Source organism: Symphalangus syndactylus, chromosome 11 (assembly GCF_028878055.3).
Source record: "Symphalangus syndactylus isolate Jambi chromosome 11, NHGRI_mSymSyn1-v2.1_pri, whole genome shotgun sequence".
Lineage (NCBI taxonomy): Eukaryota > Metazoa > Chordata > Mammalia > Primates > Hylobatidae > Symphalangus > Symphalangus syndactylus.
In genome coordinates, this window is record NC_072433.2 from 17,477,176 (window position 1) to 17,533,703 (window position 56,528).

Consider the following 56,528-nt stretch of genomic DNA (forward strand, 5'->3'; position numbering starts at 1 on the left):
CAGGGCTAGCTAGGTGTAGGGACTTTCCCTTAAAGGAACTCGAGATTTTCCCTTATTTCCATACTTCGTTGGGAGGGCCAGTCAGGCCCCTAAGAGGGGTCCCTGCTCCATCTCAAAATCTGTACCAGAGGACTTAACCAAATCTGGGAGGAAGGCCTTGATGAGAGGAAGACCTGAAGAGTTGGGACCTAAAAAGTGTGTAGGAGTTAGCCAGGTGATATGCAGAGGTGGGTAGAAGTTTTTCTGGCGGAGGGAAACCCTACTGTCAAGGGAGAGTGAAGCACTTCCTGAGGCTGGAGCAGAAAGAGGAGATCCAGCAGAGCCAATGGAAGGCTTTGCTGAGAATCCCTAAACAGCTCTTGATGCATTTAAAGAAGGCAACGCCAATCCATTAGAAAAGAATATTGGTGTCAAAACAGTCTTGTTTAAAGCTGAATACCTGTGTGCTCTCTTTGGCAGCACATATACTAAAATTGAAATGATACAGAGAAGATTAGCATGGCCCCTGCACAAGGATGATAGGCAAATTCATGAACCATTCCATAGTAAAACAAACATACAAAAAGGCTGACTACGGCCGGGTGCGGTGGCTCACGCCTGTAATCCTAGCACTTTGGGAGGCCAAGGCGGGTGGATTGCCTGAGCTCAGGCATTCGAGACCAGGCTGGGCAACACGGTGAAACCCCATCTCTAATAAAATACAAAAAATTAGTCGGGCATGACCAGCCTGGGCAACACTATGAAACCCTGTCTCTACTAAAATACAAAAAATTGGCCAGGCGTGGTGGAGTGCACCTGTAGTCCCAGCTACTTGGGAGGCTGAGGCAGGAGAATTGCTTGAACCTGAGAGGCGGAGGTGCAGTGAGCAGAGCTTAAGCTCACACCATTGAACTCCAGCCTGGGCGACAGAGCGAGACTCCGCCTCCAAAAAAAAAAAAATGCTGACTATCTGACTACACTCCTGTAATCTCAGCACTTTGGGAGGCAGAGGCCAGAGGATCGCTTAAGCCCAGGAGTTCAAGATCAGCCTGGGCAACATAATGAGACCCCTATCTCTACAAAACAATTAAAATATTAGCTGGGCCTCATGGCACACGCCTGTGGTCCCAGCTACGTGGGAGGATTCCTTGAGGCCAAGAGATTGAGACTGCAGTGAGCTATGATAGCACCACTGGACTCCAGCCTGGGAGAAAGAGCAAGACCGTCCATATATATATATATATATATATATATATAATTTTTTAAATTTATTTTTAATTTTATTTATTTTATTTTTTGAAACGGAGACAGAGTCTCGCTCTGTCGCCCAGGCTAGAGTGCAATGGTGTGATCTCAGCTCACTGCAACTTCCACCTCCTAGGTTCAAGCGATTCTCCTGCCTCAGCCTCCCGAGTAGCTGGCATTACAGGCACCTGCCATCATGCCTGGCTAATTTTTGTATTTTTGTAGAGATGGGGTTTCACCATGTTGGCTAGGCTGGTCTTGAACTCTAACCTCAGGTGATTTGCCCACCTTGACCTCTCAAAGTGCTGAGATTACAGGTGTGAGCCACCGTGCCCGGCCAAGACCGTCTATAAAACAACTGAATAACCAGCTGAATAAAAGCTGAATAACCAGCATCCAACACATTATCTGGTACATAGCTACATTGTGTAAATCACTGGTGAATTCAAAAAGCACAAATAACAAAAAAAGAAAAAAAATGAATTCAATAAACACATGTACTTTGAAAATGTATTTTAGGCAGGGTGCGGTGGTGATCCCAGCACTTTGGGAGGCTGAGGCAGGTGGATCGCTTATGCTAAGGAGTTTGAGACCGGCCTGGCCAACATGGTGAAACCCAGTCTCTACTAAAAATACAAAAATTAGCCGGGCGCAGTGGCTCACGCCTGTAACCCTAGCACTTTGGGAGGCTGAGGCGGGCGGTTCACTTGAGGTCAGGAGTTTGAGACTAGCCTGGCCAACATGGTGAAACCCCCTCTCTACTAAAAATACAAAAATTAGCCGGGCATGGTGGTGCACGCCTGTGCTCCCAGCTACACAGGAGGCTGAGGTAGGAGAATCGCTTGAACCCGGGAGGCGGAGGTTACAGCGAGCTGAGATCGCGCCATTGCACTCCAGCCTGGGCGACAAAATCGAGACTCCGTTTCAAAAATATATATATATATTAGCCGGACAGTGGTGGCAGGTGCCTGTAGTCCCCGCTACTCGGGAGGCTGAGGTAGGAGCATCGCTTGAATCCAGGGGGTGGAGGCTGCAGAGAGCCGAGATCGCGCCACTGCACCCCAGCCTGGGAGACAGGGAGAGACAACGTCTCAAAAAAAAAAAAAAGCCAAAAGGAATTTCCCCTAGGGAGGCACGGGGTGTTCCCTTCTCGGCACGCAGGCCCCTAAAATCCCTTCGGGCCGGCGGGTGTTGGGAGACCAGGCGCCTGGGAGACCCGGGCGATGTTAGGGGTTGCGAGCAGGCTCGCTCGACTGGGGAACTGGCAGCAAGACTGCCAGGAGGCGGAACCTAGGGCGCTCGGCGACGCGGTCCTGCGGACTGTCGCTAGTGAGGCAACCGCCGGCCCGGAAGGGGCTGATGCGAACTGGGGCCACGGCAGCCATCGCGCTTTGCAGTTCGGTCTCCTGTTGTACGGCCAACGCCAAGTAGGGGATTGCGTTCTCTCCAGTCGCAGGTGAGTGACAGCCCCTCCTTCTGGCAGGACCGGTGGGCAGCAGCTATGGATCCCCTAGAAGGCGCACTTTTAGGGCCAAGATCTACTCTGGGTCCCTGCCTGTGGCACTGCGTGAAGGGGCGAAGGGGCACCTGTTTTTCACCCCGGGGTTAGGCGGCGCGAGGGAGAACAGGTCTCATCCATGCTCCGCGGGACCGTCTGATAGCCCTCGGGGCAGAACACTGCTGCTGTCAGACGCTTGGTCTTTTCAGGAAAGAACGAGGTGGCTGCAGGCAAGCCCCTTCCTTCCCCTGGGCCTCAGTTTCCTTACCTGGTAAGGTGAAGGTGGCGGGTCTCACTGACAGCTCAAGAGGCTATGACGCGCGGCCTGGTGTTTTCAGCGCTCCCAATTAGCGTAGAGGCAAATTGAGCTTCCTTACTAGTACTGGTTAACGTTTTCCGTAGCCCAAAGTCCCAGTTAAGTGGAAAAAAGATACACTGTTGAGAAAACTGTACTGATTTTTATTTTAATTTTTTAAATTTTTGTTGTTGTTGTTTTGAGACAGAGTTTCCCTCTTGTTGCCCAGGCTGGAGTGCAGTGACACGATCTTGGCTCACTGCAATCTCCGCCTCCTGGGTTCACGCGATTCTCCTGTCTCAGCCTCCTGAGTAGCTGGGATTACAGGCGCGTGCCACCACGCCCGGCTAATTTTTGTATTTTTTTTTTTTTTTTTTTTTTTGAGACGGAGTCTTCGCTCTGTCGCTCAGGCTGGAGTGAAGTGTCACGATCTCGGCTCACTGCAAGCTCCGCCTCCCGGGTTCACGCCATTCTCCTGCCTCAGCCTCCCGAGTAGCTGGGACTACAGGCGCCCGCCACCACGCCCGGCTAATTTTTTTGTATTTTTTAGTAGAGATGGGATTTCACCTTGTTAGCCAGGATGGTCTCTATCTTCTGACCTCGTGATCCGCCTGCCTCGACCTCCCAAAGTGCTGGGATTATAGGTGTGAGGTACCGCATCCGGCCTAATTTTTCTATTTTTAGTAGAGATGGGATTTCTCTATGTTGGCCAGTCTGGTCTGCAACTCCTGACCTCAGGTGATCTGCTCACCTCGGCCTCCCAAAGTGCTGGGATTAAAGGCATGAGCCGCCTCAGTGGGCCACTGTACTGATTTTTAAGGTGCTGAAGCTTTTCCAAGTAGATTTGTTTTAAAACAGCTAAAACTTTGACATTGTTAGCTGACAGAACCAAATTCGTCAGCAATTTAAGGTGTTTGGTACAGTGGACAAAATGAGGTGAAGAAGTCTTTTTAACTTGAAAAATTAAACCTAGTATTATTTATTTGTGTGTTCTTACATCAGCCTTTATATTACTAAGTGTCTTTGAAGACGTCCTATATTCCGTGTTAAAATATCAGTGAAGAGTAAGTCGCATTGAAACAATGAAAGAAGGAAAGAAAAGGAACATTTATTGACTACTATGAGTAAGGCACTAGCTGTCATTTTACAGATGACAAATAAATGGTGGTGCCAGTATAGCAAAGCAACATATCTACTATTATACCTTTCAGTAGACTTGTGTCTGTCACCAAAATGTTTTGAACTTAAAAAATGTCAAGATAGTTCATTGGCATTTTCTGAGTTTGTAGTAAAGGAAGGTGTCTTCATTTTAGAAATGTCAGAGATGCACTGTAAGTAATTACAAATATTAGCAGTTTAAATAAGGTACATTTTAACCTTCCTTTGACTTGCATTATTGTACTGGAATAGAAATTCAAGCAAGAATTAAGAAAAAAGATGAGTCTAACAGAAATGAAAATCAGCCTGGGCAACATAGCAAGACCCAGTCTCTACATTAAAAAAAAAAAAAATGTGCTGGGTTCAGGGCCCTGGCTAGTAGGCCAGTAGTCCCAGCTACTTGCTGCTGAGATGGGAGGATTGCTTGAAGCCAGGTCAAGACTATAGTGACCTGTGATCATGCCACTGCACTCCAGCCTGGGTGACAGAAAAAGACACTGTTGCTGAAAAAAGAAAAAAAAGAAAAAAGAAAAAAGAAATAGAAAAAGAAATGAAAATCATTGCCACATCATTTGAAGCTTACAAGTTAGAATGCTATATTACTATTTCTTTTCTCTTTTCTTTTCTTTTTTTTTTTTTGAGACGGAGCCTCGCTCTATCACCCAGGCTGGAGTGCAGTGGCTCCAGGCTCACTGCAACCTCCACCTCCAGGGTTCAAGTGATTCTCCTGCCTCAGCCTCTCAAGTAGCTAGCATTACAGGTGTGCATCACCACACCCTGCTAATTTTTGTATTTTTAGTAGAGATAGGGTTTCATCATGTTGGCCAGGCTGGTCTTGAACTCCTGAACTCAAGTGATCTGTCCGGCTTGGCCTCCTAAAGTGCTTGGATTACAGGCGTGAGCCACGGTGTCCTGCTATAGGTGTATTTCTACAGTTACTTTTTTTTTTTTTTTTGAGATGGAGTTTCGCTCTTGTTGCCCAGGCTGGAGTGCAATGGCGCGATCTCCAGCTCACTGCAACCTCCGCCTCCTGGGTTCAAGCGATTCTCCTGCCTTAGCCTCCTGAGTAGCTGGGATTACAGGCATATGCCACCACACTCGGTTAATTTTGTATTTTTAGTAGAAACGAGGTTTCTCCATGTTGGTCAGGCTGGTCTCGAACTCCCAAGCTCAGGTGATCCGCCCCCCTCGGCCTCCCAAAGTGCTGGGATTACAGGCATGAGCCATCTCCCCCAGCCTTCTACGCTCATTTCATTAAGTACTCACTTGGCTGAGCATAGTATTTCTACGCTCACTCACTTTAAATACTCATCCCAACCCGGATTTTCACTGTGTTGGCCAGGCTGGTCTCGAACTCCTGACCTCAAGTGATCTGCCTGCCTCGGCTTCCTAAAGTGCTGGGATTACAGAAATGAGCCACTTGCCCAGCCCTCACCTTGACCACTGTTTAAAATTTTCTACTATTTATATTTGTCATGGTTTTATCCTTAGTTTTCTTTTTCTTTTTTCTTTTTTTTTTTTCTTTGAGACAGAATGTTGCCCTGTTGCCTAGGCTGGAGTGCAGTGGCATGATCTTGGCTCACTGCAACCTCCGCCTCCCGGGTTCAAGCAATTCTCATACCTCAGCTTCCCGAGTAGATGGAACTACAGGTGCCCACCACCACACCCGGCTAATTGGGTTTTGGTTTTTTTTTTTTTTTTTTTTTTTTTTTTTTTTTTTTGAGATGGAGTCTTGCTCTGTCACCCAGGCTGGAGTGCAGTGGCGTGATCTTGGCTCACTGCAACCTCCGCCTCCTGGGTTCAAGCGATTCTCCTGCCTCAGCCTCCTGAGTAGCTGGGATTACAGGTGCACGCCACCACACCCAGCTAATTTTTGTATTTTTAGTAGAGAAGGTGTTTTACCATGTTGGTCAGGCTGGTCTTAAACTCCTGACCTCGTGATCTGCCTGCCTTGGCCTCCCAAAGTGCTGGGATTACAGGGGTGAGCTAACGTGCCTGGCCTATTTTTGTATTTTTTCTTTTGTAGAGACGGGGTCTTCCCATGTTGCCCAGTCTGGTCTCAAACTCCTGGGTTCAAGTGATCCCCCCACCTCGGCCTCCCAAAGTGCTGGGATTACAGGCGTGAGCCACCGCGCCTGGCCTATTTTTGTATTTTTTTTTGTAGAGATGGGGTCTTCCCATGTTGCCCAGGCTGGTCTGAAACTCCTGGGTTCAAGTGATCCCCCCACCTTGGCCTCCCAAAGTGCTGGGATTACAGGCATGAGCCATCATGCCCAGTTCATCCTTATTCTCTCTTTTTTTTCTAAAAGACGAAGTCTCACTTTGTTGCCCAGGTTGGAATGCAGTGGTGTGATCATAGCTCGCTGCGTGAATTCTTGGGCTCAAGCAATCCTCCAGCCTCAGCCTCCTGAGTAGCTGGGACTGCAGTTTCTTGCTACCATACCCAGGTAATTTAAAAAAATTTTGGTACCGGGCATGGTGGCTCACATCTGTAATCCCAGCACTTTGGGACATCGAGGCGAGTGGATCTCGAGGTCAGGAGTTCAAGACCAGCCTGGCCAAGATGGTGAAACACCGTCCCTACTAGAAATACAAAAAAATTAGCTGGGTATGGTGGTGGGTGCCTGTAATCCCCGCTACTCAGGAGGCTGAGGCAGAGAACTGCTTGAACCCAGGAGGTGGAGGTTGCAGTGAGCTGAGATTGCACCACTGCACTCCAGCCTGGGCGACAGACTGAGACCTTGTCTCAAAAAAAAAAAAAAAATTTTTTTTTAGAGATGGGATCTTGTTATGTTGCTCAGGCTGGTCTTTAACTTCTGGTCACAGGTGATCCTCCTGCCTTGGCCTCCCAAAGTGCTGGGATTACAGACATGAGCCACTGTGCTCAGCCTGGATATTTGTATTCTAGGACAGTTACTACATCCATTTCACCATAGCATTACCATGCTTTCCATCCCAAAGTTATTAGTGCATTGATTCTACAATCATACTCCAATGTCATATTTGCCTCTTTAGACTATTATGTCCCTTATTTTCTCCCAACAGTACTTTTTGGGTATTTGTATTTTGTCATCTTATGTGTATTTTTTTTTTACAGGACCCCTGAGAACTAATGTGTATTTTTTATTTTTATTTTTTTGAGGCAGGGTCTCACTGTCACCAAGTGCATGCTATCATGTCTAGCTAATTTTTGTATTTTTATAGAAATGGGGTTTTTCCATGTTGCCAAGGCTGGTCACAAACTAAATGTGTGTGTGTGTTTTTTTTTTTTTTGAGACGGAGTCTCGCTCTGTCACCCTGGCGGGAGTGCAGTGGTGCGATCTCAGCTCACTGCAACCTCTGCCTCCCAGGTTCGAGCGACTCTCCTCCTGAGTAGCTGGGATTACAGGCATGTGCCACCACACCCGGCTAATTTTTGTATTTTTAGTAGAGACGGGGTTTCTCCATGTTGGTCAGGCTGGTCTCGAACTCCCTAACTCAGGTGATCTGCCCACCTTGGCCTCCCAAAGTGCTGGGATTACAGGCGTGAGCCACCGTGCCCAGCCCTTAATGTGTGATTTTATTTATTTATTTATTTATTTTTTCGGGGGATGGAGTCTTGCTCTGTCGCCCAGGCTGGAGTGCAGTGGTGCAATCTCGGCTCACTGCAAGCCCCGCCTCCTGGGTTCACGCCATTCTCCCACCCCAGCCTCCGGAGCAGCTGGGACTACAGGCGCCCACCACCACGCCCAGCTAATTTTTTTTTATTTTTGGTAGAGACGGGGTTTCGCCGTGTTAGCCAGGATGGTCTCGATTTCCTGACCTCGTGATCCGCCCGCCTCGGCCTTCCAAAGTGCTGGGATTACAGGCGTGAGCCACCACGCCCTGCCAGTTTTAAAAAGTAAATGAGCCGGGCATAGTGGCCTATGCCTGTAGCCCCAGGTACTCAGGAGGTTGAGGTGGGAGGATTGCTTGAGTCCCCGAGATTGAGGTTGCGGTGAGCAGAGACGGCGCTCCTGAACTCTAGCCTGGGTGAAAGGGAGACTCTGTGTCAAAAAAATAAAAAGTGGCCGGGCGCGGTGGCTCACGCCTGTAATCCCAGCACTTTGGGAGGCCAAGGAGGGCGGATTACAAGGTCAGGAGATCGAGACCATCCTGGCTAACATGGTGAAACCCCGTCTCTACTAAAAATATAAAAAATTAGCCAGGCGTGGTGGCAGGCTCCTGTAGTCCCAGCTACTCGGGAGGCTGAGGCAGGAGAATGGCGTGAACCTGGGAGGCGGAACTTGCAGTGAGAGGAGATCGCGCCAGTGCACTCCAGCCTGGGCGACAGAGCAAGACTCTGTCTCAAAAAAAAAAAGTAAATGGTTTTGTGTAATTACTCATGTAAATCAGTTTTAAATATTAAATGCCATATAACCTTTTTAAAATTTGCTTTTAAAATTTTTCTATAATAGCTTTTTTGAGATATAGTTGATATACCATAAAATCGACCTTTTAAAATTGTACAATTAAGTGTTTTTAGTATAGTCACAATGTTGTGTAAACATTGCCACTATCTAATTCCAGAACATGTGATCATCCCAAGAAGAAACCCAGTACCCATTAGCAATAATTCCCCATTTTTCCTTCCTTCAGTCTGACAACCACTAGTATACTTACTCTATGGATTTATCTATCCGGGATATTTCATTTAAATGAGCCATCCATGTTAGTTTAATGGAACAAGGCTTTAAGAAGTTACTTGTAATCTGAGATTCTGTTCCATTACATCCTTTGCAGTGGTTTTCATGTTACTTGAGTAGATCACTTTTCTAATCTGCATAGAGACTTTTCCTGTTTGGTATTGGTGCAATAAATAAATCTGCTGACGTGTGTATGTTTCCTTGTTCTTGACCTTTGCTCTTCACGTCTTAATAGTGTGTTCATGGTGTTGTGTAACCTGTTTTCTGGGCTCAGGTATCTGTTTGCAGCTAAGTAACTTTTATTCTTAGTCGGGCATTTTTACTTCTACTTAAAACAACAATAAAAAAAGTTAATTCTGTTTCTAATTACTCCTAGTTTGTTTTAAGGTTCCTAGAAACCACAATTTTTTTTTTTTTTTTTTTTTGAGGCAGAGTCTTGCTCTGTCGCCCAGGCTGTGGTGCAGTGGCTCGATCTCGGCTCACTGAAACCTCCGCCTCCTGGGTTCAAGTGATTTCCCTGCCTCAGCCTCCTGGATAGCTGGGATTACAGGTGTGTGCCACCACACCCAGCTAATTTTTTTATTTTTAGTAGAGATGGGGTTCTGCTACATTCGCCAGGCTGGTCTTGAACTCCTGACCTCGAGATCCACTCGCCTCGGTGTCCCAAAGTGCTGGGATTACAGGTGTGAGCCATTGTGCCTGGCTGAAACCACAATTTTAAAGAAATACATATATTATTATTTTCTAAAGCAGAGTTTGTGTCTTCTTAGATTATCTCTCTTGGGACAAATTTTACAACAGCAAATTGGTACCATCCTTATGCAAAAAATCCTTTTGCTGTCAAGGCTTTTCACCATTCCTTAGCTCTCACCTACCAACAGTCATCTTCAGTGAGGACTTTGCCACTTGATTCACAGTCTGTATCAGTGCCCTCCAGTCTTCCAGGTGATTATACTGCCTGTCAATGTGGACAGTGTACCCTCTAGCTTAGCTTCCAGTATCTTTCACCTCCATTTTTCTTTATCTGTCCATGCCAGAGCCAGGCCTTGGAGTTTGCCACCACCCAACCCTGAACTTCTCTTGAATTCTTGAACCCCCTATATTCTCTTCCACTTTGCTGGCACAATTCTGGCCCACCTTTCACCTCTCTCACCCTTTTCTGTTTTTGGCTTAGAAAAACAGAACCTGGGAGGAGAAGTGCCAGGCTGGAGTGCAGTGGCACCATCTTGGCTCACTGCAAGCTCCGCCTCCCAGGTTCCTGCCATTCTCCTGTCTCAGCCTCCCGGGTAGCTGGGACTACAGGCGCCCGCCACTACGCCTGGCTAATTTTTTGTATTTTTTAGTAGAGATGGGGTTTCACTGTATTAGCCAGGATGGTCTCGATTTCCTGACCTCGTGATCCGCCCGCCTTGGCCTCCCAGAGTGCTGGGATTACAGGCGTGAGCCACCGCGCCCGGCCAGAATTTTTGTATTTTTAGTAGAGATGGGGTTTCACCATGTTGGCCAGGATGGTCTCGATCTCTTGACCTTGGGACCGCCTGCCTCAGCCTCCCAAAGTTCTGGGATCACAGGCGTGAGCCACTGCACCTGGTTGCCTCACTTCTTAATAATAACAACAACCAGGCTTATTTTGTGCATTTTACCTCATTTGATCTTTATACACCCTGAGAGATTTTTCAGGAGAAATTTATAACTTGTCCAAGGTCACACACTTTATGAATCCTGGAGATAGCCTCTGCTCTGCTTTAAGCACCAAAGTGCTGGGATTACAGGCATAAGGGCAAAGGTTTTTTTGTTTGTTTGTTTGTTTGTTTGTTTTTTGAGACAGAGTCTCTCTCTGTCGCCCAGGCTGGAGTGGGCAGTGGCGCAATCTCGGCTCACTGCAAGCTCCGCCTCCCGGGTTCACGCTATTCTCCTGCCTCAGCCTCTCCGAGTAGCTGGGACTACAGGCGCCCGCCACCACGCCCGGCTAATTTTTTTGTATTTTTAGTAGAGACGGGGTTTCACCGTGGTCTCGATCTCCTGACCTCGTGATCCGCCTGCCTCGGCCTCCCAAAGTACTGGGATTACAAGCGTGAGCCATCGCACCCGGCAGGGCAAAGGTTTTAAGATGGCAAAGTACGGGTTACCCGCAGTGAATGGCAAGCAGTTTACTTTGACCTAGGGAAAGCTGCAAGTAAGAAAGTAATATGTGTTGCCGGGTGCGGTGGCTCACACCTATAATCCCAGCACTTTGGGAGGCTGAGGTGGGTGGACCATGAGGTCAGGAGTTCAAGACCAGCCTGGCCAAGATGGTGAAACCCCGTCTCTACTAAAAATACAAAAATTAGCCAGGCATAGTGGTGGGCACCTGTAATCTCAGCTACTCAGGAGGCTGAGGCAGGAGAATGACTTGAAGCTGGGAGGTGGATGTTGCAGTGAGCCGAGATCGCACCACTGCACTTCAGCCTGGGCGACAGAGGGAGACTCCATCTCAAAAAAAATAAGAAGGGTAGAGACAAATTTTGAGGTTAAGATGGTTGTTGAGGAATGTGACATAAGGTTCTTAACCAGGTGGTTCCTGTGAGAACCAAAGAAAGCATGAGTCTTCACTGCAAGAAACTGATAGGACTAGGGATGAGTGGATGTGGGATATGAGGGAGGTGAAGGAATTACTTGTCAGAGTCATGAGCTGGAGTGATTTTATTTTTATTTTTTATTTTTGAGACTGGGTCTCACTCTATCACCCAGACTGGAGTGCAGTGGCGCAATCTCACCTTACCGCAACCTCCGCCTCCCAGACTATCCTCTTGCCTCAGCCTCCTGAGTAGCTGGGATGGGTGCATGCCAGTATGCCTAGCAAATTTTTTATTTTTTGTAGAGACAGGGGTCTTGCTTTGTTACCCAGGCTGGTCTTGAACTCCTGGCCTCAAGTGCTCCTCCCACCTTGGCCTCCTGAGTAGCTGGGATTACTGGCATAAGTTATCACACCCAACCCTGAAAGAGAGAGAGAGAGAGAGAGAGAGAGAGAAAATAATTTTTTTTTTTTTTGGAGACAGAGTCTCACTCTGTAGCCCAGGCTGGAGTATAGTGGCTGGATTTCAGCTCACTGCAGCCTCTGCCTCCTGGGCTCAAGCCATTCTTGTGCCTCAGCCACCTGAGAAGCTAGGATTATAGGCATGCACCACCACGCCCAGCTAATTTTTGTATTTTTAGTAGAGTTGGGGTTTTGCAATGTTGGCCATGGCTGCTGGTCTTGAACTCTTGGCCTCAAGTGATCTGCCTGCCTTGGCCTCTTGATGTCCTGGGATTACCAGTGTGAGCCATCACACCCAGTCAAAAGTATATTTTTATATATGTGATTAAAAAAAATTTTTTTTTTTTGATACGGAGTTTTTTTTTTGTTTGTTTTGTTTTTTTTTTTTTTTTTTTTTTGAGACGGAGTCTTTCTCTGTCCCCCAGGCTGGAGTGCAGTGGCGCGATCTCGGCTCACCACAACCTCCACCTCCTGGGTTCACGCCATTCTCCTGCCTCAGCCTCCCGAGTAGCTGGGACCACAGGCGCCCGCCAACACGCCCGGCTAATTTTTTGTATTTTTTAGTAGAGACGGAGTTTCACTGTGTTAGCCAGGATGGTCTCGATCTCCTGACCTCGTGATCCACCCGCCTCGGCCTCCCAAAGTGCTGGGATTACAGGCTTGAGCCACCGCGCCCGGCCCTGATACGGAGTTTTGCTCTGTCGCCCAGGCTGGAGTGCAGTGGCGCGATCTCGGCTCACTGCGACCTCCGCTCCCTGGGTTCAGACAATTCTCCTGCCTCAGCCTCCCTAGTAGCTGGAATTACACATGTGCGCTACCACGCCTGGCTAATTTTTTATTTTTAGTAGAGATGGGGTTTTGCCATGTTGGTCAGGCTGGGATGTGATCTTTCTTAAGAGGCTTTTTTCTCTCTTATTTTCCATATTACCCTATTGGTTTATCAAGGGATATATCAAGTAAATACTGAAGTTTTCTACTATGATTTAGAAGATTTTTTTTTTTTTTTTTTTTTTTTTTTTTTTTTTTTTTTTTTTTTTTTGAGACAGAGTCTCGCTCTTTCACCCAGGCTGGAGTGCAGTGGCGCGATCTCGGCTCACTGCAAGCTCCGCCTCCCGGGTTCACGCCATTCTCCTGCCTCAGCCTCCTGCGTAGCTGGGACTACAGGCGCCTGCCACCTCGCCCGGCTAATTTTTTGTATTTTTAGTAGAGACGAGGTTTCACCGTGTTAGCCAGGATGGTCTCGATCTCCTGACCTTGTGATCCGCCCGCCTCGGCCTCCCAAAGTGCTGGGATTACAGGCGTGAGCCACCGCGCCCGGCCCGATTTAGAAGATTTTTTATACCATTCAGTAATGGCCAGGCATGGTGGCTCACACCTGTAATCCCCAGCACTTTGGGAGGCACAGGTGGGAGGATGGCTTAAGCCCAGGACTTTGAGACCAACCTGGGCAACATAGTGAGACCCCTGTCTCTTAAAAAAAAATTGATAATGTGATTACACTTTGAAAGATACAGAAAGATAACACCCAGAAATTTACCACCTGGAACCAATTGCTAATAAGACCAACATAAAGAGAAAAAGTGTTTTTATTCCACACAGGTATAATAGACTTGGAAACTTACTTTATTAATATAACCTTTCTTCTTCTCCTCTTTCTCTTCTCCCTATTTTTCTTCCTCCCTCTCCCCAACCACCCACAACGAGGTTTGATAAGTACCTCATAGGTCGTATGTACTATAATGTATTTTTTTATTTTTTGAGACAGGATCCTGCTCTGTTGCCCAGGCTGACGTACAGTGGTACAATCATGACTCACTGCAGTCTTGACTTCCCAGACTCAAGGGATCCTCCTAACTCAGCATCCCAAGTAGCTGGGACTACAAGCATGAGCCACCATGCCCAGCTAATTTTTTTTTCATTTTTTGTAGAGAGAGGGTCTCACTATGTCGCCTAGGATGGTCTTGGACTCCTGGGATCAAGCCATCCTCCTGCCTGTACCTCCCAAAGTGCTGGGATTACAGATGCTAGCCACCGTACCCAGCCTAAAATTTTTCTTAAGTAACACTTGTGACACATATCTTTATACATAAAACTTGAAACTTTTCTATATTTAGGATAATTTCTTTTTCTTTTTTTTTTTTTTTGAGACCGTTTCACTCTGTCACCCAGGCTGGAGTGCAGTAGTGAAATCTTGGCTCACTGCATCCTCCTCCTCCCCGGTACAAGTGATTCTTGTGCCTCAGCCTCCCGAGTAGCTGAGATTACAGGCACTAGCCACCATGAACAGCTAATTTTTGTTATTGTTGTTGAGATGAAGTCTCGCTCTGTCGCCCAGGCTGGAGGGCAGTGGCGCGATCTTGGCTCACTGCAACCTCCCCTTCCCGGGTTCAAGCAATTCTGCCTTTGCCTACCGAGTAGCTGGGATTACAGACGCGCCACCACGCCCAGCAAATTTTATTTTTTTATTGTATTTATTTATTTTTTAAGAAAGAGTCTCGCTCTGTCACCCAGGCTGGAGTGCGGTGGCACCATCTCGGCTCACTGCAAGGTCCGCCTCCCGGGTTCACGCCATTCTCCTGCCTCAGCCTCCCAAGTAGCTGGGACTACAGGCGCCCGCCATCACGCCCGGCTATTTTTTGTATTTTTAGTAGAGACGGGGTTTCACCATGTTAGCCAGGATGGTCTCAATCTCCTGACCTCATGATCCGCCCACCTCAGCCTCCCAAAGTGCTGGGATTACAGGCGTGAGCCACCGTGCCCGGCCGAATTTTTGTGTTTTTAGTAGAGACCAGATTTCACCATGTTGCCAACCTGGCTGGTCTTGAACTCCTGACCTCAAGTGATCCGCCCGCCTCGACCTCCAAAAGTACTGGGATTACAGGTGTGAGCCACCGTGCCCAGCCTCTATATTTAGGATAATTTCTTTTTTTTGTTTTTGTTTTTTGAGACGAGTCTCGCTCTGTCACCCAGGCTGGAGTGCAGTGGCACAGTCTCGGGTCACTGCAACTTCCGCCTCCCAGGCTGAAGCAATTCTCGTGCTTCAACCTCTGAAGTAGCTGGGACTACAGTCGCGCACCACCATGCCCAGCTAATTTTTGTATTTTTAGTAGAGACAGGGTTTCACCATGTTGGCCAGGATGGTCTCAAACTCCTGACCTTAAGTGATTCACCCACTTAGCCTCCCAAAGTGCTGGGATTACAGGTGTGAGCCACTGCACCTGGCCTATATTTAAGATAACTTCTAAAAGTAGAGTTCTTGGGTCAAATGATATTAACAGATATACTATTACCTAATTGATTTTGTACCAATTTATACTGCCACTAGATGTGCCTCTTTTACCACATCCTTTCTGGTCCTGGCTGTTATAATTCTTTTTCATTTTGCTACTTTAATGGACAAAGAATGGTTTCTACTTGATATTTTAATGTCATTTTGTGTTTTTGTTTTGTATTGTTTTTAAGACAGGGTCTCACTCTGGCACCTAGGCTGGGGTGCAGTGGTTTCATCAGGGCTTACTGCAGCCTCAACCTCCTGGGCTCAAGTGATCCTCCCACCTCAGCCTCCTAAATAGCTGGGACTACAAGTGCATACCACCACGCCTAGCTAACTTTTTATTTTTTGTAGAAACAGGGTTTCGCCATGCTGCCCAGACTGGTCTTGAACTCCCAATCTCAAGCGATCCTCCTGCCTAGGCCTCCCAAAGTGCTGGAATTTCAAGCATGAGCCACCCCACTCAGCCCACATTTTGTTTTTTATGCACAGTATAGATCATATTAGACCAGCCTGGATAAGAGTGTGTAATACTTTGTAGTAAAGTTGCTGTAGGATTATCTACTCAGATTTGGTGTTTAACAGCATTGGAGTTTAATGTATGTTGGTGTTTAATGTTGACTACTAAATTCAAACTCTTTTTTTTTTCAGACCCTATCAGATTTGGATATGTCCTTCATATTTGATTGGATTTACAGTGGTTTCAGCAGTGTGCTACAGTTTTTAGGTAATGTTGGTCCTTTGTTCTCTACAGTTATCCCCTTTGGTCTTATTTATTTAATAGTGCTTATCTGTGTCAAGTCTCTTTATATATAAGCCAGTAGTTAAGAGTAGTTAAGAATATGGGCTTTGAAATCATACATAAATGTTCAATTACTCATTGTATCCCTTTTAAATTAAGTAATCTTTGGCAAATTACTTTTTTCACCTTAGCCTAAGTTTTCTTATCTGTAAAGTGGCAGTAATAATTCCTACCTCTTAAGGTGTTGGGAATATTACTAACAGAAATATCTACCATTTATTAGCTAGTTTACCTATGTGCTTTAATGCTTTATGTCATTTAATCCTTACAGGGTTATTATTAAAATGCATGTTCCATAAAGTAGCCTGTACACCATAAATAGCAGTTTATAATATGCCAAATGCGACTTCTTTACCCAGTAGTTCTTTTTTTTTCTTTTTTTAATTTTATAGATGGAGTCTTGCTATGTTGCCCAGGCTGGTGTTTTGTTTGTTTGTTTGTTTTTTTCTGAGATGGAGTCTTGCTCTGTTGCCCAGGCTGGAGTGCAGTGGCGTGATCTTGGCTCACTGCAACCTCTACCTCCCAGGTTCAAGCGATTCTCCTGCCTCAACCTCCCGAGTAGCTGGTACTACAGGTGTGTGCCACCACACCAGCTAATTTTTGTATTTTTTGTAAAGATGGGGCTTCGCCATGTTGGCCAGGCTGGTCTTGAACTCATGAGCTCACGTGATCCACCCACCTCAGCCTCCCAAAGTGCTGGGATTACAGGCGTGAGCCACTGTGCCCAGCCTTGCTACAGTTTTTTTTTTTTTTTTTTTTTTTTTTTTTTGAGACAGAGTCTCACTCTGTTGCCCAGGTTGGGGCGCAGTGGCGCGATCTCGGCTCACTGCAACCTTCGCCTCCTGGTTCAAGCAATTATCCTGCCTCAGCCTCCCGAGTATCTGGGATTACAGGCATGTACTATCATGCCCGGCTAATTTTTGGTATTTTTAGTAGAAATGGGGTTTCACCATGTTGGCCAATCTGGTCTCGAACTCCTGACCTCAAATGATCCACCCGCCTTGGACTCCCAAAGTGCTAGGATTACAGGCGTGAGCCACTGTGCCCGGCCTGCTTGCTACAGTTTTTAGGTAATATTGGTTCTTTGTTCTCTATAGTTATCTCCTTTAATTTTATTTATATAATAGTGCTTATTTGTGTTGAGCCTCTTTATATATGAAGCAATAGTTAAGAATAGTTAAGGCCGGGTGCGGTGGTTCACACCTGTAATCCCAGCACTTTGGGAGGCCGAGGCAGGCAGATCACGAGGTCAGGAGATCAAGACCATCCTGGCTAACATGGTGAAACCCCGTCTCTACTAAAAATACAAAAAATTAGCTGGGCATGGTGGCATGCGCCTGTAGTCCCAGCTACTTGGGAGGCTGAGGCAGGAGAATCGCTTGAACCCGGGAGGTGGAGGTTGCAATGAGCCAAGATCGCACCACTGCACTCCTGCCTGGGTGAAAGAGCGAGACTCCTTCTCAAAAAAAAAAAAAAAAAAAAAAAAAAATGGGCTTTGTAATCATACAAATATGTTCAATTACTCATTGCATCCCTTTTAAATTATATAATCTTGGGCAAATTACTTCTTCGTGACACTCATAGTAGTGACAGTCATAGAAGTAGATTCCTTAATGATAAAATATATATATAGTTCTCCCCCTAAAACTAAAAGATTAGGACATCAAACAATTTACTTCTTAGACTTAAGCATGGACAAAGGAGTAAGTATTATTTTAGTATGAATTTATTCAAAAACGGATGGCCTGAAACTATAATTGCCTAATGTCTTTAAAAGTTTGTTTATTTCAGTCAGGTGTGGTGGCTCACATGTAATTCTGTGGAGGTTAGACAATTAAACATGTAAAAAATAAAGTTTGACTGGGCGTGTGGCTCACGCCTATAATCCCAGCACTTTGGGAGGGCAAGGTGGGCAGATCACTTGAGGCCAGCCTGGCCAACATGGTAAAACCCCATCTCTACCAAAAAATACAAAAATTAGTTGGGCGTGGTGGTGCACACCTGTGGTCTCAGCTACTCAGGAGGCTGAGGTGGGAGGATCACTTGAGCCCAGGAAGTCAAGGCTGCAGCAAGCTGTAATCACGCTACTGCACTCCAGCCTGGGCAACAGAGTAAGATACTGTCTCTAAATAAATCAATTATGTTCAATATGAAATTTAGCAGTTCAATTCCAGTCTATTATAAATTGGTCAATGCTGCCTTTTTTCTATTTATCAGTTTATCTATCAATCAATACCTGATTGATACTTCTAAAAGTAATCAGCATTTTGGCATTGTAGATATGTTAAGGCAACACACATATTCTATTGACTGGGTTGAAGTTTGGTTTTATAATTATCTGAATTCCCAAATCATGAATAGATTTATTTATTTATTTATTTATTTATTTATTTATTTTTGAGACAGAGTCTCACTTTGTCTCCCAGGCTGGAGTACAATGGCATGATCTCAGCTCGTCACAACCTCCACTTCCTGGGTTCCAGTGATTCTCCTGCCTCAGCTTCCCAAGTAGCTGGGATTACAGGCGTGCGCCACCACACCTGGCTACTTTTTGTATTTTCAGTAGAGATGGGGTTTCACCGTGTTGGCCAGGCTGGTGTCAAACTCCTTACCTCAGGTGATCTGCCCACCTCAGCCTCCCAAAGTGCTGGGACCAGAGGTGTGAGCCACTATGCCCAGCCATGAATAGATTTAAAATAGCTTTTTTAAAACTGAAAATAGGTTTAGAACTTCAAGCTTAATTGGGCCAAATTTAAATTCATTTGGATAATTAGTATCAGATATCACTTTGACCAATCATAGCTCTTGCTTTGCAGGATTATATAAGAAAACTGGTAAATTGGTATTTCTTGGATTGGATAATGCAGGAAAAACAACATTGCTACACATGCTGAAAGATGACAGACTTGGACAACATGTCCCAACATTACATCCCAGTAAGTATATTCCTACATACAATGTGATACTTGATCAAATGATGCTGAGTCATGTGCACTAACCAAAAGTGTTTTGTTTTGTTTTGTTTCAGACAGGGTCTTTCTCCGTTGCCCAGGCTGCAATGCAGTGGTATGATCACAATTCACTGCAGCCTCTGTCTCCTGGGCTTAAGCCATCCTCCCCCCTCAGCCTCCCAAGTAGCTGGGACCACAGGCATGTGCCACCATGCCCAGTTAATTTTTATATTTTTTCAGAGACCAGGTTTCAATATGTTGCCCAGGGTGGTCTCGAACTCCTGAGCTCAAGTGATCAGCCTCTCTCAGCCTCCAAAAGTATTGGGATTACAGGCGTGAGCCACCATACCTGGCCAAGTTTTTTGTTTGGGGGCCGTTTTCTGGTAGATAAATTATGATCAGGTGATTTGACCTGTTCCTAAAATAATAAATTATAGGTGACCTGGCTCCCAGGGAAAATATTTAGATCTTGTATTAGTACTCATACCTTTTTATCAGCTAGTACTCCCTTCTCTAGCTTGAGGAATTAAAAAGTTGTTGTCTGAGGGATTGTGACATGTGACTGGTAAATAGTCCACCATTGCCTTGTTTACATAACCCGAATTTTTTCTTTCAGATTTTTTTTTTTTTTTGAGGTGGGGTCTCACTCTGTCACCTAGGCTGGAGTGCAGTGGCACGACCTCCGCTCACTGCAAGCTCCACCTCCCAGGTTCACACCATTCTCCTGCCTCCGCCTCCCGAGTAGCTGGGATTACAGGCACCCACCACCACGCCTGGCTAATTTTTTGTATTTTCAGTAGAGACGGGGTTTCACCGTGTTAGCCAGGATGGTCTTGATCTCCTGACCTCGTGATCCGCCTTCCTCGGCCTCCCAAAGTGCTGGATTACAGGTGCGAGCCACCGCGCCCAGCCTTCTTTCAGATTTTAAAGCCATATTACTTTATTTTATTTGTGTAGAGACAGGGTCTTGCTCTGTCATGTAGGTTGGAGTGCAGTGATATGATCATAGCGCACCATTTAAACTCCCAGGTGCAAGTGATCCTCCTGCCTCTGCCTCCCAAAGTGTTGGGATTAAAGATAGGAGCCATTGCACCCTGTACTATTTTAAGCACTAATTCAGTAGATACATTACAGTTTTATACATGGCTGGTAACTCAATTTGTTAACCAGTTATTTTTCTAGTCTTAATAACCTCAACAATATCTAATGTACACCACAGAATTAATCTAAAGAAAACAAGGCATACATCGACACACAGGAAGTTTTAAAACAGGGGTGGGTGTGGTGGCTCATGTCTATAATCCCAGCACTTTGGGAGGCTGAGGCAGGAGAATCACTTGAGCCCAGGAGTTTAAGACCAGCCTGGGCAACATACTGAGACTCCATCTCTACAAAAACAAAAACAAAAAATTAGTCTGGCATGGTGGCATACACCTGTAGTCCTAGGTACTTAGGAGGCTGAGGCAGGAGGATCACTTGAGCCTAGGTGTTCAAGGCTTCACTGAGCTATGATTGCACCACTGCACTCCTAACCTGGGCAACAGAGTGAGACCCTGTCTCTAAAGAAACAAAAAATACCAAAAAAATTGAAAGTTTTTTTTTTTTTTTGAGATGGAGTCTCGCTCTGTTGCCCACGCTGGAGTGCAATGGCACGATCTCAGCTCACTGCAACCTCCGCCTTCTGAGTTCAAGCAATTCTCCTGCCTTAGCCTCCCAAGTAGCTCGGATTACAGGCATGCACTACTACACCCAGCTAATTTTTGTATTTTTAGTAGAGACGGGGTTTCAACATGTTGGCCAGGCTGGTCTCGAACTCCCAACCTCAGGTGATCTGCCTGCCTCAGTCTCCCAAAGTGCTGGGATTACAGGCGTGAGCCACCACGCCTGGCCAAAAATAATGTTTTTAAATAATGACTCTGTAATTTTTTTTCCTTTTTTGAGACAGAGTCTCACTCTGTTGCCTAGGCTGAAGTGCAGTGGCACCATCTCGGCTCCCTGCAACCTCTGCCTCCTGGGCTCAAGCAATTCTGCCTCAGCCACTGGAATAGCTGGGATTACAGGCATGTGCTAACAAACCCAGCTAATTTTTGTATTTTTAGTAGAGACCAGGTTGCGCCATGTTGGCCAGGCTGGTCTCGAACTCCTGGCCTCAAGTGATCCACGTGCCTTGGCCTCCCAAAGTGTTGGGATTACAGGCGTGAGCCACCACACTTGGCTGACTCTGTAAATTATTTAATAAATTTTATTTTGTATTTAAGGTTATGTAATGAATTTGAGAATAAAGTTACTGTTAAAGTGAGAAAATTATTAGAAACAGAAACCTTATTTAACCTGTGACCTTACTTTTACAGGTGAAAATTTTATGAATCAGATAGACACAGAGTTTAAAGACAAGTTAACCTATAGATTAATTATGAAATAGTAAGTGTAGCCTTAATAATGAATATAAAATTGAGAACTGGACCAAAAAGTAGATAATTCTGTAATTATTTAGTTCAGTAAATGTTCAAAGAACAAAGAATGAAGATAGAACGAAACAAAGCATTTTATCTTTTTTTTTTTTTTTTTTTTTTGAGACGGAGTCTCTCTCCGTCGCCCTGGCTGGAGTGCAGTGGCGCAATCTCAGCTCACTGCAAGCTCCGCCTCCCGGGTTCACGCCATTCTCCTGCCTCAGCCTCTCCGAGTAGCTGGGACTACAGGCGCCCGCCACCACGCCTGGCTAATTTTTTTTTTGTATTTTTAGTAGAGACGGGGTTTCACCGTGGTCTCGATCTCCTGACCTCGTGATCCGCCCGCCTCGGCCTCCCAAAGTGCTGGGATTACAAGCGTGAGCCACCGCGCCCGGCCAAAACAAAGCATTTTATCTATAAAACAATTAGTGAGGTTGGAAAGGGAAGATTTCCTGAAATTGACAAATCTTTTTTTTTTTTTTTTTTTGAGATGGAGTCTCAGGCTCTGTCACCCAGGCTGGAGTGCAGTGGCACAATCTCGACTCGCTGCAACCTCTGCCTCCCAAGTTCACACCATTCTCCTGCTTCAGCTTCCCAAGTAGCTGGGACTACAGGCGCCTGCCACCACGCCTGGCTAATTTTTTGTATTTTTAGTAGAGACAGGGTTTCACCGTGTTAGCTAGGATGGTCTCGATCTCCTGACCTCGTGATCTGCCCGCTTCGGCCTCCCAAAGTGCTGGGATTACAGGCGTGAGCCACCGCACCCGGCCGACAAATCTTTTTTTTATATTAGGAGAAAAAAATGGGGCTTGGCAAGCAAGATTCTGATATAAGAACAATTCTGTTAAAGAAAAAATGATCATGGTGAAATTGAGTAGATAAAATTGTCTGCAAAAACAGCATAATTTCCAGCCTGGCCAACATCGTGAAACCCGTTCTGTACTAAAAATAAAAAAATTAGCTGGACATAGTGGCACGTGCCTGTAATTCCACCTACTCGGGAGGCAGAGACAGAATTGCTTGAACCTGGGAGGCGGAGGTTGCAGTGAGCCAAGATTGTGCCACTGCATTCCAGCCTGGGCGACAGAGCGAGACTCTGTCTCGAAAGAAACAAAAAACACAGAAAAAAAAAAAAAAAAAACCAGCATAGCTGGAAGAGACTACAGAGTGGTCTCAAATATTAGGTGTAAGTCATTTTTTAATTTTTTGATGTTGCTCTCTTTCATTTATTCAAATATTTATTGAGCACCTACTTTATGTCAGACATTGTTCTAGATACTAGGGGAAAACAGATACTATCTCAACCTTTCCTGCAGCTCACATTCATTTCAGCTCATATTTTTTAATTAATCAAAAGCATATGTGATCTGTTCTGGTGTAGAAAAGAAAACATTTTCAAAAAGGAAAAAAAAGCATATGTGAAAACCTACATATATCCTATGATCTGGCAGTTCTACTCCTAGTTACTTACCCAAGAGAAATGAGAAAATGTACAAAAACCTTGTACAAAAATGTTTATACTAGCTTTATTTGTTGGTCGTGAGTTAGTTGTTTTTTTGAGTCAGTGTCTCACTCTGTGGCCCAGGCTGGAGTGCAGTGGCACAATCACGGCTCACTGCAGCCTCGACCCCCAGGTTCAAGTGTTCCTCCCACCTCAACCTCCCAGGTAGCTCGAACTACAGGCACATGCTACCACACCTGGCTAATTTTTTAATTTTTTTGTAGAGATAGGGTTTCACCATATTGCTTAGGCTGGTGTTGAACTCCTGGGCTCAAGCGATCCTCCCACCCAGCCTCCCAAAGTGCTGGGATTACAAGTGTAAGCCACCATGCCTAGCCTATACTAATTTTATTTGTAATAGCCAAAAACTGGAAGCACCTCAAATGTCCATCAAAAAAGGAATTGATAAATAATGGAATGCAAGAAAGATGAATAAACCACTGATACATTCAGTCATATTATGCTACATGGCAGAAGCTGGTCATAAAAAGTTATCTCCTGTATGATACCATTTATATGAAATTCTAGGACAGACAAAACTAACCTGTGGTGATAGAATTCAGATCAGTGGTTGCTTCTGGAGATGAAAATGGGGATTGACTGGGAAGGGGCTAGAGGAGACTTTCTGGGATGTTAACGGTGTTCTGTATCTTAAATAGTCAAATTCAGACTTCTTTTATAAAGCAGAAAGTATATTGGAGATTATTACCATAGAGGTGGTTTGCTAACTAAGCATTATCTTTTCCTTATGAACAGTGACTTTGAATATAGATTGTATTAAATATTTTATTCATTTGGCAATCTACACATAGAATTTCTTTTTTTTTTTTTTTTTTTTTGAGACAAACTCTCGCTCTTGTCCACCAGGCTGGAGTGCAATGGCGCGATCTCGGCTCACTGCAACCTCCACCTCCCGGGTTCAAGCGATTCTCCTGCCTCAGCCTCCTGAGTAGCTAGGATTACAGGAGCCTACCACCACTCCCGGCTAATTTTTGTATTTTTAGTAGAGACGGGAGTTCACCATGTTGGCCAGGATGGTCTCGAACTCCTCACCTCAGGTGATCCACCCCCCTCAGCCTCCCAAAGTGTTGGGATTACAGGCGTGAGACACCGTGCCCCACTCATTTTTTTTTTTTTTTTCGAGATGGAGTCTCACTCTGTCGCCCAGGCTGGAGTGCAGTGGCCAGTCTCGGCTCACTGTAACCTCCGCCTACCACATTCTCCTGTCTCAGCTTCCCTAGTAGCTGGGATTACAGGCATCTGCCACCACGCCTCGCTAATTTTTGTATTTTTAGTAGAGACGTGGTTTCACCACATTGGCCAGGCTGGTCTCAGAACTCCTAATGTCTCAAGTGATCCACCCGCCTCCGCCTCCCAAAGTGCTGGAATTAGAGGCATGAGCCACTGCACCTGGCCTACATAGAGAATTTATTTATTTATTATTATTATTATTATTTTGAGATGGAGTCTTGCTCTGTCGCCCAGGCTGGAGTGCAGTGGTGCAATCTCGGCTCACTGCAAGCTCTGCCTCCCGGGTTCATGCCATTCTCCTGCCTCAGCCTCCTGAGTAGCTGGGACTACAGGCGCCTGCCACCATACCCAGCTAATTTTTTGTATTTTTTTAGTAGAGTCGGAGTTTCGCCGTGTTAGCCAGGATGGTCTCGATCTCTTGACCTCATGATCCACCCGCCTCAGCCTCCCAAAATGCTGGGATTACAGGCGTGAGCCACCGCGCCCGGCCCAGAATTTCTTTTTATTTTGAGACGGAATCTCTCTCTGTTGCCCAGGCTGGAGTGCAATGGCGCAATCTCGGCTCACTGCAACCTCCGCCTCCTGGGTTCAAGTGATTCTCCTGCCTCAGCCTCCTGAGTAGCTGGGATTACAGGCACCTGCCACCATGACTGGCTAATTTTTTTTTTTTTTTTTTTTTTTGAGATGGAGTCTCGCTCTGTTCCCCAGGCTGGAGTGCAGCGGGGCGATCTCGGCTCACTGCAAGCTCCGCCTCCCAGGTTCATGCCATTCCCTTGCCTACGCCTCCTGAGTAACTGGGACTACAGGCGGCTGCCAACACGCCCGGCTAATTTTTTGTATTTTTAGTAGAGACGGGGTTTCACCGTTTTAGCCAGGATGGTCTCGATCTCCTGACCTCGTGATCTGCCCGTCTCGGCCTCCCAAAGTGCTGGGATTACAGGCGTGAGCCACCACGCCAGGCCCCCAGAATTTCTTAAGAAGATAAAATACTCTGGGCTAAAGTAGCTACACTAAAACTTACATTGTCATTATGGGGCACTTGTGCTTTTGGCCATAAGTGAGTACTGGTTCTGGAATTACCCTCCCACTGTACACAACTAGAAAACTGGACAAAAAAGATGCTACAACTGTTTTCAGACATTGGGCCACAGCTACCACAGGACTGTGATTCCTGAGAGAAAGGAAACAACTCTATTTTGGTTTTATGCCAAGAGGTAATTTTCAGACCATGGTGCAAAGAGAGGACACCCAAACATAGTCTAATAGTCTTGCTGAATTGAGGAGATGTAGACCAGAATTTGGAAAGGCCAACAGGACTAGAATTTTTTTGCTAGGACAGAGAGGAGGGAGTACCAGAGAGGAGGGACCTCTGGAGAGAAAGGACTCTAGAAATTTACACAGCTGAATACCAATCTGTGCATGCAATGGGTAAAACTCCAAAAGGCTAGTCAAAGAACAATTGTAAGAATGCTGTTAGCCAAATAATTACTAGAGCTCTCATGGGGCCAGGAATCATTGTTTAATCCCATTTAGCCTTCTAACAAATCTTAAAAACTGATCTGCAAGCAAGTGAACTGTCAGAACAAAGTTCAACCTTCTTCAAAAGACTACAACAAAATCCAGCACTCAATATGAAATTACCAGACATGCAAAGAAACAGGAAAGTGATTCAGTCAGAAACAGACACAAGTGTGACAAAGATGATGGAATTAGCAGATGAAGACATTAAGACAATCGTTAAGAATGTGCTCAAGGATTTAAAGGAAAACACAAACATGAGGAAAGAAATGGAAGATATAAAACAGAATCAAATGAAACTTCTAGAAATGAAAAATACAGTATTTGAAATGAAAATTTCTTTTTTTTTTTCTTTCTTTTTTTAAATAGAGACAGGGTCTCCCTGTGTTGCCCAGGCTGGTCTCGAACTCCTGGGCTCAAGTGATTGTCCCACATTGGCCTCCCAAAGTCTGGGCTTACAGGCGTGAGCTACCATACCCAGCCTTAAATGGAAATTTCACTGGATAGGATTAATAGTAAATTAGATAGTGCCAGTACTGCAGAAGGAAAGACCACCAAACTTAATGCAATAGAAACTATCCAAAATTCAGGCTGGGTGCGGTGGCTCAGGCCTGTAATCCCAGCACTTTGGGAGGCCTCGGGTGGATCACGAGGTCAGGAGATCGAGACCATCCTGGCTAACATGGTGAAATCCCGTCTCTACTAAAAATACAAAAAAATTAGCCGGGCATAGTGGCGGGCGCCTGTAGTCCCAGCTACTCGGAGAGGCTGAGGCGGGAGAATGGCGTGAACCCGGGAGGCAGAGCTTGCAGTGAGCCGAGATCGCGCCACTGTACTCCAGCCTGGGCGGCAGCGAGACTCCGTCTCAAAAAAGAAAAAAAAAAAGAAACTATCCAAAATGAAGCACAGAGAGAAAAGTGACTGAAAGCAAAATAAACAGAGCCTCAATGACTGGTGAGACAACATCAGGCAGTCTAACAAACCTGCAACTGAAGTCCCAGAAGTAGAAGGGAGGAGGAAGAAAGATAGTTATGGAAATAATGGCCACAATTTTTTATGGTAATTGTTTTTGTAATTAAAGACTGTCTTATGTCAGCCATAAGAGAAAATTATTTCACCTGTATCATTTAAGATGAATTATATGAACAATTATTAGATTGGAGCAGTTATTTGAATTCATAGCAAATAATTGTCTGAGGAGATTAACATTTTCAACAGGAAGAATAGAGAAGGAAAAATAAATGTTGGATTTGTGGTGAGTAGAATACTAGAACTGAATAGTACAATTATTATATTGTCAGTATAAATTGGTGTATATTTAATTACAAAAAAGTATTATTGTACCAGTTCCTAAATGTTTGATTTGACCTTATTTGCAATAAAAGTAAATCAAACATTAAGTAGTAATATAAGCTATTGTTAGAAATGCTTGTTCCCTGGTGCTGTAAAGGATAGCACTTGAACGTAAATTTAATTTCCTCAGCAAGGCCATTTTTACTTTCTGCAGAAAGGGTACACTTGCCAGCAGTTTTGCCACAAGAGTACACCCAACAAAAGAGACAGGGTCATTTATAATCTGATGCGTCCACCTACTGCTGTGTCCAGTTTCCATTGGCTGGAATGGGACCTCATATTCTGTATTTGTCCTGATTGGCTAGCAACTTAGAACTTTTGAAAAGAGGCAAAGGCAGAGGAGAACAAAGGAAAGAGGAAGTAACTTGTGGAATGCTGAGAAAGGTAAAAACACCTTCAAATAAGGAAGAGGAACAGGCTATGACCTAATGCTTGCTTGGACCAGTATAAGCATGCCAGGGCAAATATTTAGGCTAAATTGTGGGAGCTAAGAACATAAAGTACATTGATTTCTTTATTACAGCTGGCAGATATTTAAGAATGTTAGCACGGGTGTTTGAATCAATTTTGCTTCTAAGAGAAGTTACTATTTATTCCTAATTAGATGGGGAGGAAAGTCTTTGAAGAGGAACCTCTACTTTACTTTTTACACTATTAATGGGTTTCTGATTTTCATGTAAAAATATTTTAAAATCTTATTTAGCTTCAGAAGAACTGACCATTGCTGGCATGACGTTTACAACGTTTGATCTGGGTGGACATGTTCAAGGTAAGATTCTTTTTTTTTTTTGAGACAGTCTCACTCTGTCTCCCAGGTTGGAGTGTAGTGGCGCAATCTCAGCTCACTGCAACCTCTGCCTCCTGGGTTCAAGCAATCCTCATGCCTCAGCCTCCCCAATAGCTGGGATTACAGGCATGTGCCACCGCGCCCGGCTAATTTTTGTATTCTTAGTAGAGATGGGGTTTCGCCATGTTCAAGGTAAGATTCTCTTACTCTTACAGTCACTTTGTTTTATTTTAACTTAACAAAAATTGGCCGTTAGTTCTAGTGCATGAAATCTCATTCTAGTCACGCAAGGCCAGAGTAGATTTAAAATTTAGGGATTCTTACTCCCCGATAAATACTTTAAAAGGAAAGGGTGATTTTCATGATACTTCTGGCCAATTCAAATGGGAATTGCTTTTGGCGGTAAAGTGTATGAGTAAAATTAACTTCCATTCTCTCTACTTCAATCTACCTCTCACTGTCATAATCATGTTACGAACATGTTACTGCTCTGTAAAACAAACAAAAACAAAACAAAACAGAACAAAAAAACCTTCAGTGGCTAACTCATTACCTACAAAATAAAGGCCAAACTCATTAACCTGGCATTCAGATCTCTATGATCTGGTCCCAGTTTACTTTTCTGGGCTTTTAAAAATTATCTTATAGAGACAGGGTCTCACTCACTATGTTGCCCAGGCTTGTCTCCAACTCCTGGGCTCAAGCAATCCTCCCACCTCAGCCTCCCAAAAGTTGGGATTATAGGTGTAAGCCACCACACCTGGCCTACTTTTCTGATCTTTATTTCCCTCTATTCCCCTTCCCATTATTTTTACTTCAACCAAATCAGACCTTCTTGGTGTTTTCCTACCTCTGTGCTTTTGTTCATGCCATCCCCATCCGCACATGAGTAACCCCTTCAGGCCTGAGCGTATGCCCTGCTACCTCCCGTGGGAAGCCATTCTCAGTTGGAGTGCTCTCAGCTGTACTTCATAGCACTTAGTATATTTGTGTACAAGTCTACAACAAGTTTGGAAAGACTGCCTTATCTCTTATATTAAACTTGCGGGGACTAAAATTCTGTTTTTTGTTTTGTTTTAATTAAAAAACTTTTTTTGTAGAGATGGGGTCTCACAATCTTGCCCAGGCTGATTTTGAAGTCCTGGCCTCAAGCAGTCCTCCTACCTCAATTTCCCAAAGTTCTGGGATTACAGGTGTGAGCCACCATACCTGGCCTGTTCATTTTTTATATCCCCAAAAGTACTTGGCAACATCTACCTCATAGTAAGTCATAACTAATCAATATTACCGAGTTGGTGGGCATTCTAAAGACCTGATGCGACATATAGTTGAAAAGATTGTAAATGGTTTTGGCTAGTGAAAGCACATTTGAGACATGTAATTGTCTGGCATATACACAAAATAATTTCTGGAATATGATTATTAGAATTGGAATCTAATGGAATTTGTCTGAGACTTCATTTCTATGTTGTTTTCAAGATATGTCATAATGGCTGGGTGTGGGGTCTCAGGCCTATAATCCCAGTGCTTTGAGAGGCTGAGGTTGTGAGGATCACTTGAAGCCAGGAGTTCAAGACCAGCCTTGCAACATAGCAAGACCCTGTCTCTACACAGAATTTAAACAATTAATGGGGCATAGTGATAGACACTGATAGTCCTACCTACTCAGGAGGCTGAGATGGGAATATGGCTTGAGCTCAAGAGTCTGAGGTTGCTGTGAACTAGCCTGGATGACAGAGCAAGACCCTGTCTCTTAAAAAAAAAAAAAAGATATGTCATAAAACTCAAGTCAGTGAAGAAAGTTATGTTATGGAAAAAATTACTTTTATGATTTCATAGATTTTAGTTAATTATTAACTTTGAGCTTCTTTTCTGAGTAAAACAGTTTTGTTTTGGGTTTTTTTAAATTATTTTTTTTGAGACAGAGTCTGGCTCTGTCTCCCAGGCTGGAGTGCAGTAGCATGATCTTGGCTTACTGCAGCCTCTGCCTCCTGGACTCCATCCTCCCACCTCAGCCTCCCAAGTAGCTGGGCAGGCACACACTACCACGCTAATTTTTTTTTCTTTGAGACAGAGTCTCTCTGTCACCCAGGCTGGAGTGCAGTGGCGTGATCTCGGCTCACTGCCACCTCCACCTCCCGAGTTCAAGTGATTCTCCAAGCCTGCCTAATTTTTGTATTTTTAGTAGAGACAGGGTTTCACCATGTTGGCCAGCCTGGTCTCCAACTCCTGACCTCAGGTGATCCACCTGCCTCAGCCTCCCAAAGTGCTGGGATTACAGGCATGATCCACTGTATCCGGCTTGGCTAATTTTTTGTGTTTTTTTGGAGAGATGAGGTTTCACTACGTTGTCCAGGCTGGTCTCGAACTCCTGAGCTCAAGCAATCCACCCACCTTGGCCTTCCAAAGTGCTGGGATTACAAGTGTGAGCCACCACACCCAGCCTTATTATTTTAACAAGCTTGTACCTGATATTAATTTCCTTCTGTCACTCATGCCAAATTTATCACTGGCAAAAAAAATCTGATAACTAGAAATGTCAAAAAATGAACACTGCATATATACGTAATATAAGTACACACATTTTATGTGTATATAATTACATATATGTAGGTTTTTTTACTGCTTATATTTTAGATTTATATAGTAGCAGTCCTCCAATGAACTTAACGTGTATTATTTTTATTTTAAATATTCTACTTCTTACATATAATTGGAAGAGACTAAAGTATTTGACTTGCCCACAATCAAGGAAAGCCTGAAATTCCCTCTTAGTTATTCTCAGAAGAATTTGGCACCATTGGGTAAAAGATTAACTTGAATATATTGTGAAGTACCAGCAGCTAAGGGATTACTGCACTTGATATCTGGTTGGACTCTTTGCTTAAACCATCTGCTGGGTTTGACCAACAAGTAAACTCTAACTCCTGATTGTTTTTGTTAGCTCGAAGAGTGTGGAAAAACTACCTTCCTGCTATCAATGGCATTGTATTTCTGGTGGATTGTGCAGACCATGAAAGGCTGTTAGAGTCAAAAGAAGAACTTGATGTAAGTTAAATAATTAATACTAAATATAGTCAAATCACTCTGGTAAGCCTGCAGAAGTAGGTCAGAGATATAGGTATCAGAGTGCAGCTTTTCTGCAGTCTCTGATGAAACTCTTGGCAATTTGTTGAGCTCAGTGATTGCTTTAAGTAGTGATTACTTAGAATGCAGAAGGAGTAACTGAGTAATTGTAGCTATTGAGGAAGTACTAACACAGACATCCTTTATGAAGACTTAAGAAGCTCACCCTGTACAGAATGTACCCTTTTAGTATATTTCATGTTTGCTATATTCCTGGAGTGAGTTGATCTTGAGTCCCTGGTCATGCTAAGATGCGATTTCTTAAGCCACAACCTGGAAATGATAGAACATGCCATTTTTGACACTACTCCCAGGATTGAGCAGAGGCATATGTAGCTACCTCCCCTCCAGTATCCCAGGTCAGATACTTTGTAAAGGGGCCCAACAGCAGCAGGCAAGGTCAGCACCAGATCTGGGGCCACAGAGTAAGCAGGTCCATGATTTGATTGAAGGTTGATCCTACCATGGCTCTGCCCAGAGCAGGCAAACAAATACTTGTACATGTGGAAAAGTCCAGGTAGGTTCTATGGTTACAAAACAAGGACAGAGAATGCCTGAGTTCCTACTTTGTTTCAGAGACTGTGCGTGTTACTTGATTTAATTCTCAACTTCATAGGGTGGATGCTACTGTTCCTAATTCTCTCTAGAGCTTCAATCAGGCTAACTTGCCCAAAGTCACATCTCAGAAGCAGTAGAGCCAGAAGTGAAACCAGATCTGTCCACCTCTAAGGTGCTGGCTCTATATGTTCTGTGTCACTGCTTCAAAGGATGAGCAGAGTAAACATTTACAGGAAGAGCCTTAGGAAGACAGAAGAACTTAGCTTATGGTTTCATTGAGGTCACTTTAAAATGTGGGGAAAGTTTGACAAAGAACGTTGGTATGACATGATATGGTAGAGAATGAGTCCTTTATCGTTTTATCATATCAAAATAAGCTCTTTGGATGGTTTCATATCAACTCTTGTTTTGTATTGTTTTGTTTTTTTCAGTCACTAATGACAGATGAAACCATTGCTAATGTGCCTATACTGATTCTTGGGAATAAGATCGACAGACCTGAAGCCATCAGTGAAGAGAGGTTGCGAGAGATGTTTGGTTTATATGGTCAGACAACAGGAAAGGTAAAAAAAAAAAAAAAAAAATTATGATGGATGTGTTTAATTCTACAGTACAAATGTCTTCTTAAATTACTATTGTCCAACTATACAAGCCCATTATCATTTTTTTTTCTTAAAGAAAACTGTCATTTATACATGTGGGTCTTTTTAATGTCTTCATTTCTTTCTACCATGGAATGAAACCTTTTCTTGGTGACAACAAAAATGTCAAGGATCAGTTATGCCTAAGGCTTGTGCTTATAGGAAACTAAATTAAAGCTTTCAAAGTTATTTATCATACATTTTCAGAATTAGCCACCAAATGATATATTTGATTGTTTAAGTATACCAGTAGTGTGTTTAGGCCCTGAGTTTACCAGAGATAAATAAGACATAAACTTGGTCATAGGGATATTTTAGGGTTTTCTGAACATATACTTTATAATAAGCTTTAAGACGGATTGTTTTGGTATTCACTTTTCCTAGGATTTATTTTGGGGGAAACATCAGCATTGAAGAAATCCAGATAAACAATGGAAGAACCCCAGAGATTTACAAAATTTTTTTAGTTTACATATACTATTTCAGGGTGGAGAAATACTGCAGCATATAGCAGGAGGCTCTTTTTTTTTTTTTTTTTGAGATCGAGTTTTGCTCTTGTTGCCCAGGCTGGAGTACAATGGTGCGATCTCAGTTCACTGCAACCTCCGCCTCCCAGGTTCAAGCGATTCTCCTGCCTCAGCCTCCCTAGTAGCTGGGATTACAGGCATGTGCCACCACGCCTGGCTAATTTTGTATTTTTAGTAGAGACGGGGTTTCTCCATGTTGGTCAGTCTGGTCTCGAACTCCTGACCTCAGGTAATCCGCCCGCCTTGGCCTCCCAGAGTGCTGAGATTACAGGCATGAGCCACCATGCCTGGTCCACAGGAGGCTCTTAAGTCAGACAAATTAGACTTTGGTCTGTTTTCTGTCTTCTTTTTTACAAATTAGCTTGATATTAATTTTAGGAAATGCTTTGTTTGGTAATAAACCTTCTCAGGGAATGTTTGTCTTTAATATTAGTGAAGCCAGTTTGGATTTTTTTCTAAGTCAGATTATTTTTATTCTTGGGTATCTTGCAACCTAACCTCTTTCCCACTGAGTGGCCATCCTGTCCTAAGGTAGAGTGAGAGAAGGAGGCTTCTTGTGTGTTTATGGGGCTTGGATGCCAAGCAGCCACAACTTTATCACAGTCATGGATTTATCACAGCCATTCTTTGTTCTAAAATAGAACCTATAATTCTGCTGGGATGTGGGGCTTTATTAATTTCATAAAATTCCAACAAAATGTCTCTCTTCTATTCTAGGGGAGTGTATCTCTGAAAGAACTGAATGCCCGACCCTTAGAAGTTTTCATGTGTAGTGTGCTCAAAAGACAAGGTTACGGAGAAGGCTTCCGCTGGATGGCACAGTACATTGATTAACACAAACTCACATTGGTTCCAGGTCTCAACGTTCAGGCTTACTCAGAGATTTGATTGCTCAACATGCATAACTTGAATTCAATAGACTTTTGCTGGTTATAAAACAGATGTTTTTTAGATTATTAATATTAAATCAACTTAATTTGAGTGAGAATTGAAAACTGATTCAAGTAAGTTTGAATATCATGTTAGCTTTCTAATTCCATAAAAGTAATTGGTTTTTACAGTTTATAATCTGACATCACCCCAGCGCCATTTGTAAAGAGCAACTTTCCAGCAGTACATTTGAAGCACTTTTTAACAACATAAAACTATAGATATAAACCATATTTAAAAGCTCATCATGTTAAATTTTTTATGTACTTTTTTGGAACTAGTTTTTAAATTTTAGATTATATGTCCACCTATCTTAAGTGTACAGTTAATAATTAGCTTATTCAATGATTGCATGATGCCTTACAGTTTTCAATAACATTTTTTCTTATGCAAACGTCATGCAATAAAACAAACTCTAATGTTTGGCATCCTTGTTGGGCAAATGTTTCATTTAAATGTGTCTTATCTAGCTAGTATACTCTGAAAATTTGAGTATTTAATATTAGGCATATGAAGTGATTGTTGGGAAAGGAGATTCCTTCAGAATATTTAGAATAGCATTTAAGCCTCTCAAGGCTTATGTATTTACTATGAGACGGTTGTGGTCAGTTGCACCTGATACCATGTATCCCTGAATCGTGTACTTTTATTAGTAATGCTGCCACTACCATTGCTGATGGGGTCTGTGTCCTAGTCCCTGTGGGATTGGCCTTCTGAAGAAAAGCACATTTATGCTACACAAGGTTGATTCTCAGTTTGGTAGGCTCTATAGTTCCATCCCCGTTGTCTAATTCTGAAGTGCTCCAGTCTTATTGGTGCCCAATGGGGTAATCTATGCCTCTTCCCCAAAAGCAATGACAGGCACCAGTCTCTCCACATTTAGATATATTCCCAGTCTCTTTACATTTAACAGTACTCTCTGGGGCAAGCAATAAGTAGGACCTTGTGTGCAGTTTCATTGTAGAGACATGTATATCTGAGGAATAAAACAGCTTGTTCTGTGTCAGTCTGAGATATGTGGAGATTTTGTTCCTATCCTATAGCTTTTTTGTATTGTTTGGCATATTTTATAGCCTGGTAGAAGAAAACAAGTGCTTGTTTCCAATTTTCTTTTTTCTTATTTGCTTTCAGGTAGTTCTTACTTCATACAACAAAGATTTTTTGTTTGGCTTTTTTTTTTTTTTTTGCTCTGTTTCATTTTGTTTTAGAGATGGGGTTTCACCATGTTGGCCAGGCTGATCTCAAACTCCTGACCTCAAGTGATCTGCCCGCCTTGGCCTCCCAAAGTGCTGGGATTACAGGCGTGAGCTACCATGCCTGACCTGACTTTTGTTTTTAGATATTATGCTTGCCATGTGATAGGGCCTGCAAGCCTCTTTGCTAGGCTTACTAGGAAAATTTTAGTTTTTCAAAAGCATTATAATTTCCTAAGAAACTGAATTCTTTTTTTATATGTTTGAGATTCCCATCATTAGTAATATAAGATAAAAAGTGCCAAAAATGTATTTTTAAAGACCCTCAAGTTTGAGATTTATCTTGATTATAAGCCAAGTTTTATAGTATATTTAACCAAGTCCATCAAGAATAATTTTAATATCAAAAATTAGTGTTTTCTGTAGCCATTATCCATGTCAGAGTTACAGTCCTTTTTGTCACTGATAATATAACCTATGAAGCAGATAAGGATTGAGGAATATGACTGGAAGGAATTGCTATTTAGCTAAGCTGACAAGGTCACTTCTTAAGATGACATTTGGTTTCAGTAATCTGACTATTCTGTTTTCACTTTCATCTTCTTTCTAAATGAAAACAAAAGTGCTCCCTCCCTTCCTAGAAACATCAGTAGCACTACGGGAAAAGTAGAACATGACATTGCAGCCTATTGATTTCTTCTTCCAGATAGATTTAAAGTACTCCTTAAGTTCTGACTAAATAGAACTAAGCCTTATTAAAAATAACTGCCTCTTGTTCATGTTATGTCTTCAGTACCTTCAGGGACCTGCCTTTCTTCAAGTATTTCCTAGAGTATCTATTATGATACTGAAGAAGCTAATTATTTGTGTTGTAAATTGGTATAAAGGAAAAAAACATACTGGTTTCTCTAGCCAGGAAAAATGCTTTCTGGTGTACTATATCTCGCTCCAGAACCCTCATTCTAATTTTAACACTAGGATCAAAGAAACAAAGTCACTTTGTGGACCACAGCTAAACTGTGGATATTTTCCCAAAGACATAAGATTTTTATGGACCGAGCCTCTAGAAAGGAAGCCATGTTTAGGAGCAACCAACTTTCCTCCCAGCTTTTGGGGGCAGAGTTCCTGAGCCAGAGGACTTACTGTCCAGCTTTGAGAACCTCTCCAGAGTATATGCACTGGGTACTGCTCTTTTTCAAGAGAACCAAATTAAGAGGATGGCAAGAAACAGTAGAAGCACAGAGAAAAGACAACTCTACATGTGCCTGTGTGAATGTGTGCATCCATGGAGTATTTCCCAGGTAAATAATAGTACTGGGGACATAGGCTAATTGTGTATCCCACACTGCAAGATGCTAGGGTGTAGTTAACACTGTGGTATACATACAAATCAGGCACTGTCCAAAAGATTTTTTAATATCTAAAGTCTGAAATGTAAAAATATAAGGTCTTAACCACTTTTACACTTTTAAAGAGATTCTTATCCCACACCTGTTTCACTGACTGCTGTTAATTACACTTTTGGATCACAGCTGGTTAAATTGACAGATTTCAGTTTATCTCAGTGAATTTTTAGAATGGAGATTATAGCATTTTTTAATTGGAGAACAGATATTTCCTAAAGTATACGAAAAAGAATTATTCACTGTTGGTTTAAACCAGTATCTTTGTATCAGTGCCAAAGATATGTGAACACAGATACTGCCTGTGTAGACCTAAATTTTAGTTTTGTGTACCTGGATCCATATACAAATTTTTTGTGGTTTATAGCATAAAAGCAGAACATTGTTTCTTTTCTTAGTTTTCAACCAGCTCATCTTTTGTTTTTGTTTGTTTGTTTTGAGACGGAGTCTTGCTTTGTTGCCCAGGCTAGAGTGCAGTGGCACAATCTCCGCTTACTGCAACCTCCACCTCCTGGGTTCAAGTGATTCTCCTGCCTCAGCCTCCTGAGTAGCTGGGACTACAGGCACGCGCCACCATGCCCGGCTAGTTTTTGTATTTTTAGTAGAGATGGGGTTTCACTATGTTGGCCAGGCTGGTCTCGAACTCCCGACCTCGTGATCTGCCCACCTCAGCCTCCCAAAGTGCTGGGATTATAGGCGTGAGCCACTGTGCCCGGCCAATTTTCAACTGGCTCATACTTGAGAGTGATGGAAAGCACATAAACTACTTATAAATCATTAAAATAGGGTGATAACTGTGATAATAGTGTTTCTTGCATTCTAGAAAATTATTTTATTAACTACATTCAAAACCCAGCATTTCACAGGTTCCATCATTAGAAACAGTATAGTTCTAGTTAACATGATTGGAGAGTTTCAGGGGAAAGGTTTACATTTTCTGAAACTGTATTTGGTATGTGACTCAATGTGGTATTTCAGTCTTGTTAGTCACTTACATGACTGAAGTTTGCAAGGATTTATTGCCAAGTAAAATTTGACCAGAGTGCACTGAGAATAGCTACATAAAGGGAAATCTCTCAAAATTCCTTCTGTTCATTTAATTTGGAGCATATTGTTTAAATCATTTTAAACATATGTAAAAAGTTGAAGCATCAAAAAATCTTCAAGAAACAATGGAAAAATAGAAATTAGCAAACATAAGTTTCTTAATACAAAATTAATAGGGAATAAAAGATAGCCTACATTAAAAGCCAGAGGCTTTGCTATAAATATAAGAGTTTAGAAAAACAGTGTGCTTCAATTAAGGACTAAATTATCAAAACTACATGTTTCTTTTTTCTTTTTCTTTTTTTTTTTTTTTTTTGAGACGAAGTCTCACTCTGTTGCCCAGGCTGGAGTGCAGTGGTGCGATCTTGGCTCACTGCAACCTCTGCTTCCCGGGTTCAAGCGATTCTCGTGCCTCACCATCCCGAGTAGCTGGGATTACAGGTGCACCCCACCATGCCCAGTTAATTTTTGTATTTTTAGTAGAGACAGGGTTTCATCATTTGACCAGGCTGGTCTCGAGCTCCTGACCTCAAGTGATCCACTCGCCTCGGCCTCCCAAAGTGCTGGGATTATACGTATGAGCCACTGTGCCCAGCCTAAAACTACATGTTGATGCTTCTGGTCATTTCCGTTATTATCCTTCTTTTGAAATTCAAGTTAGTGCTTTTTAACCAAATAAAAGAAGAACGAGCTCTTGGGATACGTGACTCTGCCCCTGTGTAAAGTGACTGGAATTTTGTTAAAACCATGTTTCCACTTCTGAACCCTGTTACCATTCCCCCTCACAAATGCCCATCCAACACCTGGATTTTAAAGATCCTCCAGTGTCAGGGGAAGCCACAGAGTCTATTAAAGATGCAGTTCTGAACCAATTAATTTGTCCTTATAATTTAGAGCATTAAGTAGCTAATATATTTAATGGCACTAATTGTTGTTCACGGCTTTCATCATACTTTTAAACAGAATCCAAAGTATTCAAAGGAAAGTAAGTGAAGTTATCCAAAGCCAACTTTGTTTCAGGTGTGTCCCCTGCCCCAAAAAGATTTTAGGGTAGAAATGGAAAACTGAGTTTACACAGAACTATTTTTGGAAAAGCTGCACTGGAGTAGATGGATTCTTCTTCAGCATACTTTTTTGTTTGTTTGTTTGTTTGGGATGGAGTCTTGCTTTGTCACCTAGGCTGGAGTGCAGTGGTGTGATCTCCACTCACTGCAACCTCCACCTCCCAGCTTCAAGTGATTCTCCTGCCTCAGCCTCCCAAGTAGCTGGGATTACAGGCGCCCGCCACCACAGCTGGCTAATATTTGTATTGTTAGTAGAGACAGGGTTTCACCATGTTGTCCAGGCTTGTCGAACTTCTGACCTCACGTGATCCACCTGCCTCAGCTTCCCAAAGTGCTAGATTATAGGTGTGAACCACTGCGCCCGGCCAGCGTGCATTTTAAATAGTGGCTTAGATTTAGTTTTAAATATTTTGGGGTGAAAGGCAGGAACAGTTCTGTTTTTGACATACAGGTTTTCTTTGGGATTGTTTTCAAGTACAGATTCATGTCAGAATGGCCAACTTAACATGGGTTTCTGTATTCCCTGGTGTTGCTCCTAACCTGAACTCATAATCAGTTGCCATACTGAGGCAAGAGCACTCAGGGTGAACGTAGTCAAGTTACTTTAAAAGTGATAAAAGTGTTTTTCCATGGTGAAACCTTCAGTATTTGGCTGAATGTAAAGTATGTTGAAGTGGTAAATTGATGGTAAGTTGTTAATCACTAACCTTGTTTGCACTTTTGTACACCACTGCTTGCACTAGGATCTTGGTGTGAATTTTCAATTGTTTTACAGTGTATACAGATTATTAAGGATAATTTATATAAAGATGTTTCTGTTTAACTTTGTATGTTTTACAACAAAGAGCTATAATAGATGGTTAAACGTTTTTGAATTGTGTTTATATGTTATTTTGATTATGTGCTATTATCTTTTCACCTGCCATGAATTTGAGTGTTAGGAAGGGAAAAATAAAATACTAATCTGGTCTTGAAGAACTCTAGTGTCAAGTTCCATTTTTATTATTCAACCATAATTTTCATTTTGTTCATTAGAAATTTCTTGGACTTTGAAAATTACAAAGATTGTAGAACTTTTTTGTAGTGCAAGGATTCTAAGGTAACTTTGCTCAAGTACCAAGGCCTAATTTGCATGGTAAAACTGAAAACAACTTATGGACAAACTGAAGTAGTACACAATGTCAACTCGTTGAAATGTGAGAAATAAGACAACCATTTTATCTATATTAAGTTTCTCTAGTATGCACAGAATCTCCTGGAGAGCTTTAAAACACACACACACACACACACACACACACACACATACACTTAAAAAAATTCCTACCAGAGATTGTGATTCAGTAGATCTGGGGGTGGAAGTGGGAGGCAGGAATCTGACTCTTTAACAAGCCTCTCAGTTTTTTTTCTTTTATTTTTTACATACTCTCTCTTTCTTTTTTCTTTCTTCTCTCTCTCTCCCTCCCTCTTTCTTTCTTTTCTTTTGTTTTGAGATGAAGTTTCGCTCTTGTTGCCTAGGCTGGAGTGCGGTGGCACTATCTTGGCTCACTGCAACTTGAACCTCCCAGGTTCAAGTGATTCTCCTGCCTCAGCCTCCTGAGTAGCTGGGACTACAGGCACGTGCCACCATGCCCAGCTAATTTTTATATTTTTAGTAGAGACGGGGTTTCACCATGTTGGCCAGGATGGTCTCGATCTCTTGACCTCGTGATCCGCCCACCTCGGCCTCCCAAAGTCCAAAGTGCTAGGATTACAGGCGTGAGCCATCGCATTCGGCTTTTTTTTTTTTTTTTTTGAGATGGAGTTTTGCTCTTGTTTCCCAGGCTGGAGTGTAGTGGTGTGATCTCTGCTCACTGCAAACTCTGCCTCCCAGCTTCAAGTGGTTCTCCTGTCTCAGCCTCCTGAGTAGCTGGGATTATAAGCACATGCCACCATGCTCGGCTAATTTTTTGTCTTTTTAGTAGAGACGGGGTTTCACCATGTTGGCCAGGCTGGTCTTGAACTGCTGACTTCAGGTGATCTGCCCTCCTCGGCCTCCCACAGTGCTGAGATTACAGGCATGAGCCACTGCACCCAGCCTTCTTTTCTTTTTCCTTTCCTTCCCTTTCCCCTTCCTTTCCCTTTCTTCCCTTTCTTTTCTTTTCTTTTTTTTTTTTTGTGGGAACAGGGTCTCATTATGTTGCCCAGGCTGGTCTTGAACTCCTGGCTGAAGGTATCCTCCCACTTTAGCCTCCCAAAGTGCTGGGATTACAGGCATCAGCCACCGCCCCTGACCTCTCAGCTTTTTCTGATGCTGAAGTCTAAATTTTTCATTTAGGAGAAATATTGATATAACAATATTGCTAATAATAGATGATCCTTAGCCAATCAGTGAAACAAAAAAGAAGTAATGATTTTGGTAAGGATTATCAAGTTAAAGATTTAAATCCAAATATAAAACCTTTCTATAGCCATCCTTTTAACCTTCCCACTAACAACGTACTGCAATGACAACCACCTTTGTGCTAGCTCTTCAGTATAATCCATCACAACTCTATTACAGTTGGGCCTATCAGAATATTTACCTATAGAACCGGGCATGGTGGCTCACGCCTTGTAATCCCAGCACTTTGGGAAGCCGAGGCAGGCGAATCAGCTGAGGTTGGGAGTTCGAGACCACCCTGACCAACATGGAGAAACCCCGTCTTGCTACAAATTCAAAATTAGCCAGGCATGGTGGCGCATGCCTGTAATCCCAGCTACTCAGGAGGCTGAGGCAGGAGAATTGCTTGAACCCGGGAGGTGGAGGTTGCAGTGAGCCGAGATCGCGCCATTGCACTCTACCCTGGGCAACAAGAGTGAAACTCTGTCTCCAAAAAAAAAAAGAATATTTACCTATGGACCCTTACATTATTTGTTGAGTTGAAACTAACAAGTAGAAGCTGGGAGCAATGGCTCATACCTGCAATCCCAGCACTTTGGGAGGCCGAGGCAGGAGCACTGCTTGAGGCCAGGAGTTTGAGATCAGCCTTGGCAACATAGTAAGACCCTGCTTCTATAAAAAAAATTAGCTGGGCATAGTGGCACATACCTGTAGTCCTATTCAGAAGCTGAAGTGGGAGGACTGCTTGAGCCCAGGAGTTCAAGGCTGCAGTAAGCCGTGATTGTGCCACTGCACTCCAGCCTGGGCAACACAGTGAGACCCTGTCTCAAAAAAAAAGAAAAAAAGAAACTAACAAGTAAATAGAAATAGTGAATGCACTGACGGGTCCAATGCTTAAAAAAAATCTCTGGGGCCAGGCGCAGTGGCTCACGCCTGTAATCCCAGCACTTTGGGAGGCTGAGGCAGGTGGATCACCTGAAGTCAGGAGTTTGAGACCAGCCTGGCCAACATGGTGAAACCCCATCTCTACTAAAAATACAAAAATTAGCCGGGTGTGGTGGCACGCGCCTGTAATCCCAGCTACTTGGGAGGCTGAGGCAGGAGAATCACTTGAACCCCGGGGACAGAGGTTGCAGTGAGCCAAGATCACGCCACTGCACTCCAGCCTGGGTGACAGAGAGAAACTGTCTCAAAAAAAAAAAAAAAAAAAAAATCTCTGGGCATAGTGGCTCACACCTGTGATCCCAGCACTTTTGGGAAGCCAAGGCAGGCGGATCCTTGCTTGAGCCCAAGAGTTTGAGACCAGCCTGGGCAACACAGCAAGATCTCGTCTCTACAAAGAACACAAAAATTAGCTGGGCATGGTAACATGTACCTGTAGTCTTAGCTACTCCAGAGGTTGAGTTGGGAGGATCACTTGAGCCCAGGGAGGTCAAGGCCACAATGAATGGTGATTGTGCCTTTGCACTCCAGCCTGGGAGACAGAGTGAGACCCTCTCGCAAAAAAAAAAAAAAAAAAAAAAAAAAAAAAAAAAAAAAAAAAAAAAAAAAAAAAAAAAGAATAAAGAAAATAAAGTCCAGTTAATTTAGCTCATTTTACTGAATTTAGATACATATATAATTTCAACTAGACTATCTGATGTTTGTATCAACTAGACTATCCGACATTTGTAACTAATAGTGTACAAGTAATGTAGGTGTCACAGCTCCCAGCAGAGTTGAAAGGCACTTTGTTGGGAATAGGGAAAATTCCTAGGAAACAATGGAAATGAAGCCCTCTGGGTGGTGACCACCATCCTCCTAATTGAAAGGTGGGGACAAAAGTTTAGTAGCCTGTTGATTAAAAACAAAGATTCTAAAACAAAACAAAGATCCTAAAATAGTCTCTATTTCTGCAGAGTCCCTTATACAGGGTTCACCTGGGGGTTTAGTTAATTGAAAAGTCAAGACCTATGTTTATAAAGCCTCTTATTTAAAATTAGACACCAAGGCTCAATACTTTTCTTTTTTTTTTTTTTTTTTTTTTTTTGAGACGGAGTCTTGCTCTGTCACCCAGGCTGGAGTGTGCAGTGGCGCAATCTCGGCTCACTGCAAGCTCCGCCTCCCGGGTTCACGTCATTCTCCTGCCTCAGCCTCTCCGAGTAGCTGGGACTACAGGCGCCCGCCACCACGCCCGGCTAATTTTTTTGTATTTTTAGTAGAGACGGGGTTTCACCGTGGTCTCGATCTCCTGACCTCGTGATCCACCCGCCTCAGCCTCCCAAAGTGCTGGGATTACAGGCGTGAGCCACCGCGCCCGGCTGGCTCAATACTTTTCTTGCAACTACTTAGTAAACAAAGTAGTTGATCCATGCCTTGGAATGTGGATTTTTATTCTGGGGGCATTATGGAGAACAATTTAAGATTTTTTTTTTTTTTTCCAAGACAGACTCTCTGTCACCCAGGCTGGAGTGCAGCTGCAATCATAGCTAACTGCGGTCTCAACCTCCTGGAGTAAAGGGATCAGCCTACCTCAACCTCCTAAATAGCTGGGACTACAGGCACACACCACCACATCTGGTTAATATTTTTGTTGTTGTTGAGACAGGGTCTCGCTATGTTGCCCAGGCTGGTTTCAAACTCCTAGCCCCAAGCAGTCCTCCTGCCTTGGCCTCCCAAAGTGCTAGAATTACAGCATGAGCCATGGCACCTGGCCTAAGATGTGTATTAAGGTCACTGTGACTCCAGTGATGGCAATATACTACTACAAACAAGCTGATAATGTTATAAAAAGAAACTGAATAGTTTTTTTGCTTGATTGTATTGAAGAGGTTTGGGATAATGAGTAACAGATTCCTTTAGTGAAAAAACTTTGCATAAAGCACGTCATGGATGTCATGGGGAAAGATCATTGGAGGTTAGGTAAGGATGGAAGAGAGAGAAGCACTTGCTGGGGGACGGCGGGAGGGGCATAAATGGAGATTTTTTTCCCCTGGTTTGTGTGTGTGTGTGTGTGTGTGTGTGTGTGTGTGTGTAGTTTTTGTTTTTTTGAGACAGAGTCTCACTCTGTCACCCAGGCTGTTGCGTAGTGCTGGGATCTTGACTCCCCGCACCTCTGCTTCCCAGGCTCAAGTGATCCTCCTGCCTCAACCTCCTGAGTAGCTGAGACTATAGGCGTACACCACCATGCCTGGCTAATTTTTATATTTTTAGTAGAGACGGGGTTTTGCCCTGTTGGCCAGGCTGGTCTTGAACTCCTGACTTAAGTGATCTACCTGCCTTGGCCTCTCAGAGTGCTGGGATTACAGGTGTGAGCCACTGTGCCCCGCCTAGTCCCTGGTTTCTTGAGTTAAAGGAACTTAATTATTCATTTTTTGAGACAGTCTTGCTCTGTCACCTAGGCTGGAGTACAGTGGTGCAACCTTGGCTTGCTGCATCCTGGGTCTAAGCAATTCTTGTGCCTCAGCCTCCCAAGTAGCTGGGACTGCAGGCATGCACCACCACAACTGGCTAATTTTTGAATTTTTTTTTTTTTTTTTTAGTAGAGACGGGGTTTCACTATGTTGGCCAAGCTGGTCTCAAACTTCTGACCTCAAGTGATCCACCTGCCTCAGCCTCCCAGAGTGCTGGGATTACAGGCGTGAGCCACCATGCCCAGCCTGTTCCCTGGTTTTTTGAGTTAAAAGGAATTTAGGCCGGGTGCAGTGGCTCGCGCCTGTAATCCCAGCACTTTGGGAGGCCGAGGCGGGTGGATCACGAGGTCAGGAGATCGAGACCATCCTGGCTAACATGGTGAAACCCCGTCTCTACTAAAAATACAAAAAAATTAGCCGGGCGTAGTGGCGGGCGCCTGTAGTCCCAGCTACTCAGAGAGGCTGAGGCAGGAGAATGGTGTGAACCCGGGAGGCGGAGCTTGCAGTGAGCCGAGACTGCACCACTGCACTCCAGCCTGGGTGACAGAGTGAGACTCTGTCTCCAAAAAAAAGGAATTTAATGCAAAAGTTGATGGTATTGTAGTCTGTTTCATGTGCGATTAGTAACATCTCAGAAGCTGGAGAGATGTAAACATTACAAAGTAACAGCACCATTCTTGGGGTTCTCTCCAAGCCCCTGGGTTTGAGTTGAAGTCACTAGATCCACCTCTTGATTTACTAATCAGAAACCAAACCAGATTGATTGCAGTCTGGAGAGAAGCAAGTTGACTTTCTTCCATTCCAGGGACTTCAGTTTTGAGAACTAAGAGTCCAGGAGCCCCTCTTTGGGTGATGGACAGAACAGGTGAGCTCTAGCCCCGTTCTGGGTCCCAGAGAGGAAAAGTAGGTGGGAGCCTGTTTGTGACTGGGGGCTCCATTGTATGAGAACACAACTCTTACAGTTACTGAAGGAAACCATGTAATGATTTCTTTCCTGACTGCCTGGCAGCAGATGGCAAGGGCATGAAGCTATTTAGAGAACACTCTGAGTTTTTTCCCACCCCAACTTCTATTTAGGGCCAGGCTCAGAATCATGAGTCCCTTGAATCCTCTGGCAGTTGGGTGGCAGTGGAGCCCCTCTTGGATTTACTCAATCTGCCTTCCTCCTTGGAAAAATGATATCTTGACCCCTCTGATCACCTGGGACTGGGTGGCCTTTTTGCCTACTCCTTATGACAGTGCTGGGCTGGACAAAATAAGGGGCAAGGTCCCTACTCACAAGATTGTCTCTTTTCTCTTTCTCTCACACACAAAGCCTTACATAAGGGAAATGATTGGTTATCAGCAGGGACTTAACCAATTGTGCTGAAGTGTTAGATTCTGGCTTGGGTGCTCGGTCTCACTTTCTGTCTGCCTGCCTGCCTTTTAGTCAGCCACTCAGCAGGCACTTCCTGAACACCTGCCTGCTGGCGGCTGGCATGGCATAAAGAAAATGTGCACAGATCTGCCCAAGACAGAATGGAAGGCAAAAGGAGAAGGCTTCCACACATTATGGAGGAGGTTTATAGAAAGGGGGCACCAGAGCTGAATCTCGGGGTACAAACTGGTTTAGTGGAGAAGGGGCAAGAGGGGATATTCCAAGCAGAGAGACCAGCAAAGACAAAGGTGTGGAGGCAGGAAAGAGCACACAGTGATTTGGGAGCTGGTAGAGCTCAGTGCCTGAAGAGGTGTCACGTGGAGAGTGTCCTAGAAGGAGGTGAGAGTGGAGGGTAAGACCACAGAGCATGAGGCCTGAACTATCTAACACCAATTCCAACACCAACAATTTTATGACATATGGCCACGTTTTCCAAGCCAAGGTAGAAGCCAGTGAACCCCCGGGATAGTCTGCTCATGGGGCCATCAGATCAGGACAGACTATTTGAAGTTGAGACCATCTGGACAGACATGTGTCCTCAAAATGCCAAAATGACTGTTGAGCATGTGTACCAAAATGTGTGGTACTGATGATGGGGAAGATTAAACACAAGATGAAGCTGTTGAAACAGCAGGCACTGCTGCCTACGCACAAAAAGCCTGGCTGGGCCCTGGGGGTGGAGATGGGGACTCACTGTAGAGACAGCTAGGAGCGGGGAGCCAAGACAGCACCCCTCCCCTCTCTGACACTTCTCTGACACTCTGACCTCCACCAGGTGCAGTGGTTCATGCCCGTATTCCCAGCACTTTGGGAGGCTGAGGCAGCAGGATCGCTCAAGTCCATGAGGTCAAGGCTGTGGTGAGTTATGATTGCACCACTGCACTCCAGCCTGGACAACAGAGTGAGATCAGTCTCAAAAAAAAAAAAAAAAAAAAAAGAAGAAGGTGGCCAGGCACAGTGGCTCACGCCTGTAATCCCAGCACTCTGGGAGGCTGAGGCGGGTGGATCACTTGAGGTGAGGAGTTCAAGACCAGCCTGGCCAACATGGTGAGACCCCGTTTCTATTAAAAATACAAAAATTAGCTGGGCATGGTGTCACATGCCTGTAGTCCCAGCTACTTGGGAGGCTGAGGCAGGAGAATGGCTTGAACCTGGGAAGTGGAGGTTGCAGTGAGCTGAGATCATGCCATTGCTCTCCAGCCTGGGTGACAGAGCAAGACTCAGTCTTAAAAAAAAAAAAAAAAAGAAAGAAAGAAAAAGGAGGCTGGGTGCAGTGGCTCACACATGTAACCCCAGCACTTTGGGAGGCCAAAGTTGGGGGAAAACTTGAAGCCAGAAGTTCAAGACCAGCCTGGGCAACATAGCAAGACTTCACCGCTACCAAAAAAAAAAAAAAAAAGGCTGGGCATAGTGATGCACACCTGTGGTCCCAGCTACTGAGGAGGCTGAGGTAGGAGGATTACTTGAGCCTGAGAGGTAGAGGCTGCAGTGACCCATGATCATGCCAGTTCACTCCAGCCTGGGCAACAAAGCAAGACCCTGTCTCAAAAAAACATAAAGCAAAACAAAAAAACCTCTGACCTGGGACTGTCTTTGCCTGAACAGTGAAGCAGTATGGTGATTTCATCCATTAAGCAGAAGTGTAATGGATGGAGGAGGGAGAATACCCTGTGTTTTAATCCCCTAGGAAAGTACTGAACTTGAAAAATCAAGTGGGCAGAGTAGCTTAACTGTCATGAAATAGTCCAAAGACTGCCCAGTGAAAGTGAATTGGACTTCATCTATGACTCCAGGACTCAAGAGCATCTGTGAATAGAAATGTCAGGTGTCAAAGAGACATTACAATTGAATTTAAGAAAGACCTTTTTAACACAGCTGTGGGTTGCCTTTCAAATGATGGGCTGTTGTTGGAATTCAAACAGTCTCTCCTAGAGAGGGGAACTCCATGGGATAGTGATTGGATGAAATGAGCTCTCACACTCTCTCCAAACTCAGAGGTCCTACAAACCACATGACGCTTTTCCGACGAGGGCCACGAAGGAGTTAAAATTGACAGGGCAAGTTAGTGCCAATTCCATGACCTTTCTTGACTGGATGGAAGTATTCCTGGAGGGGAGAGGAGTCCCTAAGATTTACCCTCTTCTTGAGAGTCCCCTCTGATTCCCGATGCCTCTATAGGGGCATGTCTACTTCTCCTGTGACACTGGCTCACTTGAGACTCTTTTTTTTTTTTTTTTTTTTGAGACAGGGTCTCACTCTGCCACCCAGGCTGGGGTACAGTGGTATGATCAATCACAGCTCACTGCAGCCTCCTGGACTCAGGCAATCCTCCCACCTCAGCTTCCTGAGTAGCTGGGACTACAGATGCACGCCACCACACCCAGCTAACTTTTGTATCTTTTTGTAGAGATGGGGTTTCGCCAGGTTGCCCAGGCTTCACTTGTGACTCTTACCTGGATGTGGCAGAGATAAGGCCCATCCATCAGACCTCCCTCCCAAGCCTCCTAGGATGCTACTTCAGTAAGGAATGGGCATGAATATTCCAGCTGGCATTTAGGGAGCAATACTTTGATACCAAGCAACAGACACTAGAACCAGGCAGGCTCCCAGAGTCCCAAAATAGCAGTTCAGAGTATCCACAGGTGAAAGTTTATTTTGCCGAGTCACTTTTCCTTCTTGGCTTCTGCAAACCCTTGGCTGTTCTTCTGAGTTTCATGTTAATCACAACATTCAATCCCTAGCAATGGAATGTTCCTTTTTTGCAAAAGGGGTGAGGTGAGGGCACAGGAGGGATGTCCTATTCAACTACCTCTAGCCTCTCGGGTTACAAGGTTTCAAGTGTGCAGGACGATCACAGAGCTGACAAGGGGCCTGAGTAACCCACAAGGCTGGGGAGCTGCATGGTTTTTTGGCCCAGGCAGCTGACTGTCAGATATGTGACTGAAGCGGCTTCTCTCACCATCAGCTGTTTGCAACCAGCCCCCATCTAGGGGCTGCACCTGGCCAGTCCCTAGAGTGGAACTGACCCCAGACCACTGTTGGGCTTAGGGAGGCCCGTGAAAACTTGTAAACAAACAGGGCTTACCGGCTCAGAATCCGGGAAGTGAGAGTTGGTAAACAAATCCCTCTGGCCTCCTTGCCTCTGGTCAGTCAGCAAGTCTGTGAGTGCTCTCCTGTACCACTGTGTCCTGCCCTCCTCTAACACCTTTTGTGGCTCCTCACTTTTGTCTACTTCATACCCATGTCCGCTTTGAGCCTCTCAGCCACCCTGCATGGTGGGCCCAGCAGGAACTCTCATCCTTATTAACAAATGAGGAAACTAAGGAACAGAATGCAGGTCAATAATTTTCCATTACCCCAAGGACAACAAAATTCCATTTCTAGTGGCTTCCTCTTTCGTGGTGGATTCATGGATAAATTCTCTAGACTTGAATGGCCACATGTTGCTTAATGTTCATTGAGAATGGAGGGAAGTGGCCGGCAGCGGTGGCTCACGCCTGTAATCCCAGCACTTTGGGAGGCTGAAGTTGGCGGATGGCCTGAGGTCAGGAGTTTGAGAATGGAGGGAGGAATAAGGAGGACCACCCACTAAATACAAACCTCTAGACCCGAGGCAACCCATTATCCCAAAGACAGAGGCCTCCATCCCTACCAGGGAGGCCTAGGCCCCCTTCCAAGCCTGAGGAGGGATGCCTCCTCTTCTCTTCCAGTGCCTCTAGGCCCTGCTCCATGCTTCACCCTGTCACTATCTCAGCCCGACCTGGCATCTCACCCCATGACCACACCCATGACTAATCCTGTGCTGCTAATGGCACCCTTACCTGGAGACAGATGAGTCAGCCGCCACAATGGTGTTCTGATTGTGCAAAGGTGACAAGCTGAGTAGATAAAACTTCTTCCTTCTCTCCTCTGCCCAAGTCTTGTCTGGAGGCTCACCCAGCCCCGTCTGCCAGCTAGCCCCACCTCACCCAGCTGGCCTCAAGTTAAAGGGCCCTGGTGAGACAGGAGAATAGGGATTAGGGTCACCAAGGGTCAAGGCATAAGCAAAAGAACAACATGTGCAGCCACTTCTAGGCAAGATTAGGCAGCATACAGGCCACATCCTCACTCCTGTGATAACAAGACAGACATTTCCACTTCAGCCTCTGATTGACCACGGGCCAAGTATCCACTTCAGCCTCTGATTAACTGCTGGCCAATCTGTCATAGGGTGTAACCAACTGGAGGCCTCTAAAGGGCACCTAGGAGTGTTACCAAATTCTCTTTTTGTTTTTGAGACGGAATCTTGTCCTATCACCCAGGCTAGATTGCAGTGGCTTGATCTCCGCTCACTGCAAACTCTGCCTCCTGGGTTCAAGCAATCCTCTCATCTCAGCCTCCAGAGTAGCTGGGACCACAGGCACACCACCATGCTCAACTAATTTTTTTTTCTTTCTTTCTTTCTTTCTTTCTTTCTTTTTTAGTAGAGACTGGGTTTTACCATGTTGGCCAGACTGGTCTCGAACTCCTGGCCTCAAATGATCCACCCGCCTGGGCCTCCCAAAGTGCTGGGATTACAGGCGTGAGCTCTAATCCACCAGCCACCAAATTCTTTTAACTTAATAAAAACCCTAAAGAACATTACAATGGGGCTCTGGAGCTGCTTGCTCGAGCCTGCTCCCACTCTGTGGAGTATACTTCCACTTCAGTAAATCGCTTCATTGCTTCTTTCATTGCTTTGTTCTTTTGTTTCTTTGTGTGTTTTGTTCAATTCTTTGTTCAATGCGTAAGAACCTGGACAACTCACAGTCAAGACCTTCCATCCAGTAACACTGGAAAGCTTTCCCTTGCCCTCTGACCACCGCCCCTCCCCACAGGAGATGGACTTCAGAGGTCACAGATATCCCCTAACCTCTTCTCCCATTGTACAGATGCAGAAGTATCTCCCAAGTAGCTGGGTCCATCAAGTCAGTGGCAGAGAGAAGACTTCTCGCTCCTGGGTCAGCCGTAATTTCCTACAGCAGTGTGCAAAAAGCCTTTTAGTGAAGGGAGTTGATTATAATTTCAAAAGAACTTTGAGTTTGAGTTTGAGTTGGGGGAGTTAGGGGAGTCACAGATGGTGCCCTAGGAAAAGCAGAGGCCCAACATGAACTCTTTTTTTAAAAAACTGTTTTAAAATGGTTTCTTTTGATGGCCGGGCGTGGTGGCTCGCGCCTGTAATCCCAGCACTTTGGGAGGCTGAGGCCGGTGGATCACTTGAGGCCAGGAGTTTGAGACCAGCCTGGCCAATATGGCGAAACCCCGTCTCTACTAAAAATACAAAAATTAGCTGGTTGTGAGTGCCATAATGCCAGCTCCTTGGGGGGCTGAGGCACAGGAATTGCTTGAACCCAGGAGGTGGAGGTTACAGTGAGCCAAGATCATGCCACTGCACTCTAGCCTGGGTGACAGAGTGAAACTATCTTAAAAAAAAAAATCCCCAAAAGTAAAATAAAATGGTTTCTTTTGCTTTACATTGTGTTTGCTGCAACAAAGCAGTTGGGTGGTATTAAACATAGCAGTTTTTTTTTTTTCTACAGCATTATTTTTTTCTTAAACTGCAGCAAAACAAACAAAAACCCCAAAAAACACAAAATTCACTCTCCCAGGCCAGGTACGTGTAATCCAGCACTTTGGGATTCCTTGAGCTCAGGGGTTTGAAACCAGCTTGAGCAACATGGCGAGACTCTGGCTCTACTAAACAAAACAATAAAAGCTGGGCGTGGTAGTGTGTGCCTGTGGTCCTAGCTATTCGGGAGGCTGAGGTGGGAGGAATGCTTGAGCCTGGGGGTGTGCAGAGGTTGCAGTAAACCAAGATCGTGCCACTGTACTCCAGCCTGGGTGACAGAGTGACGCCCTGTCTCAAAAATGAAAAAATAAGTTCACCCTCCCAACAATTTCCAAGTGTAAAGTACAGTATTGTCAACCACATGCCACTGATGGGCAGCAGAGCCCTGGAACCACCCTCCCGTCCTGACTCTGTGCCTCCTAATCAATTCTCTTCCTCCTCCCCCCAGCTGCTGGCAACTACCTTTCTACTTTCTGCTCTATGATTTTGACTACTCTAAGTACCTCCTATAAGTGGAATCATACAGCATTTGTCTTTTGGTGACTGGCTTATTTTGCTTAGCATAATTTCCTGCAGGTTCATCCATGCTGTAGCACAGGACAGGATTTCCTTCTTTTTTAAGGCTGAATAATATTCCATTGTATGTGTATATATTTTCTTTATCCATTCATCTGTCAATGGATATTTAGGTTGCTCCTACCTCTTGGCTATTGCGAACAGTGCTCCCACCAATCTGAACTCTTTAGATGTTGAGCTGAGACAGCAAATAAATGGGCTTGTGAGCTCTGGGGAGCAGAGGTCCTTCAAGGACACTGTGGAGCTTCTGTTCATCATTGGATTGGAACGTCAGGTATAAGGGAGGCTGTGGCTGAGTTAAGACAGGCCCAGCTGTGTCCTGGGTCACTGGCTGCAGCGCATTTTCCATTGCTCTCACGCTGTAGGTGTGACCATGTTGGGGTTGTTGGGATAGTTTAGGATTTGCCACAGTGTATAAAACATGGAAAACCATGCCCCTGCCTCAGCCCCCTGCCTGGAACACAGTGTAAAGAGAGACCTGAGGCTTCCCACTAGGAATGCCAGGGAAAATACAGGATGCAATATTTGGAAAATGTACTGAGGAACTACTCTCTGAAATTTGAATGTAACTACATTCCCTATATTTTTATTTGCTAAATCTGACAGCCTCCCTCCTACCCACTGAAAATCTCTCCAGCCAGCAACTGGGGACCCTGTATCCCTACCCACGTTTCCTCAGAATGGGCTGGTGAAGATGCTTCTGAGCTCAGGCCTGGCTTGGAGTACTGGGGGCCAAGCAACACTCTGCTATGGTGAGCTTGCCCTTAAGCCACCTGCTTGACTGAACCCCCATCCTTTCTTCCCTCGCTTTGACTCTTGGCAGGGAGTCCATCTGAACCCAAAAGTCTGCCCGGAAGTCCATATTTTATTATCTCTTTAAAAAAATTTTCTTCAGGCAGGTGTGGTGGTTCATGCCTGTAATCCCAGAGCTTTGAGAGACCGAGGGCTGACGTGGGAGGATTACTTGAGCCCAGGAGTTGAAGGCTACAGTGAGCTGTGATCACACCACTGTGCTCTAGCCTAGGCAGCAGAGTGAGACCCTATCTCAAAGAGTGAGACCCTGTCTCTCTTTTTTTTTTTCTTTTAGTAGAGATGAGGTCTCACTATGTTGCTCAGGCTGGGCCTGAACTCATGCGCTCAAGTGATCTTCCCGATTCAGCGTACTAAAGCACTGGTATTACAGACATGAGCCACCACTCCTGGCCAATCGCCTTTTTTTTTTGAGATGGAGTCTTGCTCTGTCACCCAGGCTGGAGTGTAATGGCACCATCTCGGCTCACTGCAAACTCTGCTTCCTGGGTTCAAGGGATTCTCCTGCCTCAGCCTCCTGAGTAGCTGGGATTACAGGTGCCTGCCACCATGCCCGGCTGATTTTTGTATTTTTAGTGGAGACGGGGTTTCACCATGTTGGCCAGGCTGGTCTCGAACTCTTGACCTTGTGATCTGCTTGCCTCGGCCTCCCAAAGTGCTGGGATTACAGGCATGAGCCACCGTGCCCGGCCCTCCTCTTTTTTATTCATTATTTTAATTTTAACTTTATTTTCTTTTTCTTTTTTTTTTTTTTTTTTTGAGACAGGGTAGTTGCGAGGCGACTTGGAGATACCCGCATTTCCAGCATGGGCCAGAGGCGCCTCTGTGGGGTCAGAGGCACCTGTGTGAGTCCTGAAGCTTTCATCTCCAAGAACGGCTGCCTCCTCTGGCCGTTCTGAACACAGTCGGAGGCTGCAAGGAGGACTGAGGCCAGCTCTAGAAGGACCAAGTGCTCTCTTTCTCCATTCTGCTGTGAACTTCCTTCCTTTCTTTGGCAGGGTCTGGGTCTCCTTGGCCACCCATCCAACCTGAGACTGGGCACCCAGCGGACCTCAGCCAATGGTTTATTCTCCCAAGAGGCGCCTCGTCCCTTAACAACCACCCTGTCACTGAAGCCTGTTAGAGAAGACTCTTCTCTGCCCTGGCTGGCAAGGGGGCATGCAGCAGGAGGTGCTGGGGTGCAGGAGCCTCAGCAGGGACAGAGGAGGGGGAGGCTGGAGCTCTGCAACCTGGAAGTGCGGGGTTGGCCCTGGCTCTGTGGGCCTTGCGACCCGCGGTGGGAGTTGCCAGGGCTAGGGCCTAGCGGGCAGCAGGGGGCGCCCCAGACCCTACCTTGCAGGAGCTTGGCGCGACTAAGGGAATTCAGAGAGGGCAATGGAGACCTTCCTCACCCCACAGATTAATACTCTCTCACTAGCAGCACAGTCTCAGTGTGTCACTGCACACTGATTTGTGATTATCTACTTGAAGTCTGTCTCCTACTCTGGCCTGGTCTCTGGAAGGGGCATGTTGTCCCCACAGTGTCCTCAGGGCCCTGCAGCAGATGCTCAGTAAGTGCTGGATCAATATCTCAATATCTGCATGAATGAAAGGTGGTCCCCTAGGCTGGGTGCTGTGGCTCACGCCTGTAATCCCAGCACTTTGGGAGGCCGAGGCAGACAGATCACAAGGTCAGGAGATCGAGACCAGCCTGGCCAGCATGGTGAAACCCCGTTTCTACTAAAAATACAAAAAATGAGCCGGACGTGGTGGCGAGCACCTGTAGTCCCAGCTACTTGGCAGGCTGAGGCAGGAGAATCGCTTGATCCCGGGAGGCAGAGGTTATAGTGAGGAGGGATCGTGCCACTGCACTCCAGGCTGGCCAACAGTGGGACTCCGTCTCAAAAAAACAAAAACAAAAACAAAAAGAAAGGTAGTCCCCAAGACCACCCCCAGCCTCCCATCAGATCCCTGTGCCATCAGCTGTGAGTCCTGGTGGCAAGAGGACTGGCCCACCATGAGGGGGCTGCGACCAGGTCAGTGCCATCCTCCTCCAGTCCTGTGCTCAGGGGCTCTCAGTGGGCAGGGACAGCCAACTCTAGGGGAGAAGCCTAGGAGTGCTAATCAAATGTGAGACTCCTGCCCTCAAGCAGCCATGTAGGCTGGTGCAGAGAGGGTCCCAGAGGGACCAGGGCTGGGAATGCAGGGCCAGGCCTGGTCCTCCTCAGCTTCCTGCTTTCCCTTGGGGAAGGGGGTCAGGGGTTCCTCATGGCTATCTGTCTCTCACTCCATAGGAGCCTGGATGACTCCTGGGCAACTCAAGGGAAGGCTGAGGGTCTCTAGGGCTCTGCTGCCCAATAAGGTAGCTACTAGCCACATGTGGCTTTGAGCACTTGAAATGTGGCTAGTCTGAATTGAGATGTGCTGTAAGTGTAAAATACACCCTGGAATGTGAAAAGAATGCAAAATCTCTCATTAATAGTTATTTTACATTGATTACATGTTTAAAGACATTTGGATGTAATGGGTTAAATAAAATATATTATTAAAATTCACTTTATCTGTTTTTGTTTGTTTGTTTTTTGAAACAGTCTCACTCTGTCGCCCAGGCTATAGTGTAGTGGTGCCATCATGGCTCACTGCAGCCTCGACCTCCCAAGCTCAAGCACCTCAGCCACCCGAGTACCTAGGACTAAAAGTGTGCGCCACCATGCCCAGCCAACTAAAAAAAATTTTTTTTGTAGAGATGGGGTCTTGCCATGTTGTCCAGGCTGGTCTCAAACTCCTGGGCTCAAGCAATCCTCCTGCCTCGGCCTCCCGAAGTGCTGGGATTACAGGCATTAGCCACCATACCTGGCCCCGTTTTTCACTTTTTAAAAATGGGGCTACTAGAATTACAAATGTGACTTGCGTTATATTTCTAAAGAATAGACCAACATGTACCCTGAATCCCCCTGCCCTACATTTTTCAGCTGGGTTAGGTTCACAGGTGTGGTTTTATTTATTTATTTTGTTTGTTTTTATTTATTTATTTTTTTTAAAGATAGAGTCTTGCACTGTCTCCCAGGCTGGAGTGCAGTGGCATGATCTTGGCTCACTGCAACCTCTGCCTCCCGGGTTCAAGCGATTCTCCTGCCTCAACCTCCCTTTAGTCCCTGTAGCTGGGATTACAGGTGTGCATCCCCACACCCGGCTAATTTTTTGTGTTTTTAGTAGAGAGGAGGTTTCACCAGGTTGGCCAGGATGGTCTCAAACTCCTGACCTCAAATGATCCACCCACCTTGGCCTCCCAAAGTGCTGGGATTATAGGTATGAGCCACCTCGCCCAGCCGACACAGGTGTGGTTTTAGAGTGAGGGGCAAGCCTGAGTCATTCTTCTGGATCACTGTGGTCCTGCTTTGGGCTGGCTGCAGGAGGAGGGAGAGGCTGTGGTGCCAAGTCCAGGGCAGCTGGGCCACGGGGCTGACAGTCTCTTACCATGGCCAGGTGGGCTGGCCACCCAGATACCCCCTCAGCCCCAGGGCTGATTTCCTGCCGGCATCTCATGCTGATTCCACAGTTGAGGACACTGAGCCCTTCCCATTCACAGCTGAGCTGCTGGAGCTGGGGCTGAGAGAACATCCACAGCCCGTTTGTCCAGGTTCCCGGGTGCCCTAACAGGGAGACCTCCCTCCACAGGCATTTGGGGCACATACACACTCCACCCCAAATTTACTTCCAATACCTTGTGCATTGTGGACTCAGAACATTGGATCTGGAGGCACCCTTGGGAACCTACCGTCTACTGCTCTGGAGAGGAAATGAGTCAATTCTCTGTGGCAAACAACTAAGTCAGTGGCCCCAGAAGCTAAGATTCTTTGAGTCTTAATGTAACCTCTGTCCCTCGCAGCCTTGCTCTGAGCCCTCAGAGAAGGTTCAAGACCCTCCCCTGATATAGCTTGATCCATCTTTGCATAGGCCAAGCCCTCTATGAGGAATGCCCATCATCCCTTTCTCCGACCCAGCTTCCCTTGGACTAGCAACTATTTTTTCATTAAGTCTCCATTGCCTGGAGGTTCTAGGGGGACAGGGTCCTGGTGACATGCACAGTATACAACCCAGCACGCTGGCAGTGCGGTGTCCGTCAAGACTACTTGTTGAATGAATCAGTGAATCAATGAATTAATGGTGTCACTTCCTC

At 44.9% G+C, this 56,528-nt stretch overlaps 1 protein-coding gene and 1 non-coding gene across 4 annotated transcripts; both read left to right on the top strand.

Moving 5' to 3' along the window:
* The first annotated feature begins 443 nt into the window (after positions 1-443).
* LOC129457985 (U6 spliceosomal RNA) lies at positions 444-550 on the top strand. Its single transcript, XR_008649500.1, has one exon. It is a non-coding gene; the product is annotated as a U6 spliceosomal RNA (small nuclear RNA).
* Positions 551-2,368: 1,818 nt separating this feature from the next.
* Positions 2,369-35,493, top strand: SAR1B (secretion associated Ras related GTPase 1B). 3 transcript variants are annotated; one of them, XM_055299541.2, is made up of 7 exons: positions 2,369-2,680; positions 15,778-15,853; positions 18,745-18,864; positions 27,656-27,721; positions 30,684-30,787; positions 31,855-31,986; positions 33,309-35,493. In XM_055299541.2, the coding sequence occupies exons 2-7, from the start codon at positions 15,796-15,798 to the stop codon at positions 33,423-33,425; spliced, it is 597 nt and encodes a 198-aa protein (XP_055155516.1). In that variant the 5' UTR covers positions 2,369-2,680; positions 15,778-15,795; the 3' UTR covers positions 33,426-35,493. The 3 variants fall into 3 exon arrangements, with proteins under 3 accessions (XP_055155516.1, XP_055155518.1, XP_055155519.1); XM_055299543.2 differs by lacking the exons at positions 2,369-2,680; positions 15,778-15,853 and adding an exon at positions 16,929-16,998; XM_055299544.2 differs by lacking the exons at positions 2,369-2,680; positions 15,778-15,853; positions 18,745-18,864 and adding an exon at positions 26,331-26,658.
* The last annotated feature ends 21,035 nt before the right edge of the window (positions 35,494-56,528 follow it).

Excerpts from the sequence above, each read along its gene's own strand:
- SAR1B (XM_055299541.2), top strand. The coding sequence starts at position 15,796 with ATGTCCTTCATATTTGATTGGATTTACAGTGGTTTCAGCAGTGTGCTA. Across the intron at positions 30,788-31,854 it reads AGTCAAAAGAAGAACTTGAT|TCACTAATGACAGATGAAAC; the intron begins GTAAGTTAAATA and ends TGTTTTTTTCAG. Across the intron at positions 31,987-33,308 it reads ATGGTCAGACAACAGGAAAG|GGGAGTGTATCTCTGAAAGA; the intron begins GTAAAAAAAAAA and ends CTTCTATTCTAG.